The sequence below is a fragment of the Phaethon aethereus genome (assembly GCF_964289735.1).
Source record: "Phaethon aethereus genome assembly, chromosome: 8".
NCBI lineage: Eukaryota > Metazoa > Chordata > Aves > Phaethontiformes > Phaethontidae > Phaethon > Phaethon aethereus.
The window spans coordinates 28087759-28148706 of NC_138584.1; the positions used below are offsets into that span (position 1 = coordinate 28087759).

The 60948-nt window shown below is 42.2% G+C and overlaps 1 protein-coding gene across 1 annotated transcript; it reads left to right on the forward strand.

Annotated features, from left to right (window-relative positions):
• Positions 1-29217: 29217 nt before the first annotated feature.
• Positions 29218-60499, forward strand: RNF11 (ring finger protein 11; the record flags this gene model as incomplete). The annotated part of the gene is made up of 3 exons (XM_082002669.1): positions 29218-29340; positions 59540-59709; positions 60328-60499. The coding sequence occupies 3 exons, from the start codon at positions 29218-29220 to the stop codon at positions 60497-60499; spliced, it is 465 nt and encodes a 154-aa protein (XP_081858795.1).
• Between the last annotated feature and the right edge of the window lie 449 nt (positions 60500-60948).

A 60948-nucleotide genomic window follows, 5' to 3' on the forward strand; every position in this document is an offset into this window, starting at 1 on the left:
CAAGTTAGCCTCTTGTAGGGAACCTGTTTGTTTGATAAAATATTAAGAAACACCTTAACAGGTAGTCTGAAAAAAAATGAAATAGGGCATACTGAATCCATGTCAAAAATCTGTATTAGAAGAAGAAATAAGGAAGTGAGCATCAGAGTTGAGATAAAAGTTCTGCTCTGCAAAATGACAAACATAATTTTTTTAAGATCAAGGTGTCTTTAAGGCCATAAAATGGAAGAAAACCCGATTAAATTATCAAGAAATCAATTTGCTTCTAGACGCTGTTATACAAACATATTTCTGGGAATCCAGTGCCTAAAAAGTACCCTGTGAATAAGTCAATACTTGTTTTTCCTACAGTGATACATATGCAAAGCTCGAGCTGCTTATGAGGGGAGGAACACTGCTCCACGCAGAGTATTCAGTAGGGCTCTGAATTACAGGAAGACTCTCTCATCATTCAGCCGGCTTAGTTTACATGGACCGGAGCAAAAAACAGTCTGTATTTTCTTACGTGTTTTATGACTATTTTCATATAAGCAAAAATCCCTTAAATCAGACTTTGTCCGTTTTGAGAAAAGGACATTTTAGAGCAAATGGAGAATTACAGACTCTCGTTACATCTAACTTTTCTGTAAGCTATGCTCCACTCAGTCATTTGTGAATATTTCTGAGTTTTATTGGGCATATTCACTTTTCATACGAGATTTGCTGTCTCTGAATGTGACATTCAAGGTCAACATTGCAAATGTAGTTGTAAATGAAAGCTTCTATTTTGGCCGAATTTAAAACCTCAGGTCTTTTCTGTCCTGAAACAAAGATGGGAAAACTTATTTGCATATTCAGAGAAAAAAAAATTTACTCCTTTTTCCAAAATCTGTTGTTATTTTACTTGCAATTTTCCTTTTGTTCACATGCCTTTATCCTCTTCACTAAAGTTGCTGATGTGTTTAAATGAACAACTCCTATCATTATATTCATAAATGGGGCAAATTTGAGATCACTTGCGAAAACCAAAGCAAAGCTCTGCCACACCACATTTTCATCCACCTTCTAGAAAGGCAGAGGTTGTCCTGTAGCACTGAAGCCTATACTTTTGTGGTGGGAAGAAATTCTGAATTTTACACTGTTTGCTGGCTACATACAACAGAAAAATAGACAATACCATCTGAGCTTGGGACAATTAACCGGATGTCTTTAGAATATTTTTATTACGTTAATCTTTTCTTTTGCTTGAGCCAGAATTCCCTTTGAGAGGAAGAGGAATGATGCCGAGACAACTTACTATTGCAAATTAATTGTATGGTCTATTTCCCAAGCATTTAATTTGGCCACAGCAACCTGTTTAACTCAGATGAGTTGTCAGAAAGTGACATAAAAGAGAGACCAAGTTCTTTAGAGGTGACCAGTGATTTTAAAAGATGAAGGGAAAGGGCTGGCATTATTGCTTTTGTCCAAGTAAAGCCTCTTTTAAACGGGGTAAAGGAAAACCAAGTGCTTTAGCGTCACCAAAATTCATGCTACTTGAGATCTTTTGGAAATGTTGACTGAAGAGAAACTGTGGACTGGAACAGAAGACTGACAAAAGAGGTCAGGCGTCATACGGCAAAAGCATATGAAACATAAAGCGTAGCATTTTTTACTTCTCACAACAGATAGGTCTGAAATTTGGAATATACATTTGGGACAGGAATTGGGGTAGATGCACCTGCTCAAACCTGCGCCAGTGCTGGTAACTCTGCCGCAACAAGGCCAACGCATTAGGTCCCTGTCGCTTCCAAGTCAGTGGGTCTGAATTTAATCTTTTACAGCGTGGTTTCTTTTTTCTTTCTTAGCTCTGGCACTCTAGGAAGAATTTCCATGTGTGTACCCCTTGTCTGAGTCCACCAGAGTCTCGGTACGTGGGCCTCTGCGATTAAGCAATCCTGGATCCTTAACCCATTGCCTCCAACTTTCCCAGCCTGCTGCCTCTCACAGCTGTGTGGATTTCAGCTTCTCAACGTCCAGTTTGATTCAGTCTGTCAACACAGGAACTTGTACTGGGCATAAAATCTTTTTGGGACCACAAAGGTATAATTTTATAGTTAAATACATCACATTTTTCTGGGAAAACTTAAAGGCAGTGGATAATGGAGGCAGATTAGGATTTGGCACTTTATCAGGCTCTCAAGGAATCTCTCTCTGCCCGAGTAAACTCTGTTTCACTGGGAATATTTATTGTTCAGGAAGCAACACTTAAAATTTTCCTTGCCATGAAAGGATTCTGCAGAATCCTATAGCAGAAGGTGGCATATCACCCCAGAGAAGAGTCCCACTAGCCTGACTGCTGCCCGTAACGACGTCTCCTTCTCCCAGGAAGCAGGCAGGCGCCGGCAAATGCTTCCGACAGGGAGCTGCTCTTTGAGAATGGGACATAGACATTTTAGTTGTAGGGTGTAGAAGACTAACGGACACGAATACAAGCTTGGAATGGATAAAATACTTATCCTGGTGCATTTTGAAGACAATCGGTTCCCATTTTGTTAGCATGTCCTAGAGATTACTTATTTTCAGAGAATTACCTTTCACAATTTTAAATTCCAGAGAAATATGATTCCCAGAAGTTCAGGGATTCCTGTTACTAAGCTGACCTTGACGAAAAGATCTGTTTCATTCTGTGCCTAGTCTCTTCCTTTCCTGTCTCCCCTTTACTGCTTTTGGGAAGCCAGTACCATCAGTGATTTTCACTCCGCGGGCTCTCTGCTCCCGCAGACGGCGGGCAGGAGCCAAGCTCCTTGCGGGGACTGGGCACAAACTTGTCCTAAATGTTACTCAAAAATCCTAATCTGAATCTTGATAGCAGACATCCATTCATTTATTAAGAGCAAATACAGCAGACAACTAATGCTGCACTTTTTCTATTATTCAAACCTGCTGCTAACAATGCAGAAGATGATGTCATTCCCTGGATGTGACAAAGGACTAATATTATATGCAGTAAAAACAATGAGTCAACAGTTTCTATGCCCTCGAGGTCAAAACATTCAACAGTTTTGAAAGCAGACCGTTCTTTTTGTGCGCAGAGCTTGTAGTTGTATGTCAATACGAAATGTGTAAAATCAAGATAGAATTTTAAAAAACCTCAACATTTTTTTCAGTTTCAATCAGAGTGTTTTAAACTCAGGCTAAAAGTCCAATTGCAATATCTTATAACATAAGCTAACTGACACAAATGTTCCCCAGATGTGTTAAGTGTAACATTGCAAAACACTTTTTTTTTTGTCAAAAATACATTATCTGTGTTAAGTTATCATTTGTACAATCTTGAGAGGCACTTTGCAATCACAATTCCCAGTAACGTTCGTAACAACTGTGAGTATTAATGTGGCAACTAAATAATATGAAATGTTCTGGAGATATTTTGTAACGGTCTGAAAGATAAGAAAGACCTTTTGCATGGAAATATGTTTTGAGAGACAACAGAAGGCAAGGAGTCTAACAACCAAAGTTCCCCAGATTTTCTGGAATACACGAGGTATCGACCAAATCCATCTTTAAGCGCCGCTGCACCTAGCTCAGGCTGGGGCGAGAGATGCCTCACGTTGACACGGATCTTTTCTTCAGTAAATCTAAAATCACTGTGGAGGATTATTGTCCTCCTCATACAGGCAGTGAAACTGAAGCACAGAGAAGCGGCAGCTCAAGGTCATGTAAAAATCAGGAGGGTTTGGAAAAGAACCCAGATTTCTCAATCCCCGTCCAGCGCTCTGCCCACTGGGCTTCGTTGCCTCGCTGAGTATCCGCTCAGTACAGCTCCTTTTTGAAACGAGATATAATTTAACAACTTTGAGAAGTTTTCAATTTCAATCCTGTTGTTGTCTGTGATAATTTTGGTTTGTGGAAAACCAGACTTGCCTAATTAGATCAGGCTGCTGACACACGATCAAGTGCGAGGGGGTCCCAGGCCAGCTGCAGTCTCCGTTCCTGTTGTCCTTGCAGACCAAATTCAGAGACAGGAGAGCAAACTGGATTATATCTAGATGGGCTTCTATGTGGAAAGAAATATCGTTTTGCCTGCACTGATGCTAGCTGACGGGGTTTTGGATTAAAATGAGCCCTAGTGTGGAATAAATAATATTCAGCATCCTGAAAATTAACTGAGATCAAACTTTAGACTCTGAATCCCAAGAAATTTCTTCTGGCACGCTGAAAAAGTGCTAGACAAAGTTTTCTCGGTTTGTGCTGACCACTTTATTGTGTCCCCTAAAATAGGTTCAGCCATAACTTGTACAGTAGACCCCGGGCCCAGGTGATTACTTACCCGAAGCACGGAAGAGCGCACCTCGCAGGCTAGCTGGTCAGCATCCCCGCAGCTTTATCAGGGACGCAGACGCAAGAGGCACGGCTCAAATGTGATCTTTAAACTCTGCGCCTTCTCAAGTTTAAGAAACTCTCATCTTTTAGATATTTAAACCAAATATTTAAGCCCTGAAGATCTCTCAGGCGTTTTAGAGTTACACCACGCTGCTCAAGCGGGATGAGGAAGTCGCGAGGGCTCCGGGGCTCTGCACGGTGCCTCGCAGGTGTCAGAACTCACGGGATTTTAATGACGAGGCCTCGTTAGGGCACTTCAATTGAAACATACACATTTCCACTAAAAATTCAGTGACAGGCTGCTCTTATAAGCGCAAACAAAATCAGATTTGAGACAAGACAAAATGAAGGGACTAAAGTAACTTACAGAATTTCCGCTGGAGATCTTGAGCTAATTACAAATCGTACGGCATGCGGAGTCCGGTATTTTCATTTCCATTGTAACATTATGATCCTCCATAGTCATGATTAAGGAAGGACAGAAGGATTTTGATGTCATGTAAAAGAGTGATGGAATATATTGCCCACGTGAAACAGCCAGACATCAGAATCGCTTTGTGAAGTCGTGAGGCATTTGTGCAGGCACCATCTCTCACTGCCAACATCTGAAGGTACCGCAGGAAGATTCACACACGCTGCAGCCATGGTAGGTGTGCTGTTCAACAGAATGCATGTATTTGTTCCTTTCCCGCGACTCGCACATACACAAATATACTTAATTATATTAAAGGTAAAGTTATTATTGGTCTATTTAATAAGAGGAAAATGGAAAGGAGATTTTCTTCTTTACGAGGAAAAAATAAACACGGGGGCTCACATCCTAATGTGTTCCAAGAAGGGATCTTTGCCTGACCTTTGCTTTTAAAGCCCTGATCCCAGCAACAAACTTTGAAAACTTACATAACATTAAGTACTGTAAGTACTATTGAAGCTGCTCCTTTGTTAAACAGGATATTAAAAGTTTAAGCTAGGGGCAGAGATTCCTATTCAGGAAAATATTGAAGATCATATTTAAAATTAAACACGTCTTCATAGTATCTTGTAAATCAAAGCTTACCTAAGCAGGTGACACTTCCAAAAGAACTTTATAATGAGTCCCCCCCCAAGCAAAGGCATTAGAGGCATCGGCCACCTTATTTCAAAATTTTAATATGAGATCTGACAAAGCTCATGTTCTGTTAGGTGTTAGTTTGACTACCAGCACAAATACTTCAGACTAGTAGCGTTTGTAAATACATAGAAAAATGCATTCTTAATATTAAATAACATAGACAGAAAACAATAAAAAGCTTTTCATGGAATTGTGAAGCAAGCCATTAGGCTTTGGGCTATTTTGTCTATGTGCTTATCACATCACCATTAGATCCGTTAGTAGGTCAATCCTTTATTATATGTTGCAGTGCCTGTTTAGAACCTCACTATCAACAAATCAATTTACGCAGTATAGCATGGTATTATTGATCTGCGACGCTATTACAAGCTCCAGGATTACGAACAGGAAAAGTATCAAATAGCATCAACTCTAATTCTGATTTTACCCCACAATACAATTGACATCATGCTGCAGTATGGATATAGATTTAGCTATGGCACAGGGGTTTATATTTTTGGGGTGTATTAATTTGTTTTACAGTTCTACTGTTACTTTTCCCATGTATTAATAAAGGCAAGAATATTTCATAATATTAAAAATAGACCTCTTTAGCTGGAAGGCCTTTTGAGAGAACATCATATGCTTTCCTCTAATTATTCCATAAAGTCAAATCTTTGTCTTATTTTCTCTTCCTTGGTAATTTTCTATTGTTGGGAGGAACAAGTGAGAGACTTTATACCAATTTTAATCTATTTTGTCCACTGAAACGAAGTAAGAAATAGGCATAGCATGCATAATGTTTTCTCAGTTAGTGTTCTGTGTGGAGAAGGGGTTGGCATACAAAATCTGATGGCTGCTCCCTCCTTCTTCTGGACAGATCCATACCCCTTCCAGGAGGGAACCTGCGAGACCCCATACTTGACCAGCAGTTTTCCTAAGTGCGCAGGTGGGTCTGCAGCCTACACTGCCAAAGAGAAATGGTGAAAGAGGCTCTGAGAGGGGCCTCAACGTAGGCTACCTCCAGCTGCAGAGCTGAGGATGAACCCAAACCCCACGTCCCGGGAGCAGCAGCAGGAACAGACGCCAACCTGTTCCTGAATTGCAAGACAGGGCTGGGGATGTTGTGTGGAGAACAGGCCTGTTCCTGAGTCCTAATATTAGACAAGCAGGCAGAGAGGGACTTCAGGTAAATGGGTACGGTAGGCAGGCTTTCTTATTGAGCTGAAGAAATAGGGCAAGGATTTAGATAGGATTATTTTCCTGCAGAGTACATCATCTGCCCTCTCAGTTAGATGGAATTATTACCCACTCACCGCATCCTACATAGCTCGAATGGTATTACTCATTCTCCTCAAGAGAAATCTAGCACTGTGGAAAGATACATCCTTCTTGCCTTCTCAGGTGGAAATGTACTGTCTCCTTCCTGACCTTGGGTTAGAGTCCATATGAAAAAAAAAAAAAAAGCAATTAAGAATAAAAGTTTATGTGGATTTATTTGTAAATGCTGGTTATGGGCCTCCCATAATGAATCAGCTTCTTTTCTAAAAGTCTTGTTAAGTACCAGTTAGGAAATAGTCTCTTTTCTCTTGCAAATGCCGTTATTATGTATGAGTTTTTCAACAAGAATAAAATATTGCTTTTTAAACAGGAGTGGATGTTATCACTTCAGACGTGCTTATATGTATTTCCTGTGCTTAGATACAGCCTAGCAATAACAATACCACAATTACCAGAACGTATAATCTATAATGTAGTCTTGTGTAAATCAACACATAGCCGAACGAGTTGCACACATCCTGCAGGATACCACTGCCATTCTAAATTGCTTCCGGTTAACACTGTACATCTGCAGGATGATTTCTGAGCCGTGCTCAGGCTGACTCCTAACTTAGAATACTGGAAGTTACGTCCTTCTAATATTTAATGGGGTCTAAATACAGATTAAGGAATAGACATAGAGCAAAAGCATGTTTTGTTCATGATTGCCTAAATGGGAAACCAGAAAACCAGATGTAGAGGAAAAACAGGTTTGATTTTTTGAAAGTACTTACGGGATTTCCAAGAAGAACGCAAAATCATGGCAAACACTGCAAGGGCAAATTCAGGATTTCAATTTGGTTGTTAAGTTACTATAATAATGCATACCTGGGTTTTACATACAGTGGAGACTTAAATGTATGATCTCAGATGCTCTACCATTCCCTTTAGAATAGAGCATCATTTCTCCTCTAAGTAAATTATCTGAAAAATATACATTTTTGAAAGTAATTGTATGAAGCCAGAGAAAAAGCAAAAGTCCAAACTAAATCAGAAATATGTCATTTTAATTGCAACACACATTGCAGCCATACACTCAGGACAATCTTACAGGAATACTCCGATCGAATATCACTGTCGTGATTCAGGTAGTCCAGACTAACTAACTGGACAGACTGAATCAGAAATTTAATCTAGCTGACCTTTCAGTGACTTTGTACTTCAGTTAGTTCTCTGATTCTGACTTTTCCAAACAGAAGTTAAAACCAATACAAAGTTTTAAAATACTGTAAACCACTTTAAAATATAATTTAAAAATATGATCCTTTAAAAAAAAAAAAAAGAGGTGGCAGTTGACAAAGTTATTTGACAACTCTTAGAACTGGACTCAATAAGCCTCTAACTCTCATTCTGCTTTATAGCTGGGGGACAGACCATCTTTCATGGGCGTATCTAATTTCCACTGAGTCTCCTACAAGCCATCAGAATTTTAGTATGTTTTAAAATAATAACATAGCAATTTAGAGAAAGTATATTATGCAAAATGTGTTGTTTTTCTCTTTCTGATACAGGTCTACCATACCAAAAAGAGATTCTATCAGGAAGCAACAATCAACGCAGTGCTTCCTTGAAAGGTATTTTGAACGATCCCTTTTTCTTGCTGCTTTCGGTACAAGATGACGTGATGAATAAATGACTCAAACTTAATCTATCCCTTGCAGAAGCTCATAGATAATATTTATTGTGATAGCATGCGCACCTGCATTGCAGACGTCATTGAGGGGAGCAGGGCAGGGGTGCAAGAAGAAACCATGGCCACGTGGCCAAGGGCAGCTGAAGAACTGAACGCACACGTGCCGAGAGGGATGACCAAGCCCCTTTGCACTTCAGCTCTTCTGGGACGTGCAAGTCTGCTATAAAGCAGTGTAGCCATTCAGATCCATACAAAGAACTTTTTCCTGGAAGTTTTATTGTCTTTTCTGTACTGGGTGGTTAATTAATGTACTCATTTTGCATTCCCTGTTATTGCCCTTTACTTCCTCTAACCTGATCTTGTGTAGAAAGATGCCCAGAAACTTGATCACCTGTACTAAACACGGTTTGGGATGGCTGCCTTTTTAACCATGACTAAAGAAAAAAAGACTACTACTAAATTTTACCTGTATACACTAACCCAGCTGCTCTCATACCACGTCCCTCTGTAAGCACTTCCTAGCCCTTTGGAACTAACAGTCAACTGTACATTATCATATGTGAGCGTAACGGGGAGCCTGGCTATCCCTGGCTGTAGAAAAAACTCTGAAAATTAGGCTACGATGTGTCGTAGCCACACTAGGGTGACTGCATGGGCGCCGACTTAGCCGAAGCTACGGATGATTCAGGCTGACTCCTGCGGTACTGCTGAAATGATCTAGACATATCCCTCCTCGTGCTCTCCATGAGAAGACACATCCATGGGGCACAGTGTTCGCACTGGTAACCCAGCTAGGACGCACGCAGCTCTGCTGGTCGTAGTCTCTGCAGATCCAGTTCGTCATTCTGCACCAGCCTGTGTACTTTACTCTGAGCTGCCTCTCCATTTTTGAACGTGATTTTGGACTGTCAGAGGTGTGTGGGTGTTGCTCCCACTCAGACAGCAGACAGCCCCTGCTCTGCTTACACCTGAGTGATTTTAAAAAAGCTTGAAAACCTGTGATGTCATTAGAAATGCAGATGATACTATGCTTATAAAATAGTTATTAATTCTTTAATGATGCAGATACTTTAGTCAGTTACAAAAAGCAGGTAAAATTATCAAATTATATTTGTCGTCTTTATTGCTAACCTTTTAGCTGTGGCACCACCTTGTGGACGTTACCACAAGGAATGAAAAGTTGACTAGTGGCAACACAAACAACTAAAACAGAGCAGGCATTTTGGAAAAACAACAACTATATTCACATACGATTTGCTAAAGCAGAGTAAAATCACTAAGTTAAAAAAATGGTTCCTTAAAAATCACTTATGAAATAAAATGTATGACTATTTTCATCAATGTACTTGGTCGTCTTTGCAGTTTTTACGAACTCTTCTGAGCATCAGCCAAGAAGAGTGGTAGCCTTCAAAACTATTTTTGTCCCTTCTTGATTGATTGACTAGCAGCATCTGAACCCCAGTTCTGTTGTTGCTGTGCAAACAGACACAACTTATGCAAGTATCCCAAGCAACAAGACATGCAAAATCAGAACCATAATACTGAACACATGGAGAAAACCTTAGGTCCTGCTCCATAAATGTAAACTCAACAGTGAGATTCATGTCCAAGCTAAGCCACAAGAGAAATAATCTCTGACAGAGATGAACTGGTGAATCTTGCTGAAAAACAGAGAGAAACAAAAAATAAATTTAAATTCCACTCTGTTGGCCATTAGATTCCCAGAACAACCTTTCACAGTTGAGATAAGAGTTATGAGTTCTCTATCTGCTATATGGGCAAATCAGTAAAGCCAGAAGAGCCAGAATTTTAAACAGAAGGAGGTCTCCAAGTTGTGTGCAGCATATATCCACCCTGTGTCTGAGTGAGCTTGGGAAACATATTATTAAACATTGAATTGCATTTTCTATTTTTCTCTCTTCAAAAAGCAACTGCATACAGCTTGTTATTTACCCTAGCATAAAGTGAAGGTGGAGAAGACAAAGACTTGGACCAAGTTCCCACCCTCTTGGATTGTCAACAGACCATACTTTACTCTGCCTGGGGATCTCACATGTGTAAACCCTGCTGGGGACAAACAGTTTCTGTGTCTCTGGCACAGTACTGGGGCACAGACCCCTCATTTCATGTCTCCTCAAATACGGACCTCTGCAGCCCAAACACTGCAGGCCCTGTCACTAATACCGACCATACCACAGTCCCTCCCCAAACTCTCCTTAGCAGTATATGAAAGTTCACCCACCGGAGCATTTCCATTTCTACTTTCATTCTTTGACAAATATGTAACTATTAGACCAAGGCACAGAAACTGCAGCCTTCAGCTGAGAAAACTTCTTTTAAGTAGCTCAGTTGACTATTTTTTTTTCTTTGTTAGACAGTATCTCTTTTTAAATGAAGTTTGCATAAGTTTCTTTCTTCTCACCTCTTCTGGATTTTTACGCATTCACAAACTCTTCCCAATTAATCATTATAGCGATAGGAATAACCAGTAAATCAACTTTTTGGCTGGCAGCCACAATGGCCCACTGCCCTCATGCCGTTTCTAACTGAAATGGAATGTTAAGCAAACATCAGAGTTCACTATATTGAACAAAATTAATAAATACAGGTGGTTAACAAACTTTTACGGGGACACTTGCTTGACATCTAGGGTAAGTCTTACAAGCAGTGGTCTATCATGTGAGAAAACCAAGCCACTGTGGGAAGAAACCAAGCACAGAGAATGTCAGACTAGCTAAAGTGACACGCTGAGCACTGCCAGCCGGGGAAACTCATCTCCAGCGGCGTCTGCAGATCTTACCCAGGAGCTGTGGCTTCCTGGGCTTTGGTGACACGTTACTCACAAGATCCCACAACCTACATCCTTCTCCAGTAACAGCGGTAAATAATCACTGCTGCATAGTCTCGGAAGAAGAGGGATCAGTACAGCTAAGGCAGTGGCATGGCCTCTGAAGACTCTTAGCTGAAAATAATCCGATTTACAGCTATTGCACCAAGAAAGAAACCGAGACGACAATGAAATTCAGAGTCAAATTTACTCTTTGTTAAATAACCACTTTTTATAATAATGTTCACTGTCGGAAAAGTTACCAGCTGAAAAATGAAGAGTGGAGGGGATTACAGGAATGTAGTTAAAATAGCTAAAGCAACCTTGGAGTTAGTCCATTCCATAACAATGTCACCCTGAAACAGATTATCAGGAAAGATCAGAATAAACATCAATATAGTTTTTTAGAAAGTTAGTTTATTAAAATGTCATGTAATGCAATTAAATATATTGTTCAGTATAAAGTCTGTATTAGAAAACGCTGGAAAATCATCTTTAGCTAACATAGGTAAACATACACAGAGATGGCTGGGCCAAAAGAACTTTGGAATTTGGAAAGTTTGAGCAGAAAATAACAATGTACAATAATAACAAAATAACAATAACAATTAGAGGAAACACTCCCATTAATGATGCAAAATGATGGGATGTCATACCTGTTTGCACTCCTTGGCCATCTGAAACAGAATAGTCTGAACACAGTGGATGCTGTCACATACAATAATGTTATTTTCACATTAAGCTTAACTTTCTTGCATATGTAGATATTTTGAACCATTTATACTTCATTCTAGAACAGACACTGCTCTTCTTGGAGCTGGTGTCTGTCCTTCTGGAATAGCAGTACTGTACCTGTTTTATGAAAGAACAGAGTAAAATGTGATTTTTTCCCTTTAATATATCATAAAATTAAAATATTTTTTAAAACATGACATTGACAATACGATTTTTACAGTATAGATATTTTTAGAATTGTTTCTTAGAAACTCAATTTATTTTGTTCATTCTTCAGTAAGCAAAATTTTGTTTATTCTTCATCTCAAAAAGATGAAGCAGTTTATGCTGGTAAAATTGTTTTCCTTTAGTATCTTTGTACAGTGACTATTACAGTTATTTTACTTTTTGTGCTCAGTAATTCCCTAATATAAGTGCACTGTTTGTAAAAAATCTAGGGCTTCTAAATTCTTAGTGATTAGAGATTGACTATCAAAATTATTTTCAATTTAACTTAATTATTTGTTTCTGAAAAAAGGGAGCATTTGCTATCCCTTATTCATACTGAGCGCAGAGATTCTCCTTCTCCTTAGGCACCATCAATGTAATTCTGTTCCCCATTGCAATCAGTTGCATTAGTGCAGCCTTATTAATGGCCCTGAATGTATTTGGATGGAAGTTTTCATCCAGAAAATTGCAGCAGTGGTTACCGTAGACCTGGGGTGAGTGACACAGAAGAGACTGTGCCAAGTCTATTCTTATACTGAACTCAGTTCATAAAAATATCTTATTTCTCATCTTCTTGAGCAGCTGAAAATGTTATTTGGTGCCCATCACATTCAGTTGATTCGCTTTCAGAAAAGAAACTAATTGGCTGTGTGTAAAAATAACCTTATATTTCCATAACGGTATTTCCTCCAGTGACTTGGAACTCCCTTGAATGTTTTAATTATCTCTTTCCTGAAAGTCAACGAAGTAGCATGGCACGATATTAAAATAATTTTCTTTGGGCTTCTGCAAGAACTGATTTCTTGCTTAAATAGCATACCAACTGCAAAACCAATTTCCACAGCATAGGTGACCTTATGTCACTTTACATATTACAGAAGCTAGACAGGAACAGTTTCAGAGGGCTGTAACAGTTTAAAATTATTCAGTATAAATCCACATATTAAACTGATACACGCAGGAGACAAGCCCCTGAAATTATGGTGCTAATCTGCAGAGTTCAGAGTCAGATTTCTGCATTTTTCAGTGCCGTACCCACCGACACAGAACCGCAGTGGGTATTAACAGAAAGTGGGACAAAGAGGCAGAAACCTGGTCAGGCTGGAGAAAATCCTGGGAGGGACAGGATGAGTGAGAAAGCAGCCAGCACCCCCGGGGTAAGACTACGGGGTACACAGCCCTCGCGTCGGGCAACAAAAGGGGTTACTACCACAGGGAGAAGTGGAGAAGGGCACCAAACCCTGGATATGAAAGTTTCAGGGGGTCCTTCGACAAGAGAAGAATATTGAGGTGACATTCAGAAAGTTTGCAGAAAGGGATGGATAAACCCAGCCTCCTCTAGTCCAAATGCAGAACCTATTTTGTCTACGGAAAAGTAGCGGACAACTCTCTAGCTATCAAAGGACAAAGTATTATATAAATTATAAAATTATATTATCAAGTTAGTTAATACTTTTTTCAGCAAACAAAGGTTGCAGAAGCCTCTATGCTTATTAGACATTAGATTTATATTTCCCGCACTACTGAGAAATGGGTGCCTTGGAGCTATGCCAGGCTTGGATAGATATAATAAATAAGCTATAAATTTATAAAAGGAAACCAGCAGAAGTAGGAACTGCTGCTAGAGGTGTCAATTTAAAGTATACTCTCCCCACCAAAAAAACATCCAATGCAGAGACTATCGCAATCGGAGATCTGCTGTAAAAGCATAAAGTCAGGGAAAAGTGGTGGTAGAAGATGGCAACTTATGACTAAGTGTATTTGACCTTCATATGTTATTTATGTCTGAAGACTTAATTTTGTGGTTTCAGGAGGGGTTCGCCCATAGCAAAATTTGATGTCTTCTAATAATTATCACAGGTGTCATTTATACATTTATATCTTGATCTGCCAGACCCGATGTGACTCCGTATATTGATAATAAACAAATAGGTTATTTAGTTACTGTTTCATTTGTTGAAGTGCAACAAAATAAACCAAAATGCTTTATAATCTATTTGTTTCCTAATTCCTTGTGCAATGTTCCTCAATTTTTGTTTTCCAGAGTGCTTTCCCTTTTTCTGAGAGGCAATATGAAAGACAAAGCGTTTTCAAAAGAAGGAGAATCTGGTAATTCTCAACACTGCAAGTTAGTTCCTTGGCATTTTCATGATGAAAAGTCACGGGTAAATCTTCCTATCACTATTCAGCTGGTCTAAAAAAAAAAAAATTATCTTTGCCTTTCCATACAAATCTTGTGTCTATTAAAATATAAACGCCATTTTTAAATTTCATCTCTGTTCTTATTCTGAAGGTACTATGAGAATAGTTACAAACTAAGGGCCATAGAATATGCAATGGAATTATGTATTTTGATTTTACCTTGTTCAAATTATGATACTCTCAACTCCATGAGACATAGTATGTGCCTATTACTGAAGTAATATGTCAAAATACATTGCAACTTGTTAATATCAGTACTAGTAAGGAAAGGAAGCATGTAACAAACCAACAAATTCTGTATCATAAAGCACCAAATATTAATTTCTATAGTAAAATATATCCTAAGATTTTGCTGAGCAAGATTAAACTAAAATATGTGTTCAGACAGAGAGACGTTGTTACCATCTGCAGTCCAGCTGAAGTGAGAGATCATTGTGGGTATTCAGTGTCATTGATTGTAAGACCCAAGTCACTTCTGTATTTGTATTTTTAAGTCAAATATCACTCTGATGAGACATTCAAAATAGTTAGCAGCTCCCACTATGCCTTTTCTGGGCCTCAGCCATCTGGATGTATTTCTAGGGTCACAGCCTTTGCTTTCTTTAGGATTCCTACACGGTCAAGTTTGAGCTAAAACGCTGACAAAGCATAAGCAAGCTGCTTCAAATATTCACAGCATCACTGAGGTTGGAAGCACCTCTGGAGATCATCCAGTCCAACCCCCAGCTCAAAGCAGAATCACCCAGAGCAGGCTGCTCAGGAGCTTGCCCACTTGGATTTTGAGTATCTTCAACAATGCCAACTCCACAACCTCTTTGGGCAACCATATGGCAGATGCTCCAGCCTCAGTCATCTTCATGGCCCTTTCCTGCACTTGCTCCAGTATGTCCATGTCCTTCTTGTTGTGGGGAGCCCAGAACTGGGGACAATACTCGCACTGAAGTCTCACCAGTGCTGAGTAAAGGAGAATAATCACCTCCTTTGACCTCCTGGCAATGCTTTTCCTAATGCAGCCCAGGATGCCGCTGGCCCTCTTTTCCAATATATATGTTTACAGCTAGAACAGAATTTTAAGGACATGATTAGTTTTATATTTCCAGGGCCTGCTGTATACTAGGGAAATACAAACTATATTATTCTGCTAATACATGTTTTATGTCAGTATCAGGGATTGTATTTATGCTCTTGTTACATGCTTTTCTTAAATAACCGGCCCATTAAAAATAGTTGTTTGGGATGACTTGTACTGCCTTGTAAAAACATCTGTGCACAGACTTCTGAAGGCAACACTGAAAACCTCTAACAGTGCAAATCCAGGTATCTTCATAGGAATGAAGGCATCTTGGAAAACTGCAATTCTACAGAACAGGAATTCTCAATTTCATCATGTTGTTAGTGTTGAGATCTAAAGATAGCAGATTAATTACCATTATGTTTAATTCAGAGATAACCTTTTGTAACAGTAACATCCAGTTCACAAACTTCCAGTTTCCAAAAGCACTCCATACTGTTTCAGGAGCCAAAAATCCAGTTCTCCCTCATGTATTCCTGAGAACCTTCCACTTCCTCTGCAGCTGCCAGAGTGCAACTGTGGACAATGCACTTATGTATTGACAACACACAAATTTTCTGTGGAGAAAGGTCCATAGATTTTCCAGTGGGTCCTCAGGCAGCCTAAAGCAGTGAGATGTTCTACCAGATTTGTTTGTCTTGGCAAGGAAGAGAGCAAACTTGTTGTTGAAAAATCTACATTTAGTTTCTCATCTATAAACAATTTTCATCAGTTCTTCCATCTGCAGTATATGTCTTTGTCTGGCAAACAATTTGCAGTGTTTCTTGTTATACATGTCAAATTGTTTCTGTTCTGCATGAGCTATGATGACTTAAAGGACCGAAGTTTCCTGTGGTGGAAGGAGTTTGTTCCCTCTGAATGCAGTGGCATTATGCCACTTACCCCTTATTGCTGAGTTGGTCCATAATTTCTTTGCATTTCTCATGGTGTGACTGCAGAAAACATGAACAACTAGGCAAAGCAAAACTCCTTGCCATTAGTGACATGCCAGCACATGAGCCAATAGGCAGTCTAGCTAATGTCCTTTTACCTTCTGGAATAGTTTAAAGCAGGATGCAAAATATTATTCCAAAAATACACAAAGTCTTTTCCATCCTTTTTCCTATAAAGCTATGCCAAAAGCCCTGGGAAAGCCTTTCGACTTTTCCGCTAACATGCTCAAAAGAAAGCTGGGAGACTGGCAAAAAAACACAATATAATTAGGACAATGCTGGGATTCAGATTAACATTATGAAAAGCAAACACCTTTCATACCACTCCCAGCTCTCACATATCTGTGCTGAAGTGAGATTAAAATTCAGATTCTAGGAAGCAGACTAGCTCTTCCCAAAACAACACTAGATTGGCCCAGGTGGCCACAACCTGCGCAATTTTTCATAGACTGACTTTCAAAGTGCCTCAGAGCTGCCTCTTGGTCTCAGAGATGTTGAATATCTTTCTCAGCTTTTTCCAATGCAGACCAGATGTTGTACTGTGATAATTCTCTCATGGGCCTTTTCCATTTCGACTCTCCATCAGCTAGGGATCCAAAAAGACATTACTTGAAAAACAGGAACCATAAAAGAGCCAGGAACTTATAAATTAAAACATAAACATTAATTTGTTTTCCAAGATACAGATGTCTCTTGTCAGTTGAAGCCTTGATCTCTCCACCAGTTAAAGGCAACAGTTGTTCTGTAGAGGCATGCACTGGAAATCGGCCAACAGGGATTAATTTTTGGTTCTGATCGAACCGGGAAAAATTCAAAACAGAAACATGGAATTAAAAGTTGTGATAGTAATTAATGGCTGATGCCATTTTAAAATGTTCATGACATTAATACCAGAAAAAGTATCTTACCATAAAGAACTGTAGAATTATTGAACATTTTGGACAAGGCTTGGAAGAGTTTCAAGTTGTCTTTGGTGATGGCAGGGGCCCTTCCTTCTCGTTGCCTCGATGATCTGTTTATGCACAGGGACCAGGATCCCTCTCTGGGAAAGTGGATCCTATGGTGGTGACTAATGCAAGCAGCAATGGGCTTATAGCAATGTGGCACCACCACAGCTCTGGAGAAAGGGACAGGGCTGGAAGAGGAAGGGACACAAGGCAGAGACAGTACAGGCGCAGAGTAGTGGAACCGGCTGATGCCACAGACATGAAAATATAAGTAATGAACTGCATGCTTTAAATAACTATTCTGGTAAAATACTTCAGTAACATCAATATTGTTCTTTAATAGTTTCTACAGCACTGTATCCTTGCAGAAGTTAATTGCCAAGACAAAACACTGCCTGGTCAATAAAACACGAACTTTGGTACGAAGGATTGGCTCTGGTGAGTTTATAAAGAGGTACAGCAAAAGCTCCTTTTGATTAAAAAGAAGAATCCACCTGAAGCATAAGCTACCTAGCTGCAAAAATCTACACTGCTGAAAATCAAACATAAAGTACCATGCTAAAATTACACACCAAAGTTGGAATTCAAATGTCATTATGAAGATGCAGATTTAAGAGAACACTTTCATATATTACAAATGCAAGTACTCAGAGTTCAACCGCATATATTAAATTTTGTAGTAACATAACACATCAAGCTTTGTTTTCAAATGGCCATTGAAAATCTTTCTATCTTTTTTAATGCTAAGTGACTTGATATATCAGTACTATTACGTCTTAACTTTTTATATCAATAAAATTTGAATATGCAAAAATTTAAAATAGTAGAAAGGCTAGAGGCAACCAAATAAAAAATTTACAAAAATGTGCATAAGGTAAGGATGAAGACTTATTTTCTTTTTCTAACATGACCTACCTGTGCACTAATTTTTTATCTTTAAAAAGTATCAATTCACAAGTCACACCTCTTCATTCCCTTTCAAATCAATTTTATACACCTACACAACTCTTCTGCCAGTGGATTACTGCAAGTTCATAAACTCCGAGTTTCCAGTCCTGCTGTATTTTCTTGATAAAATCTATTAGTACAAGAGATACATATTGTACTCTGCAACTTTTAGCCATTAACCTTCTGTTTCTGATACACTGCAACTGAACATTTTATCATACATACTAGCAGAGGAATGTACAACAGATCACTCCTCAGCACCTTGACGTCATTGTTTGCCTTCCATCTCATATGGGCATATACAAGCAACTATAATTTCTCATACAATCTAATATAAAAAGTATCCCTGAATGCTTGCCCTTGTCTTATACTCCTCCAGAGACTTCTACTTTTACCAACATCGACTTTTTCTAGAGCCTTCTGCTCAGAGTAAGGAGATAGTCTGTCCTTTCTACCAGGGGTTGTCCTTTCTCTGTACTACAATGAATTCACTTGATGGAGCAGGGATTCTGAGCAATCATCACTCCCTCTCAGACATCTCTGGAATAAATTCTTGCTTTCCAACACCCTTTTGGTATAAGCTTTACGTATTAATTTTCTTTTCCTAGGCTACAGCTTCTTCTCTAGATTTCACACCATACTAGTATCTGTCTGCACTCTTGTTGGATTGTTCATGCTTCATTATTTAAGTGCAGGGAATTATAAGTAGCTGTTCCCACTTCATATGCTCTCCCCTTCAGGAGTGAACTAGCATCTGCTGTTCCCTGTCTCTCGAGGAAGAAACACCTTCCACAGAAAGGAACCATGAAGCTCCTTTCATGACTTGATGTCACACTAAGAAAGATTTTTACTTTTATTGTCCATGCTTGTTCCAGCAGAATTTGCTTTCAGGTAAAAATTTTAGTCCTGTATATTGCTAAAGTCTTAATATCTCTCCCTTATGGAACAGACAGGTCAAAATTGAGAATATGCAAAAAACCTTTTCTCAAAGGTTTTGCCCTGGCTCAGACAATTCCTCAAAAGATGCCTACACCAAAAACATAGAATGCTATTTCAAAGGAGGCTTTGGATTGCTATGAGAAACAAAAGGAGTCAGTCAGGAACTCCTAAGCATCCACAGGCATTTCTGTGTATTTTTTAATAATATGCCAGTAACGTGCATTTATAGTTTTATCTGTTAATTCAATAAGAACGGTGACTTTTTTAGATCTATTTATGTCACAAATGAGTTGTGTTTATGAAATTTCCAGACTAATGAACAATGAAAATCTAAGTCTTTAGATTCAATATGAAGTAAATAGTTAGTTTCAACTAAAATGTAAAACGGCAGATGAACACTCACTTCTACAGACAATTTTAAGTATTAAAATATATTGTACCTCGTATATCTTTAAAGTGAAGACTTCATCCAGACTCCTCTTGATATGAACTAGGAAATTCTTTCCTGGCTTTTTGATGTCCAGATCACGAACTTTTGTCTCTTTTTTATTCACCATGCTTAGTCAGACATCCACCTATAGGAACAGCAACCTCTGTTCTCCACCCCACAAAGGGGCTGGTATGGCAGCCTATTCATGTGCCATATTCCTCTTTTCTCATCCCTTCCAAGCAAGCCACTCTGACCAAACTTTCCCTGGGTACACTACCTGAACAGAAAAAAAAGTGGTTACATTTTCAGTTAGAGATGTAGGATGTCTTTTCAAGAATAGATTGTATTTAAGCACACACCCATCTCCTGCTTAAAATTCACACAGATCTAACTTGCAAATTCAGTGAAGAGCAGCTCTTTTCTACTATTGCCACTCAAAACTCCTACTGGGATCATTCTAAAACCTTAAAATAAAGATCATATTCTCATCTTCATTATGTTTGTTTCTCAAGAGGTTATGTTGCTCAAGGCCTTTTGCTTGTTGTATAATGTTGTATTGTATAATGTTGCTCAATATACTTTTTGAGTGGAGTCTAACTGTCAAATGCCAACCTGAGAAGTAAAAAAATGGAGCTACAGATGTTTTAGCATGGAGGCACTTCTGCCAAACTTTCCCTAGATGTCGCTCCACTTTCTGGCTACTTTATTATTAAAATGGAAAACTATCATGTAGTTTCCCAATTTCTTCATATGGAAGAAATAGAAGACTCTCATATAGTAACCCAATTTCTTCAGACTGACAAAAAGATACTTTCTATCATTCTACATAATAGAGTATATATAATATATTCTACTAATGTCAGACTGAAATTTGAAAATAGCTTTTATCACAGGCTTCTTTTCACGCTCTTTTTGCCTTCCTAACACTCTTCTTACCAAGCTTGTTGGATCACTGAGTGTGGAGCTGCTTGCCCTCTTCCATTACTTTGTGCTGAAGCCAAGTATCTCCTTAAGGATATTCACAAAGTTTCCAGATTCAGTTTTCATACACGCTTTGCTATTCTTTTTGTCTTCTGCACTTATATGATTTTGCCATCCAAAGACTAATTTATACTATACAAATGCTACAGAAAACTATTCTGTGAATTCAAGGCAGGATTCAGGCTTGTTAGTGTTTTAGTTCATTCAGACTTAACAGACTTCTAGGGACAACATCCTTGTTTCCATCTCTGTTTATCACCTCTCCGTAATTCACTATTTCTGGAAATAGTCTTCAAAAAGCAAATGCTGGTTTCTACACATGAATGAAGGTTCCATATTGTCCAGCAATATGAAGACTCTCCAGTTTATTGCAAAGACTACCAGAGTATCTTCAGATTTTCTAAGCACTTCAAACCTCAGTTGTGCTGAAGCAGTCATTGATTGGTTGTCCACAAGATGGGGCTTCTACAATGGAGATATTTGTATCCAAAGTTAAGATTCTGATGCAAAAGTTATGAATGCATCACAGTTGACAGGAGCACTTCTGGCTCATGCTTTCAATTTCTGGCACAGGAACAGTCCTCACCAAAGGAATCCCATTCCCCATTTCTCACGTAAAAACAATAATCCCTCAGGAAATTAAAACAGCAGAAAGTGATTTTACCTTGTCCCTTGCATTGTGCTGGTGTACAGCTTACGACTCAGAGGCAACACGTACCATTACAATCATCCTGCATCTTGCAGAGATTCTGTAAGGTCATCTAGTTCTACAGGAGCTTTTGTGGAAAAGTATGCAGTCCAAAACACCAAGTGAAGCATATGTTGTTTTGAGGCATTTCCTAAGTCAATATGTAGCCCAATATATGAATTTCTAAAGCAGTCTGCAAGTCCACTGTTAGGATGTTCTGTTAAGATGATAACACCTCCAAAAAAAAGTTAGAGAAAGTAGCTGCACAGAGTCTGTAATTTCTATAAACTTAAATGAAAAAGGGAAAAGTTTGCTGTTACAAAAACTAACTGTAGCATGCACTTAAAAATAAATTAAAATAAAAATAATTTATTATTAGACATAAAAATTTTGAAACTTTTTTCAAAAAAATAGGAATAGACTTACAGCACATTTAGCTGTCTTGTTTCAGCATGTGGGAAGTGTTTGTTTAAACAGCAAGTGATTTATTCTGCTAAAAAAAAAAGCCTCTGTCTTCTTTTGTCAGATAAGTAAGCATAAACAATCGAGATTTTCATGTCTTATAGGAATCTCCACACATCCAAAACCAGGACAGACTAACTGGGACTGTACAACTACCTTCTTGTAGCACTAGAGAAATCAGGGAGACTTAATTTATGATAATTCCTGTTTTCTGCATGATGTTGATGTTTTCTCAAAATTTTTGCAGGAAGCACAGTGTTCTGTCAGACAACAGAAGTGTTCGTACATGCAAAAGCAAACACTGGCACAAATTTCCAGCCTGCTCACCCTCCAAGAAAAGGGTGCACACACACGCACTATTCAAAAAGTAAAATGGAATCTTTAGAAGAGGAAACACTTCTGGCCAGATGGTAAAGTTAATTTCCCAAAGACTAACTCCTCCCCAGTGCCAGAGGCAGTCATTCACAATCACTTTATACTTTTTGTACAAAATCCTCAGTGGTTTCTCCTCATATTCCTTCTGTTCCGTCTCCAGTAACTTGTCTTCTGCAATTTAGCTAGCTAAGCTGTCATAAACCAGATTTTCAACAGGAAATACAAAATAGTACCCTTCTGAATAATCATCTGGAGAAGCATAAAATAAGAAAATCTGAGTAGGCAGGAATTACCTGGAGAAGGATAGGGAGTGACAGTGCGCTACAAACTAAAGTCAGTGATGTTGTATTATGAAAAAGGAAGCCCACTAAGTTTGATAAATGGCATTTTTGCACATACTAAATAATACTCTCTTTACTCAACACTTAGGTTTTAACTGGACTACTCTGTCCAGCTTTGGATGCCATACTTACTGAAAAAGTGGACCAAAGAAAGAGTCTACAGGGCAGTAAATGAATGACAGATTTACAAATCATGATCCGTAAGGAAAGACTGAAACGAAGCTGCATAGTAACAGTCTTGAAATATCTAAAATCACTGCAACAATGCAGACATGACACATAATAAAGAGTTTGACTCATACCAATCTTAGATACAAGGAAAAAAATTGCAATTACGAAGGATTAGAACACAGTACCTACAGACATCATTCAGTATCCTGGACCAGTTCCAACAGTTTTCTGTCAAGGAACGAGAAGGACATAGGTGATCTTGGACTGGGACAGAGTTGTATGTCAGAGGGCCACGCCCCATAGGCTCTCATAAGTCTTTCCGTGCGTTATTTTATCACTCTCTTACTGCAGAGCGATTATAGCTACATACAGGAAGAAAACAGAGCTTTTAGCCTACAGGAAAAATTGTGAAAATCAGAGAAACTGGAAGACTTATGAGAAGGTGAGCAAGAGACGTTTTAAGTTGTGCAGCAGAAAGTGCATTCAACTTGGACAAAGGATAAATGCCCCAATTCTATTTCAAACAGGAACAAGCATTCTGGATACTACCTTACTGTTGCGGTGAACTGACGGCTTTGCGAGGAACCACAAGTCTCCAACATGAAAGTCAAATTCAGATGAAACAGCATCGTGTTCAACTTCATACTCCTTATTAGTTGAGGTCATTTTGGCTTCTGGACCTGCTACTCCAAATATCTATGTTTTCCCCACATCTCAGGCAGAATATCCCTGAACCTGCAGTGACGGTACCTGATGACTAACACACCGGCCACAGGCAAACTCTGGATAGAGCTCACTCCTTGCAAATTCAGGAAGTATTTACACACAGCAAAAAGTGAAGAAAACACAACACTTCAAGTAAAATTTAAGATTAAATTAAAATGTATTAAAACTAAAGTTTAAAAGAGTAGTTAAAACATAGATTACCGTGTAGCGAATACCCACTACTTGTTGAACGCCAGCCCAGTACTCGTGTCCCAAAGCCTGTCCGGGGGACATGTCAGCAAGTCACACTCCTGCTCAAACACAACAGTTATCCTGCAGGAACTGCAATTCCTTAATATTCTGCTATTGGGAACTTCACCACCCATTCTACTTACCCAATTTTTTACCTACTGCCATGTTTTCTTACTGGCATCTTCTAAGGATACAAGGAAGAGTGAAAATTAAAATAACACAGCAGTAATGCATCTGTTTTAAATCACCCGAGAGAAATGAAACAATACAAACCAGTCTGGAGCCTTTTGGGGTTATCTGTATATAATCTACTACAACTAAAACCATTCCTGAGACGTTTGGCCTAATGCGCCTTTCAAAGCCTTCAGTAAGCGAGATTCCCAGGTAATCATTTCTGGTGCTAAACAACTTTTGCAGTTTGAAGTAATTTCCTAATGTCTACCTTAAATCTCCTACTCCAAGTCCACCACCTCTTGCCCTAGATCCACTGAACATGAAGAACGTATTCCTTCTCTCTGCAGAGAAACTTTTCACATTTTGGAAGATCATTACCACTTTTCCCAACACTTTCCTTTTCTTTAGACTGAACAACCCCAATTCTTTCAGTCTCTCCTCTTAGACCATGTTTTCTAGGGCTCTGATCATTCTTGAAGTTGAGACTGTGGTAATACGTGGTACACTGAGGAAAAGGAAAATTGACTCATACACAAAATTCACCATGAAGCTGGGTGACAGGGTTTATTTGAAGAGGTTACTTTTGTATGATCACTGTCTGCTTTGCTGTTTGTTTTTTTTTTTAATGTCAAAATACATGTCCTTTTACTTCTTTGTGACGTACAGTGTAGGTGCCCCTGTGCATGGAGTAGGTAGGCATTACACTCCTTGGTGATAAAACGTTTTGGATCTGGGGAAAACAGTTATCATGGAATGCAACTTATTTATGCCTATAATGGAAAACATACCCTTAGCAAGATGGTATCTTTGGGAAAAATTAATGTAAGTGGTACTTGTGACACCAGGATAATTTAAGCAGAAGTTTAAGTAATTTTTAGAAACATGAACAAAATCCTGCATCACAAAGTGCATTTCAGGGAAATATATTAGTTCCATAATTGCTTTCTAGTGTTGCATTCACTCTTTCTCGGAAAACAATATACAATTGTAACATACACTGAGAAATATCTACAGTTCAGCTAAAATCAACAAAACTAAAAATAATCACGTGCATTTTAGAAGATGCTACGTTCTTTATAACCAGATAAATTAACTCAGTCATTCCCATAATCAAATTCACATATATAATAGAAGAATGTAATTTACTTCCATTCTCCAGAGGTATACAAGGCCTTTTTTTCCAGAAAAAGGTTTTAAAATTGTAATGCATCTCATTCACCAACATTACCTGAGCAAACAGCACTATCTCTGAACCTATGGGTACCACGGCATGGAACGATTGCACTCAGAAGTTAACTGGGCTTCTGTATATGAATTGAGAAAACAATCTTATCCAGAAGAAAGATAAGACATAATAAGAGATGATAAGTGCTGGGAAAATAAGCCTGATGGAAGAACAGGAGGTGAAAAAACTTTTCCATGCTGAGGACAGAAAAGGTCTTTCAAAACATTTGTTGAGCATGACACATTAAACATACTCAACAATAACATGACCATGGATCATGTAAAATGAAGTCACTGAAGGATCTTTTAAATTAGTCAATTACGTCAATTTTGCAGAGAAACTGTTAACAAGAAAGACTTTTCACATCCTCAGTGCTTTTTAGATTTTTAACTCAAAAAGAAGGGATTTTTCAGTGATGAGCTACCTCATCTCTGGCTAGCTCATGAGAGCCTTAAGAATAACAGCACTAGGTAACTTGTCTCCCCTCATATCAAAACTCTCCAAAATAAAACATAAAGATTCAATTGTTTGCATCCTTTAAAATAATTTTTCATTAATTTCCATTTTGTTTTTAAAAATACATTTCACTTAGAAGACGCTAGCTGCCAAAAACCAGTCAGAACAGACCTGTGCATGACATTGCGGTATCGAGACTTACCAGAACATTAATCCTATGCAGTGACAAATTTCAGATCACCCTGTTTCCATTCTGACAACAGATTATAGCCAACTGTTTAAATGTTTACAGGTGAGAAAGTTTCATGGACTTAGGTTTCCAGTTCTGTATTGATATTAGTCCGATACAAATTTTTGTAATTTGCATTTATCTTTACTACCAGTAGTATCTGTGCAGCCCTAAACCACTACATGGCTCTTTCTTCCATCTACAGGATCATTTTAAGGCTCTAGAAAATCCAGTCTGATAATTACTTGCCCCCCAAACTAAGCGGGAAAAGTAAAAAACAGACAGAACTGAAGCCATTGGCTAAATTGTCCTATGGTTCTGCTAGAAGAGGGAAAAATCACATTATCTCAGGAAAAAAGGGACATATGAAACCTATTTGTGAGCCTCCAAATCTGTATGGAACAAAGATCTCCTACAGCATGAACAGCCCATTAACGGGGACCTGTTTTGTTTTGGTCTATACTCTATTTGGTCCATAGCCACTTCTACCATTCTGCATGTGCAAGGATCACCTCTGTTGTCCATCTCCACAAAAGCAGATCCTTCTAAGCAGCCTCTGTACTTACAAATATTATCTACAGAAAGCAGGTACAGTGAAGCCTGCCAGGTCTGTTTAATTTTCTGTAACAATATGAAGAAATGGTGAAAACAGTTCATGTGTTCTCTAGAAGAAAGAATCACATCAAATGGTTATTGAGCAATAAGGACAACCAACCTCCACCTTGAAAAGCTCTTCAGCTGCTTTCTTATGCCCAGGCTGCAAAAAATGTGGTAGCAGAAGCAGTAGCCTCACAGGGACACCACAGCATACACAGGGATATTAAAAGACAACATTTGTGCATTCACGAACACAAAAATTTTTCCATTCTGCATCTCCTGGACCGCTGTACAACTTCTGAGTTGGTGATGCAAAGCCATTGTTAACCACCTGCCTGACATAATAGGAGTGAATGGCCTAGAAAAAAAGTGGCTTAAACCATCCCTGGTAATGGCTCTTCCTCCTTCAGAGCTCTCACAGGTGCAGAGTCCCTCATGTTGCAAAGACAAATGTGAACTGCTGCTTCCCCTTTGGTCTCTGTGAGTCCATCACGAAATCTCTTCTGGCATTTGGTAAGTCTTTTAAATGGAGCCCAGATTTCGAGCATCCTGTACCTACTAATGGCAGAGTTTCAAGCGGGCTTAGCAGTTACTCCTCTTGGAGATCTGACTCAAGGTAAATAAAGGCAGCATCTATACTGTGGGGCCCCAGAGTATGTCCCAGCTATGTCCTGACTGCATATCAGGATGAGACCAGAGACCCACATTCACGTGCTGGTTTCCAAAGAAAGGAAAGCTTGGCATGCCAGCCAGCGGGGAGACACCACATGCTCCCACAGGCCCTACACACTGTGCAGGATCAGGACTGCAAGGCACGCTGCGGCACACGCCTGTGGTCTACAATGAGCTACGCCAACGACACAGGCTGAAGCTCCACAGAGAGAACAAGCCATGAAATGACAGCTGAATAAGGAAGTCTTTCTAGTCACCAGTAATCTTGTTCCTGATGCCACTGCACAACTGAAAATACCGGTAACAGAGCTGGAGTCTCACTACCAGACAGCTCAGACATTGCCTTAACCTTGAAATCATGACTGGGTAAAGGCAGTGGTTTACTGGATCCTCTCCAACGATTGCTTGCCTAACTCTATTAAACTAAGTCAACATACTCATAGGATAAACACCCAAATGACCATGTCCTGTACAGCAGTCCTTATTATTACAGCAGCCCATTGCTCTCTGTCATGAGCAACGCTCACAATTCGTGAACTATTTTTATTCTGGGGTTCTTAGAAAAGCTTAAAACCGTGTTCAAATCCCATAAATGCCAGTGATAACTTTTCTATTGCTACAGATTTTACATTGGTGCTGTTTAGGTTATCCATTGATAAGCAGCAAAACAAAATTCCTAAATAGCAATAAAATGAAATCTTCAAGAAAGAACTTGCATGCATAATCAGCAAAAACTCTGTTCCCGGACTGGGAGGTCCACCACGGGACCTCTCAAATGCTTAAGGAAAGGTTGTAGAGCCAAATACATCGCTGTGGACAACTGGTAGATACTTTGACCCAAGATGGAAGCTCTAGTGCAAACCAGGACTGCCATGGATCAGCAGAGATCTTGGTGATAAAAAGTAGCCATGCTGTACTGCTTTACAGACCGTACTTCCTAGCAGTTCTCATCTGCACCAAATTTGCTTCACTTTAAAAAACACTGTAAAAAAAAAAAGGATTTTTAAATATATTCCATGGTCTGAACCTGAAAGCCTGGCAGGGATTTTGAGGAACTGTCCCAGATGACAAAGCTGGAAAGAACACTTAAAGGATCCTGGAAAAGAAGCGAGGGTCATTCCCCTGTGTGTGGGTCTGTGCTAGCACGCTAACGCAGTCAAAGAGGGGCATTCACTCTCTTGAGATTTGCATTTATCTGTATTTGTATCCAAGCGTGATTAAATTTTTATGAAGAAAAAAAAGGAGCTAAACACATGGTTTACCTTAGTATCTGCTTATCATGCAAAAAGCCAGAAGGCTACCTTCAGAAACACAGAAGTGACACAAAAAGTGCCAGTTGCTTTTTTTCCCCCTCCACACTCGGGGTTCACTGCCCTGCCCCTACAACGCCAAACCGTGCCCGCCCGAGCACCGCCAGCGCCAAGCACGCGAGGAACCCGCATTCCTCCCCGAGAAACAACGCGGGGGTGAACCACACGCCGGGGAAGGATCCTCGGCCTCACACGAGCCCGGGCCGGGGGCGGCGGGGGCTCCTGCAGCCGCCGCGGAGCGGCCGTAGCCCCGGTGCCGCCGGCCGGGCCCCGCCGCCCGCCCCTCCGCCGCTTCGGGGCGGCCTTTCCGCCGCGGCCGCGCCGCCATGCCCGGACAGCAAACAAAAACAAAGCGCTCCCGGGGGTGGAGCAAAGCGGCACCCACCATTTTGGGGCCCGGTGGGGGGAGCCCACCGCCCCGCAAGCGGCGCAGCCGGCCGGGTCCGCCCCTGCCCCGCTTCGTCTCGTCCCGCCGGGGGCGGGAACGGCTCCCCCGCCGCGGAGCCGGGGCCGGGCGCGGGGCCTTGCGGCGGCTAACCTGGCCCGGCGGGGAGGAGTGAGAGGAGGAGCCAGGGCGGCCTGTGCGACAAAGCCCAGTGCGCAGGGAGCGGGTGACCAGGAAGCAGAACAGCGCCGGGCTGCCGCGGGGCGGGCGGACCCCACCGGAGCCCGCTGCCCCTCGACGTCCCCCGGGGGGTGGGAGGCCAGTCCTGCCGCCCCCCCGGCTCGGGGGTCGGGGCGGCTGCGGAGCGAAGCGGGAGGCGGCCGGGCTGCTGTTAAGCCGCTTAGGGCCGGGGCTGGCATGAGCCTCCCCGGCGGGGCGGCTGCGGGCTGCGCGCTGCGGCGGGGAGGCTGAGGGCGCGGGGCCGCCGCCGCCGCCGGGGGCTGGCGGACCGTCCCTGAGGAGGAGGCGGCGGAGGGGGGGGAAGGAGGCCCCGCTCCCCGGCGGGAAGATGGGGAACTGCCTCAAGTCCCCCACCTCGGATGACATCTCGCTGCTGCACGAGTCCCAGTCGGACAGAGCCAGCTACGGGGACGGGGCTGAGCCGGATCAGGAGCCGCCGCCGCCATATCAGGTAGGGGAGGGGGCGGGGAGCGCCGCGGCGGAGAGCGGAGGCTGGAGGGGAACGGGCGGGGGGCGGCGGGGCCCCGGGGCAAGGGGAGAGGAGAGGGGCGCGGGGGCCGCGGCGCGGGGCAGCCGCCAGGCCGCTCGCCCTGAGGGCTGGGCCGGGGGCCGCCTCTCCTGCGCTGGGCGGCCGCCCGAACCTCTCCCTTTCCGCTCAGGCGTACCGGGGGGGAAGCCGCTTTGTCTCTTCCAGTCTCACAGCTGGGGCCTCTCGGCTGACGGGAGGCGAGGTTCCGGTGGCGGCAGCCGGCGCGGAGCGTCGGGCGGGCCGGGCCCGCTGCCGGGCGGGGGGCGGCCGCGGGGTCCCGGAGGAGGAGGAGGAGGAAGGCAGGCGCTGGCCGTGCGGCCGGTGCCGCGTCCTTTGTTGCCTGCCTGCGGTGACATCACCGTCTGGCGTTGCGCTGTTCGGGTGACGCTCCGGGACGGGGGCCGCGGGCGCGCGCACTGCCCGGGCTTTGTCCCGGCGCATGGGCCATCGCCCGGGTTTCGCTCCCGTATTTTTAGCAGCGTCTGATCCCCAGTAAGTAGCTCTGGATCCCGTTTCCCTCGGTCGTGTGGGGCGCCCGCGGGGAAGTGTTTCCCATTGTTCGTTTTTGGTTTTTTTTTGTCTCTGAGAGAATCTGTGAACTTGCATCTTGATGACGAATCGGGGGGAGCGGGGGGGAAGGCCGGGTATTTTCTTTCTCGCATCCCTCGCAGGGGACGATAATGTCGGTGTAGAGCGGTGATGGCGTTAACATGAAAGCCCTGCTCGTGGCCATGGAAAGGGGAAGCTGAACTTGGGTTGCACTTGTCTGCTCCTGGTGTGATCTCCATCCCCTTATATAGAAATGTATATTGCCCTGAACGAGCCACCTGCGGTAAACGGTTGTACGGCACTAAAAAAATGAAAAAAACCACCCCCAAACCCCACCATTTCCCAGTGGTATAGCTGCACATTTTATTCAAGTTCTAAAAGTATTTTCCCATCTGAGATAATGGGATACGTTCCAGAGGAATCTGTAGAGATGGCAGTTGAGACACAAATTCTGGAGGGGGACCCGAGAGCTCTCTTTTCTAGGATGGGAGTCATTTAGTAGTTGCAGACCTTGACATATAATTAACAAAATTGCGGGAAGTGTTTAAGCGGGCAGACGTGTCATCTACAAATGCTTTATGAGTTCAAGAATTACGGCCCACGTAGTGTTGAAGCCCTGTAAGAGAAGCTCCCTTCATAGCAGCTCTTGCTGGTGCGGTGAAGCAGCACTGATGTTGCCTGGCAGTGTGTGCCAGTTTGTTTTCTTTGGGTGCAGAAGCTTAGTATTAGAATAAATTTTTTGATGTGGGGAATTTTTTTCTGACTTTTAAACTATGTCTGCTGAAGTCCAATAAATAGAAAGTGCTTGGTGGCAGGTTAAGTTTTTTAAAGGTCGTGTTTGAATTAAACCTGATTTGTCCATGCAGTTTAGGAATGCATCGTGTTTTTGTCAGATACAGAGTTTGGCTGTTCCTGCTCTTTGTTACATTTACATCTGTGATTCTAGGAAGACTTGTGGAGTTGTTTTGTGGGGTTTCTTTTTTGTTTTATTCCCCCCCCCCCTTGAAAACAACCTGTTAGCTTTTGTAAGAGTCACAAATCGAGTATATGCCTTATGTAGGCCTTCTCCTGTGGATGTCAGTGGTAGATAAATACTCTTCCTCCAAGGCTGGGGTATTTAAAATTTTTTTCTCTTGATGAACTTCTTGCGCCGAAGTGGGGATGGTTGACTGAGACCACAACAGACAGTAAAAATAAATGAAACTACAGGTGTCTATTGTTGAGTAAGTGTATTCATAGCAAAACTTCCCTCGCTTGAATAGAGCTGTGTAGCATCGGGTGGTGTGCCCATAGGTCTTGGCTGTCTCGAACATCGCTGGCTGTCCTGAAAGCCCCGAAAGCTTCACCCTAAGGGAGCATTTTGTGTCTTGTATAGTCAAAATTCAAAGCTAGTCTTTCCACAGATTTTGAACCACAATGGTTTGTGATTAAAAAAAAAAAAAAAAAAGCCTTACCTACTATATTGTGCAGCATTCATGCACTTTGAGGTTGAAGGGATTTATAATGTTGAATTATTTTGGGTTTAGAAGATGCGCAAGACAGACTTTAAAGGTGTCGAATTCTTTACGCTCTGTTATTGTGGTTGTGCTAGCAATAGGACACTCTCTCACTTGAACTTTCAGGTGGCACCCTGGATTCAGTGTTACAAATGGGAATTTAGGATTTTTGTTCTTGTGTGTGATAATTACTTCTCTCACAGTGTCTTAACCAGAATTAGAATGTATATGAGAATATATAGACTGAGGAAGGAAAGCAAAGAAAAGGATAAAATGAGTTTGAAAACTATCTCGTGGCAAGTAGTGTGTGCAAGAAACTAGGAGATGAACAACTTAAAATCTAACTACTGGAATTTCAGCCCTAAAATGGATGTATTTTAGAAGAGAATAAAATCTGGTATGTTTGCTTCTCTTGGGTTTGCAGCCGTGATGTGTCAGCTTCCTGAACAGATCTTGCAGGGTACGCAAACTAGGAGAAGGAAGCTTGTTGAGTGAAGATACACATTGTAGAAATGACTTCTAAGTCTCTTGTAACTAACTTGTGCGTTATTTTGACATTTAAAATACTTTTTCGTGTTCTCACAGGATCGTGCCATGGGCATCCATATGGGTATCTTGTTAAGCCATGATTTTAATTTAGCTATTTATTTCTAACTGCAAAATGCACCCCCAATAACAGTTTCAGTATTGCATGTCAAATTTCTGTTATCGGTGAATGCTATTGAACTGACTGTGCAAAAATCCAGCTTCCAAAAGTGAGATTGAAAATTGAATTGGCAGTGTGGACACGTGGAGCAACGGGGAATGTAACTTCTGCTAGAGGCTTTGCATATACTTGTCTCTGCTCTTGGTTTCTGTGGCAGTATGTGTTACAAGCTACAGCAGAAAGGCTTCAGAAAGGAAACATCTTTGTAAACAGGTATCTGAGTTAATGAGAATGTGGTCCATTAAAACATGAGCCATTTTCCAGTGCATCAAGCTTAACGGCTAACATGGGAAACAAAACAGAACAAAAAAAGTGTGTATGTGTGTAGGGGGGAAAGGAAGTGATTTCAAGAGTGGACCAACATTTTTGTAGACGGACGCTAATTGTGGATGCCTCCATTTTAGAACCCAGAAATTACAACTGTTTTTCTAGGCACATGCAACTCCATTTTTAACCAGGGAATCTGTGATTAGGAAAGAGCTTTGGTTTTGTTTTTTCTCAAGTCCTCAAAATTGAGTATGCTTTCAAGTTTGTTTTCCTTTTCTGTGTATGATTTCTTCACCATCTGTTGGCAATATGCCTTCTGCTGTTTTTCCAGACAAGTTCACTGTTTTTTCCAGTTTCTCTTACTTCTAGTAGTTCTCAAAGACTTTATTTTGCAGAACAGATGTGCCAGTTTTCTTAGTCCTTGTCTCCTATTTTTATTCTTAAGTAGTTCCTTAATAGTTGCAGGAAATAATTTGCCAGTTTAATAAACTTTGGAATTTTATACAGTAAAGTACAGAATACATCACATCTTTTCTCTCAAGTTTCAAAAAAGTACTGCTGTGGACAAAATATGCTGCACTCAAAAAAAAAAAAAAAAAAAAAGACACATACTACTTGCTAAATTAGTAAGCTGAAAGCATGAGAAATAAGTGCATGTTCTTGGTATTGGTACTGAGCTCATAATAGCACATGTGAAATGTTGATGTGACAGATGGCCTAACAAAATATTTTACCCCTTTACCTGGAGAGATCTAAAGCACGCTGTGGTACTCAGTAGCACTCTGTGTTGTCTTGGAGGCCCAAATAAAGTAATTCGGTGGATCTAGTGGATGGTTTTGGTTTTTTGATTATTTTATTCAGAGGATTAATTTAAAACATTTTGACCTGGATACTCCTTTGATGAGGCTGTAGGCACAAAATGAAATGAAAGATCACAAACATGAGCTTAACCTAATGTCATGGTCCCATAATCTTCCGAAAGCTGTTGGGGACGGCAGGTTTTGAAAGCGCAATTTAGGATGTCTCATGGCTTCTCTTAATTTGGGGATGCTGCAATGGCCTCTTTGGGCCTGCTGTGTTAACTGAGCATCACCTGTACGCATTGGACCCTGGTCCCCATCCATCTGTCTTGTCATGCTTCGTTCCAGCTGGCTCAAGTTCAGGGAGGTGGCACAGCAGCCTGTGACGACGGTGCCCGAGGTCCCCGAGTAAGACACCCTCCAGGAGCCCCGTAGCTTGGCAGTAGGTGCAGCCTTGGAGTATTGCTTATCCAAGAAGCTGAAGAAGTCTCCAGTTTGAACAGTCAGAAAACTTTATTGAAATACTCTCTACTGCATTTCTGTGTGAAACTTGCCTCTGTGGATGCATGTGTTCAATGTATTCTGTTCAACAGAGCAGCAAGGCTTTTTTTATACTCTCATATTACTGATACTACATTGATGTTCTGATGCCGTTGTCTTAATGGTATGGTAATTAATATAATTTAAAAGTTGCAAACCAGATTAATTCTGATATAGGAGTTGCACCCGTTTATATAAACATCCATACAAAATTCTCTTGGGCTGCGAATGAGATGATTTATCATCTGTGATTGTGTGTGTTATACAAGAAGGGAGGCTATGGTAGTATAACATGTTATAATTTGACACTGAGTGGTTGTGCAAAGCTAGAACTGTTGGTATAGGTTGGAATAGCATAGGAGGAGGAAAGACGTGATGTGAAAACGTTACATATGGAAAGCTAGCCATGAAAAAAAGCAAACCAACTAGTAAGTTTACTTGCATTTAAGAGGAAGGAGTATATTTAAAAACTGCATGTGCAGGTCTTGCCCTGTCCTCTGCTTGTCCTCCACATCTCGCTGACGACGTGTGAGAATTACAGTTGCATTTGTGGATGTGAGCTGAAATACTGCTCCAGTCCACAACTCCTTGGTCTAGTGGAAACTTCAAAGGGATTCAAATGAGTGTGCGTCTGGTGGTGTGTTGCTGGCTGGTGCCCTGTGGCAGCAGTGCCCTAGGTGGAGATTAGCTTCAGTGAGGAGAGAAAGAGATGGAGGAGCTGAAGTTGAGATGAGAAATGGTAGAGTAAGCCAGCGATGTTTTGTGTTTACTTTTCAAGAATGTTATTGGTTAAGCTACCTTATATAACTGGTTCTCAGCAATGAACAAATGATATAATAATATTTTGGAATAATGTCTCTAACTATGAAAGACCAAGCACTAAGTGCTAAAGTCACTCCTGATAAATTGTTGCGAAACAATTTAGATGGCTGCATTCAGAAAATCTGTAAGCCCTCCATGTCTTATGGTGCAGTTCTAGGAAATTATTTGTATGTGCAAAGCAATAATTTTTTAAAATATCTGTATAGGGATATACAGTTCAATTATCCAGCTAGTAGTGAATTATATGTATTATGAACTTCATTGTAATAGCACCCAAGGTTATTTGGTTAGTGTACAATATACCTTGACACTTCTTAGCCCTTCCACATCTGAAGAACTTAGCTGGTTGTCTAGAGAATTTTGTTGCTGGTCATCAGTGCTAGGTGGAAAGTTTCCTGAGGGTGCTAAGTCTGACTTCTTTTCTAGATAGGTTAGAAAAAAACTGTGCACCTGTATTTCCTGTCTTAATGCATACTGGTTTCAGTGTAGCCTGCCAGGCTGGCTAATGGGTGCCATCTTCCATTTAGCTAGCAAAAAAAGCTGCTGGGGGCAGAGGGAGAAGAGAGGAAGGCAGGCAAACCTGAAAATAAAGGATACCAGATGGTATCAAAGAGGTAGGTAACTTTAATCTTGAAGATAGCCATTCATAAACTGTTTTTAACTAATATTTTAATGAATATTGGCTGAATATTGTAATTCTTTGCCTGCTTAAAATCGATTTTTAACTCCACTTGTTTATAAATATGTGGTGGGCATGGCTAGAGGAAATGGGAGCTGTATGCTGATGTTTGAGTTCTCTGTGTTATCATCTTTCTACTATGAAAATTAGAGACAGTTTCTAGACTCAGAGTTGTTGAGCTGGCAATTGGTAAAGATCTGTTCTTAGCCATTTTGGCCAGATGGTTTTCCAAGAGGAATTTTGAAAAGAATAGCATATGTTTATAATCATATTTGACAGAGTATTGCTTGCTGCTTTACATAGATTTCTGCAAGAAATGTCTTAAGTTGAATCAAGATGCTATACAAGGTCCCTCCCTGTCTGCCTGTGTCTCTGTTCATCACTTAAAGGAAAGAAGCTTGGTTTAATGGAGCGCTTCTGCAGACACTGGTAATGGTTCTAGTCAAACTGCTTGCAGAATGTAAGGTCAAGGAACTAAAAGCAACACCACTTGCTTATGACAGACTTGTGTCTTCCAGTCTTTGTGCTTGTCCTTCTTACTACCTCCCCATAGACACACACAGAGAAATGTATTTGTATTTTGAAGAGGTAATGGTCTGTGGAATAGACTAAAGCAAATCATCCGTGACTTTTCTATGAGCTAGTGAAACATCTCTGAAGAGACGAAAGAATTACAAAATGAGCAGGTTTTTAGGGATGTCATGGCTGAGTTAGAATAAAACCTCTCCAGGGGAAAAAGCTGAGGAGTCGCCATTCTTTGACTCTAAAAGACAAAGCAAGCTTCAGTCTTGATTTAGACCACAAGAAGAATTTTCCCTGACATTGTGAGGGTCTCAGAAGTGAAGATGTGTCTTGCTTCCTTAAGGTAGGATCTGTTTTTGTAGAAGACGCTATCTTTCTTGTTGTTCTGCCAGCCTCTTGGAGGGGCAGCTGCAAGCAGAGGTACAGTCCATGTGTAGCTTCTTCCTGGGCAAAACTATACTGTGGGCTTCAACAACAACAACAAAAAAAACAAGCCACCAACACCCCACCCCTAAAACTAAACAGAAAAACCCCAAATCTACCAGAAAATTACTCAAGCAGCCCTAGCATAAACATTCGTAGTTTTTCGTTCAGTTTTCTGTTTAGTTTATAACTTTTAGCAAATGACTTAACTGGTCTGCTTTAGTTTCCTCACTGTAAAATGAGGAGTAAAGGTGTACTAAACTTTATCTTTAGTGCAGGCACGCTTACAAATTTAATTCCTGTTTGTAAAGTGTTCCATGATAATTTGATTTTGATAAAATAATATTCCTCCATCATAAAATGAACCTCTGCAGGAATTTATGACAAACCTGCCGCCGTAGAGAGCGAGCTTTATCAGCAGATCTGTTAAAGACAGGAGATAAGTCTCCTAAAATCTGTTTTGGAATCCAATAGTTCAGTGTTTATTTTGCAGCCCGTGTTCCAGATGCTCAATTAGTAGGAATGAAGAGGCTGTGGAGATGGTAATAAGAAATCTTGCCTAATCAGGATGATGAATCGTTGTTATGCTGGGAGATGGTGCATTCTTTCAGACAGGACAACCCAAACAAGCAATACTACCCACCCCAAAATCTAGGACCACCGTGTGTTTAGGAAGCTCTTATGTTTCCCGTATGTACCGCTGGTTCATTTGTGTGATCAGCAGCTGTTGCTGGTCGTACATCTGGACTTCGTTTCCGAACCATGGAAAATAAACTAGTTTTATGTTTTGAAGAGATAATGATCTGTGGAATGGACTGAAGCAAATCAACTCTGACTTTCCTATGAACTAATGAAACAATTTCCAAGAGACCAAACAGTTATAGAGAGTGGTTGTTTTTACCAGTCCTTCATAAGAATCTGCTGGCAGCTCTGTTTCTCATCAGAGAAGAAGAAAGTCAGAATGCTGGTGGCATAAAAGCTGCTGGGCCATGATCCATGCGCAGTGACACGGACAAACAGCAGATGCGTGCAGCAACTGGAGGAGGAGATAAAATAGTCGTCCTTTCAACCGCAGTTGCGTCAGCCAAATCACAACCAGCTAGTTTATTGCATTGGGCATTTCTGCTGATCCACCAGAATGCTTACGCGTGCTCTCTGCGTTGCACACGTGCATGCACGCATACCGTCGTATCAAAGGCTGGGCTGACTTTTAAGCATTCTCATCCTGCCTCTGTTTTTAGCCACTGGTTTAGTTTAGGGATGATGTAGACTTGAGGTGCCTGGGGGAGGACTGAAACTGTGGAAAGAATGAGAGAAACTGTGACTCAGGAAATACAGTTTCTCCCTTAGCCCCAGCATGCAGCGATGAATGTGCAGACTATTATCCCTGCAATACTGAAACCTGTTTCCCTTGATCGTATTTTTTTGGACACTGGAGGCCTCTGTGTTCTCTCGTCTGCTTTTTCCCCACTCGGAGCAATTTGTATTTCTAGAGGCACAGTTCGGAAGCAGTCCTTGTATGTAGCTCACTGAACTCCAAGGCCAAATGCCCATGCAGAGAGAACCTCATCCTCAGTCAAAGACAAACCTCAGCTGGCTGACAATGCTGAGTTTTCCAGGGCTTGGGACTGTAGTTAGCCCACATGCCATTAGAGTTCGGAGTGCTAAGAGAGGTCCTAGAAGCATCAAGGAAACGCCCGGTTTATGACTAATAAAATTTAATGAAGCCGCATGAATATCCAGTGGTAAGCAAAAAGTCATTCAGTGCTGGTTTGGACAGAAGCAAGGAATCTGCTATCCTGCACCCATGATTAAAACCATTAAATTTACCAGGTACTGATACTTTCTAATCTTTGTCATGGCAAAACTGCTTTTAAAAAAAAGTTGGACTAGAATATAACCCAGAAACATAGGTATAACATAGCTATACATACTTGGACGGTAGTTCTGTAGAGGCTGTAAGGTTTCCCTATAGTCCTCGCCACTATCGCTCTGTATGGCTCTCCTGATGATTTGTATACAAGCTCTAGCCAGAAGCAGATGGAGCAATATTTATCTGACTATTTATTCCCATAAGATGCATCTTGGTAGTGAGGGATACAAATCTGTTATGACTCAGTGTGCAAACGTTGCAGAATTGGATGAGGCTGGGTTCTCTTGCTCTTTCTTTTTCGGAGCTGCAGGAGACTTATCTCAGGGATCAAAGTGCACCAGATTCCATTATTTCAGTATCTATGGGGCAGCATGACTGCTCTGGGACGATGCCTGTGTCTGACTTTTATTCATCATTGTAATCAAACCCAGATACAGAGTTTGTTCTGTGCACTGAACATTAATCACAGCATTTTATTAACATGGTTGTCGAAATCTGTAATTCAGATGTAGTATAATTTTGCGGTATAGATTAAGACTGGTGTTTATTTTGCCTGAATAAATGAATTTTATTTAAAGTTCAGAAAGAGAAGTGGTTGCTCGCAGGTTTTGAGCAAACAGGTGCAAGCATTGCTCGACTACAGATGTACCAAACTGCTAAACTGGTCTGGTCTGTACTGTTGCTTAACAGAAAGCAGTTAAATGCTGTCTTAAGTGGAGAGTATATAAAAAGCTCAGATCAGCAAAGTAATAATCTAAATTCAGATTTAGTTGTGACACTGAAATCAATATTTTAATACCGGTAGACTTTATTTTTTACTCTATAATAGTACTTGCTTAATTGCCATTGCCAGTTTCTGATGTTTTGTGATTTCTCTCGGTTGTTTTCTGTTTAGGTATTATGATTTATGTTGCAGTTGCATCCATATATCTTCAATTTAGCTTATGAAATATGACTAAGTCATTGCTTTAGTGTCTGCTTTACAGACTTCTGTAATGTTATATCTATATATTTGGAGACCTTGAGGCAGTTGCGGATTGTCCCACGGACAGTGGCATCCTTGAAAGTATATTGCCCTTCTTGGAAGGAAACAATATAACTTTTAAAATTCAAGCAGAAATAGTTACTTTAAATTAACTGTTAATTCTTTTCTAGGTTAGTGCTTTTTCACCTCGTAGTTCCTGGGTCTCTGAGGCTCTATGGGCTGTTTTTGTAGTGCTTCGAAGAGCTAACAAAAATCTCATCTTTAGTCTCTAAACTGAGAATACAGGTCCATACCTCTTCTAGACAATTTTTAGGGATCTTCAAATCAGAAACTAGTAAAAGTACTGCATAGGTAGCATTACTCTAAGGTGTGTCCTGAGCCAAAAAAACCCTTCTGTCCTGCCCAGATAGAGGCACCTCTTTAGCGAATGGCACCTTCGCGATGCTGCAGTGGTTGTGACGGCTGGGTACCCTCCCGCGGCTGGACTGCGTTAGGTGATGGCCTTTGGCCCAAACCTGCGTGAGATGCTCAGTTGCTCTCCCACCCGGCCCTCGATCAGAAGTGGTAGTGTGGTACTTAATCCATTGGAGTGGATTCATACGATAACGCGCCTGGAGCTCTGCTGGGTTGTATACAGTCCTTCCAGCCAGCTATCTGTAAGAACCAAAAATGAGGTGCAAGGAGGGATTTTACATTAGGTCTGAATTTAGACAAACTCTCTGGAATTTCTAAGAATTGAAGTTGCATTTGTTTTACTGTGTGGCTAAACTACTGAAAGGAATTTTACTGAAGAATGCCCATTCCTTTTGTAAATACAATGGATTTCTTGATTTACAGTAGATAGAGTCAGGTATTCAGAGACAAAATGTTTCAGGACTAATTAATTTTATTTTTAAAAATCCCTCAGGAAAGAAAAAATACTATCCACACAAAATTTTATGTTCCAAGTAATCTTTGTTTTCCTCCATAAACTGTATCTGTGTCCAATGAGTAACCTGGTTTTTCCTACCTCCCAGCAGAAGCAAGATGACCTAGATCTAGAGCTTCCTGGGGGAAAGTTCACTCCACCCTATATATAACTTTTCCTGAAGTGTCTTTATGTAGCTGTCACCTACTCTGAGCTGATTAAGAAAAAAAAAAAAGCTATAGTTTTCGATTGAGGTAGGAAAAGAGGATATTTTATCTGTCCTCTTTTTTTGGGGTCTAATAAATACATCTCACACACATGCCACTATCTGGATTCCAGCATGGTGAAGGTCAGACTTCCAGATTCCCAGTTGCAACACACAGAGCTTTGTGTCTCTGTGTCTCCTCAATGTGCTGCAGATGAGTAATGACCAATTGCCTCTTGGTTAATGGGTGAATTGTATCTCGCCTTTGTGCTGGCAGGAGTCTCTGCAGTGGACTCTGAACGTGGTATCCTGGCGTCAGTGTGTTCTTTGCTCTGGTCAGATCATGCAGGTGGAGATTCCTCCAAGCAGCGCTGCTGGCGCGGTGGTATTTTTATTGGAAGGCAAAAAATAGGAAAATGGTAGTAACAACTAAGTAACAGATGCTACCAAAAGTGCTGTAGGTGTTGAGGGATCAGACAAATGGTTTCCACCTCAGGGTAACAAGTCAAACAGTGAAGAGTACTGTAGGCTGAGGGAAATTTGTCCATCACTTTGTCAGTGTAAGGCATTTTTTAAATATAGGGGAGTTTATCTGAGTCAGTGTATCAGCAACTTGAGCTATTTGGGCTTCTGCAGCCTTTCTGGGGAGAGAAGGGTGCTTTCCATGTCCCTAAAGAAAGTGCTGCTGCTTAATGACACCACATACCCGTCTCTTGGGGCCTTCACCGCAGCAGGGATGGGTGCCGGTGGAACCCATTGATGCTCCTGTTCTGGGGTGTGTACATTTGGCACGTGGGGAAACTAGCATCTGCCTTTGTTAGCTTGGTTTGAGGTAGGATTCTGCTCCAGTGCTTATAAATTATGGCTTTGACAGACACTGCTAGGGAGTGAACATGGCCGAGGCCAAAGGAGAGGCTTGGGGGCTTCCTCTGTGTTCAGCAGACCGCGAGCTGAAACAAGACGAAAATGTGGCGTGCCTCATGATCGGCGTTGTGTGCACCCATGTTTCTGGCACAAGGAGGCCTGATCTAACCATCCGCTGCTGCTGAAAGGCATTACTTGCTTTTCCCACCTGTTTTCCACTTGCAGCCATGTGCTCTGCAGTTGCTTCGTGGTGGCTTTGGTGCTTATCTGATCCCTCAGTGAGTCAGCTCGTACCCTTCAAGTGTCTGAAATGGGTTCTCTTGCTCTTATTTTCCGCCTGTCAGATTAGTGAACCGAACTGACTTACTGGTGGAGATTGCATCTATCTGCACTCCTTGCCATCTGTATATTGCATTTTACTTTGTGATGTCTCTGGAAAGGTCTAGAGGTGTCAGGTATTAGATGTGTGCTGTCACCACCAAGTATTATGGGAGTTTGGGCTTCTCTACGTTGCAATTAAGGATATACTTGGACTTTAACTGCATACCAGAGCACGCACAGAATGAATATCAGATACTTGGGCAGTGAGTGCATTTGGGAATGGTTTGTACATGAAATACAGTCTAAAGGTGTCATTTCTAACTTCATTGGGGTGGTGATTTCAGTTGGAGGGGTCTTGCCGTTTCAGGACAAATCTCTGACGTAGACAAAGCCTTAATTCTGTTTTTCTTAGATGTGATCTTTCGGGTTCAAAAAAACCCAAACAACCCCCAAAACAAAAAACCACACACAAAACCCCAAAACATAATAATAAAAAAAACCAACTATCTACCACAACCACCATTAAATACGCTTGGATGCTTTTCCTCGCTATTTTCTTTTTCTAAAGAAGCTTCATTAGTGTTACCTAAGAGTTCATGGGTATATTTGGTAAGTACAGGAATGGGTGAAGACTTTAACAGCCTGTTCATGTTGCGCAGCAGACTGTGGTATTCCTTGGGACATAACTGACTACAGTAACATCATTCATCTGCATTGTGGGGTGCTGCTCTGCTGCTTTCCTCACACAAGCCTTCCAGTTACGACTCCGTGGATGGTTTCCAAAGCCTGAGCGTAACTTGGCAAGCGTTGTCGCTGCTGTTAGGAGTTTGATTACCTTTGTGCATATGTATGTGAGGACTGTCAGTGTATGTGGCTTTTATTAAAACAACCTCCCTGTTGTCTAAAATGTTTAGAATTAAGAAATTATGTAAGTATGCAAGAGCAGAAGCTAAGCTGGCCACCTCAATTTGGCTGTCCTGTTTTATATGTTGTGACTCCCTGTTGTAGTTTGGTGTCCCTCAGGAGAGGCCGCTAGTTTCCTGTTGAAGCCAGTCTTATTGAAAGCAAATTGAGGGACAAAACCCCGTTTCAAGAAATAGACTTGAGAAGCAAATCTTGCTACTTCTTCACACGTCCGCTTATGCAGTGTTGCCAACTCTTGTAATTTCTGTGGTAATGCCAAAGCTCTTAGATAGCTCGAACCCTCTCGCTCAGTACCTTTCTGTTTAGCTTTCTGAATTCGGAACCGGTAATGCCAAACACAAGCAGTAAATATCATCTCTAGAGCTTTTTTTGATCTCCTGAACTAAGTCAGGTCAGGCTTAATTTTTGGCTTGGAGATGTAAAAAAAAAAAAAAGCCCAAAAGCCACAGGAGATGGGGCTGCTGGGGCAGTGGGGGACACCCTGCCTTGTCAGTCACTGGTAGGCAAATGGCCCAGCACCTTGTTGGGGCTGTGGGGCAGTGCAAATCTGTAGAAATAGTTTTCTGAATGAGACTGCTTGCTGTTTCCTTGGTTTATTTCACTAAATATGCTGGCCAGGTTTCAGTTTGAACACAGTAACACGTTTCAGCTGGATATAATATAATAATTTAAATGAGACCAATAGCTATTGCCCTTTCTCACTTAAAAAGACTTAACACATCAAAATGAAGATACTTTTTTTTTTTTTTAAATCCTAGATGCAGAATGGTTACTGTGTTCCAGCAGTAAAGTGCCTGTATATCAACATGGAGTGCAAAAATCCCACATATACTTGTTCTTCAATGACCTTATGTTTTGCTTGCCACAGGCCAAATCCTCACCAGCGATGCAACTGCCCGGTGCTGCTCAAGCAACACAAGTCAGTTTGTAAAGCTAAAATTTCAAAATGTGGTAAAACTTCCAGCTAGCATACAATCAGCAGAATAAGCTTTACAAAGGGGTGTGGTGTGTTTTTTTTTTGTTGTTGTTGGTTTTTTTTGTTTTTTTTAAGCCCTGCCTTCACTCCTGCTTCTACCTGTACATTGTGCTGCAGAAAACAGAATTTGGTCAAGAACCTTTGTGCTTCTGCTGTAGATGTTGTCTACCAGTGGGCTATTGAAAACCCAGCAGAGATCAAACCAGAATTGCTAATGGAAAGTTATTTTGTCCAAAACTGTCTTTCTCTTTTTCTTTTAAAGCTTTTGTTTTGTTAGTGTCTTAAACTTCTAGGTGGACATGACAGCATCTGCAGATGCTAATAATAGCCTGAACAAAATGAGGCTCAGGTTTAATGAGCATTATCTTCTGTATTTTTTTAAAATTAGCTTTGAGTTAAGTATGACAAGCATTATTGCTAGTTGTTACACTGCATCATCAATTATATTAATTTGGATAACAGCCCTGTACAGTGTTGGAAATTGCATATTAACAAGTGTGTGAATTGGACTGTTTTCTGGTGTCTGTGAACAAGGGGATCTATGGGTAGTTATGCATATGTTTAATGAAGTTATTTTCTGCAGATAATATATGATTTTTGCAAGATGCTGCTCAAGCTTTGCCCTTACTACTCCTACAGGGAGCCTCTTTTGATCAACTGAGAACTAAGGCTCAAGAAGCATTTCACATTTCTAGCTTATTTATGGCAAACTTGTCCACCTGTTATTCTTGTACCAAACAGATCTTTAGTTTTTTTTCTGATGGTGCCTCTCCTGATGTATTTAGAGATCAGTCCTATATCTCTTTCAGCCTTTGTTTTTCTAGGCTAACGCTTCTATTTTTACTTTGTTTGTTAGTGGATATGATATTCAAGCAACTTGGTTTTCCTGAAAAACAAAATCTGTCTCATTCATAGCCAGTGAAATTAAAACAAAAAAACCAAAAAGAAAATATTAAAGCAGGGCATATTTTAAGTAATTGATGGATCAGTGACTAACTGCTCAGCATCTTGCTTTGTCATGGTGACTGATAATGAAAGTCATAGACAATATTTACTTCAGATCTGCAGAAGATGCAGCTCAGAAGTCCAGGGGCAAGCACCTGTTCATGCGCTGCTAGCCATTATCCTCTCTCATTGGGGTAAACCATTTCATAATGTGCTGAAGACCTCACCTGGAATGCAGCATTACATGAAGTGATTAAAAAAAAAAAATCAGGACCAGGCCTGTAAGTTATTTCAAGGCTAATTTCTGTACAAAGCTTCAGCAGAACCAAGAAATTGTCTTTAACCTGATCTGCCCATCTGAAATTGCTCTGTAGGGCACTTGCTGTATGGCTTTCAGCAGACTTCATTTGATAAACATTAGACTCATTTTTGCCAAAGTTCATGGAGAAAGCTGTGCCCAGCCCTTTCCTACCCCCAGGGAGGCATCTAGAACTGCCCATCTCCCAAAACCATTGGTTTATTTCTGCTTCTACTGCCTGATTCAAAACAACAAATGAAAGAACGGAAAATTGTTTGCTGCAGTAATTTCTATTTGTGTCTTTACTGCAGTGGAGAACTGCCTATAGGAAAGGAGGTATCCCAACTAAAGACAGGAGTTCAGACTCATCGTGTTACCTTGCCTGTTTGGTTCAGAGATTACTCAGCAACTCTTCTAGTGTCCCCAGGGAAGCACCTTCCCTGACTTCACTTAACTGCAGCGTTGTGTAAGGAGACATAGTGAGTTTAGTCCTGCAGGTCCTCGGACTTGGAGGAGTGGCACTAAATGCTGTCTGCTTCCCAGGCTGTTCTTCTGCACCCACTGCCTCTCAGAGATGCATTTGAGAGGTGCCCTTTTGGGGACCGTACGGTGAGCTAAAAAGTCTAGAAAGATAACTAAAATATTTCTGTAGTAATTGAGTGATTCTATTTCTGCTTATGGAGTTAAAACCCAAGCAAGAAGCTGCGTTTTCTCTTCGAGCCTACTAGCTATTACAGTTACCTCTGTAGTTACACCCTAATGACTCCTAAGGTTACAAGGCGTATTCTAGACTAAGTGTCATAAATGAACGCTGAAAAGCTCCCAGGGCTTTCTTGATAGCTGTTTTGCTGTGGTTGCATGTATTTTTTTGACACGGTAACATGCCAAGTGCTCCAGATTTACTGCCTCAAAGCTCAGTGTTACTCCATTCTGGTGTTTTATCGTGACTGGAATTTGTTTGTGTGTGTACAAACTGGCAAAACTTGTGGTTGTGTGGGTTGTAGCAGGACATGGTTATTCCACCCTAAACGTTAATGCAGGAGAATACAATAAATAGAAGTATTTCTTTATATCTTCAAAAAGCCTGAAAGAGTGTCAGTAGCCTAATGTTAACGACATTAGGCTTTCATTGCTGACTCTGAGGGGCATCAAAAGTAGTGCACCCCTCACGTACGGTAGAGTTATGCTTTGGTGCAGGGCCTGAGCAGTGTCCTTGTACCCATGTGTCTAAATTGGAGTATCTGAAAGTCACAGGTAATGTTCTTGGGGAAATTGGCCCTTTTAAATTTGCGCAGATAAGTTCGTATTTCCATGTGATCTTCTCAGCTCCAGCCCTAAAGCTGCATCCTGTCTATCACTGTATTACGTCTCTGGGGTTTCTGGTGTACTTCACACAACATGGAAGATCCCTCGTTGCGTAGGGATGAGCTAAGGCTGGAGATCTCTAGGCTTTGCAGCTGCTGTCGTACGGGTGTGTCGGGCTGAAATGGTGCTTTGTCTTCCAACCAGTCAGTCCACGTTCGGAAAAATGACCTCTCTGTTTTCATGTGCCGCCTCTCAAAGAGTTTTCTGTTCTTCTGAGATTTTGTAGCAGCCTGAGCCTTAATTCGGGCAAGTACTTAAGTAGGTGCTCAAGTGCTGCGTCCCTGGTAGTGTTTGAAATACTTACTAAGTGTGTTACTAGGGTAGTAGTGGGAACGTTTGTAGATCTTGTTGTCCGATACTTGCAGTCAGCAGGATGAATCCATTCTGGAAACCTTGAGTTTTCCTTCAGAAAGCTGATTTCAATGTATGTAAAATCTTGCCGCCTTCCACGAGAGCAGGGGTGAGCAGGGGAATGGCCTGACAAGATGGAGGTTTTTTCTTCATCCCATCGGGGCTGAACAAGCTGAGATGGGAGCCGCGGCTGCTGCAGAGGCTGGGCCGGGCTCCCCGCTCCCCGTCTACCCCCCTCGCCCTTGCAGAGCCGTAGACCTGCTGCAGTTCCCCCTTCAAACCACCTTCTCTGAAAGCACCTCTGCTGAAACGAACACAAGTACTTTTGGTGTAAAACCAGCACGGGCCAGATCCGAAGAAGAGTATTAAAAAACCTGACAACAAACAGAGACTAAAAATACTTATTCGGCAGGTGGTTGCTTATACAGTTAGGGACTGACATCGTACCTTACTCATCCGTGAAGCCAAACACATGTGGCTTGTCCTGGTTGCACCAGCAACTGGCAGCGTGTTTCATACGTAGTGGTAAAATGAACATGTGTTTTCTGGTGACAAAGAAGAGACCAGATGCTCATTGAGCTGTCTCCGTGCATTGAAAACTTTTAAAAATAAGTAGGGAAAACACATTCTGGAAATATTTTGCTTGTATAACCAACTCCTGAGAGAGCTATTTATGATTTTTCTACCTGTTCTTGGCACAGGCTTTTTTTCTGTTAGAAGAGGTTTGACAGTTGCATGAGATCACACTTGGATTTGTGCCCTGAAAGCTAAAAACGCAGAGTCACTGCTTGCGAGGACAAGACTTCACTGGAAAAAATAGCAACACTGCCCTTGTGTTCACTGCTAATACTGCATCGGAAAGTGGAGCTTCATCAAGCTTTACTGTGCCTTAATATTCAGTCATTCCTTGCTTTTAGATAGAGCGCTGCTTTAAAAAAACCCAACAAACCAACAGATTTAGTAATAATCATTTAATGCCAGAGACATTCCTTTAAGATTAATAAATGACTGGCTGAGATGAGCTGATAGTCCGAATTGGTGCCTCTGGCTGTTTGCTGCTGCTGCTGCTCATTAGCTTGGAGTTGAAATAATTAATGTTATTATCAAATGACGCTAAACAAATAATCGAATTGCATTTTTTGTGTGCGTTTATCCTCGCTGAAGTGGGAGCTGGCAGCAGGCGTACGCCTGGGAGAGGTGACCGTGTCCGCACGATGCGGCACCCCAGGCTGTGCCGAAATCTCTTGTGTACAGCCCAGAGTTCAGGGTGCTGAAGGGACCCCCCAATTCAAACCCCCTTTCCAGCTTCAGCTTCAAACTGCGGAAGAAATCACAGGAACTCCCCCATCGGTCGCCCAGGATCTGGCAGGAGGGAGGAGCCGGTGGCTGGGTGGACGGTGGGGACGTGCCGGCCAAGCCGGCACAGCCGCACGCAGAGACGCGTACGGCGTTTGAGGCGCCCTAATGTACGGCGGGTGTATTGCGTACCCCTCACGTACGTGAGGCTTCATCTGTCCGTGGCTTTCTAGCAGGCTAATGCAGAAACATGCTTAAAAAAAGCTGTGGTTAAGCTGTTGCAAAACACAGCATTGATTATATCCTTTAATTGGCCTCAGGAAGCCTCCTGGCTGCCTCCATGCAGCCCAGTCCCCCGCTGCGCTGCCTCGGCTGAGGCGTCAAGCCACAGACCTGGATCTTGGGGGCATCCGCTCTGTGACAGAATTTCAGACGCCGTTACGAACGTAAGAGGCCTGTGGATCCCAGCGTGCCATCAAACTGCCAAGGTGTGGCAGCGTCCTGCTTGAGCAAGCATTTGTAATTGAGGATGGGTTTGTTAGAAAGGCAATTAAAGTACTTCAAATTGAGTACAAAGTTATGATCAGATGAAACATTACACAAATTCCTGAGTTTTGAAACAAACCCTGCTGCCGTGGGCTGCTTTGCTGACATGGTCTCAAAGCAGGTGCCCCACACCAGTGGTCTCTGCTTCAGGTTTTCTTGCTCAGTGGTTACGCAGACCCAGCCCATCGCCAGCCCCATCTGCTTTTTTGAAGCTCTTCTGCAATAGGATGTGGACCGTTACCACTTTTCTCCCCCAAGTCATTTATCCTTAGTAGAGCAAGCTGTTTTCTCTGCTTTCTCTGTGGTTTGGCAGAGGTTTGCGCTGTGTGAGAGTCCCGCTCTGCCGAGTCGCTGTTTGCTGTGAGGCCTGATGGAAAATTCTCCGTCAGGTTTCTGCTTGGCTTGCCTTGCTGGGGCAGCCCGCTGCGAGCCCACCTTCCTGGGTGCTCTGCCTCATCAGCCCTTCTTCACCTGCTCCCTGGTCAAAGGGAAGGTCCTTGTCAAGGTTTGCAGAAGCCCTCTCCTGTGTTGCCTCTTCTGTGTACTTTGGTTGGGTAACAGACTGTATCTCTGGAAAAAGAACTAGTGTCCTCTTTCAAACCTCTTTTTTTGGTGCTTGATTACAACTGGGTGGCTACAGAAAAGTATTTTGTGTCATCGTGTAGGATAGTACATCCGGGGGGAGATGATCTGAGATAGCTGTTGCTGACCTGCCTGCTTGTTTTCGTGATCTGCGTTACCTCTTATCTGAGGCTAAATTGACACCTCCCAGAAGACCATACGGGGGCGGGGGGGGCTCTGTGTGTGTGTGATGTTCTCCTTCCAGCTGGGGCCGTTGTGTCTATTTAAGACCTGGTGTAGGAGCATGGTGTGTGAGGACTTGCATTCCATATGATGGTTTTGGATGTCTGTTGAAACGTGCTTTAGGCAAGGCTGTTAAATTGTGTTCTGGATAGCCCTCTTTGCCCGAGGAGGGTGCCTGCCACGTTGAATGGTAACGCTCAGATAACACCATACCTGAGCCTAGAGATGAGATCATTCATCACCTGATTTCACTGATCCTTTGGTATCTTATTCCCTATATACTTTTTCAAAATACACTCGTAGTTATGCATAATACTTCTCTGCTCTATGTTATTGTGTTCTTATTAGTTCAAACTAGCACATTTAAATACACCTCTACACATCTTCTGCTTATTCTGTATTTATACTTCAGCAGTCCTCCCCTGATGGATTGCGTGTGTCTTTTAGTTTATGTGCATTTTCATGTTTACTCTCTGTTCTAGCTTTTTGTCCCCAGCTTTCCTCATAGCTAATTAGGGCCAATTTCTGTAATTTTGCTACCTTGTTCTTCAAGTACTCAGGAGGGCTATTTGGTTTTTAGAATTGCCTTCAAGCTGACCTAATTCTTGCCAAAAAATACATTTTATCACTCTTTCTGTTTTGTGTTTGGAGTCAGTATTTCACAATGGGTGTAAGTCCCTGACAGGGGCACTCCTCCATTTTCCTCTTGGCTGCCTGCTCCCAACTTTTTCAGTGGCTGTAGCGATCGCACAGTCGATGGTAACGGCTTGTTTGCTCTTCGTGAGGCGAAGAGTCATTTGGATCCGTGTCCTCGCAGCCAGCGGCCAGAGCCAGCGCAAGGGCCGCGGCAGGAGCCATGGCTCAGAGGCAGCGCTTGTTGTAGGCCAGCCGGAGGCGGCTGCACCCTGATCCCCGAATTCCCTGAAGTGGCACCAGGAGGTAAGCAGGGGTGCGGAGGGTGCCTGCCTGTCCGTGTCAAGCCCTTCATGTAAGGGCCTTGCATGAACTTGTCTGAGCGATGCAACGCGTTGGGGGTTATAGGATGGTAGATTTGGGCCAAGCTCATGTCTTAGGAGGCAGAAGCGTGCGTGAGCTTAAGCTTTTTTTTGTCCACTGTACCCTGAGGTGGGTCAAAGCCGCCGAGTGGTTTGGGTGGGTGCGCGTGGGGGACGGTGTCTGGGACAAATCACGCGTGTCAGATCACGGGATGAGCGGGGCAGGTTGTGAGCAAGCCTGTTTGCACTGCATCAGGGACCTGGCATAGTGAGAGTCCAGGCTGCCTGCAGACTTCTGTCCTACCCAGGATGGTCGGTGCAGCATTTTTAGCTGTTATCCCTTTGATTTATACTACAAACAAGTTGCAGTGGTTGGTGTTTACCCTGTCGGGGAAAGTAAGTGTGTGTCTGAAGGAAGTGTGAACGATCCTTCTATTTCTGTGTGGACTGTTAGTGTTCTGTCAGCTTTTCCACTGTAGCTCCAGAGTGCTTCCCCCGTCTCTCCTGCTTGAATGCTGCTTATGAAAAACAAAACATGCTAACTGGATTTGTTTGTTTGGGGTGGTCTTTTTTATTTTTGCTTCCTGCTGGTCAGCAGTTCCACAGCAGTAAGTGAATGGGACACAGTAGGTTCCCTCTCTACCTTCCAGCAGAGGAGACAGTCTGAGAGATTTGTTTTCAGCCTCTTTTCTGCTACAGGACCATTTTCTTTTTCCCAAAACTTAAGGTTTTTATTTGTTGTTAAATCTCCTCATTTCTTCAGCAGCTGTCTTCCTTGAACCATAAGTGCTGTGTTTAACATGGCCATAACACTGTAATAACTGTCGGCGCTTGCCAGGCATAAAAAGGGGTTTCTGCGAAGATAACCACTTGGTGCAAGTAGGAGAGAGCGTACAATAATGCAGATGTGGTTTGCGTGTGGGGTAGGATGATCCGCATACATGTGCTGTTCTTCTACCACTGGCTGCAGAAGTGACTGCTGGCCCCTTCTGCTAGATTTTCTCCTGACCCAGCCACTTTACTTTGTGGTCCTTGGGGTGTACAAGTCTCAGGAGGCTGCATTTAGTGCCTGAGAGGCTTAATTTAATGTTTAGGGGCAACTGTTCTCTCCTGCTCACTGCAGCAGCTTGACAGAAAAGCATGAATTCTTGTAAATTGTTTATGGATCTTTTCCATTCCTAAAAAAAACCCTCAAAACCAAACTATTAAAATAAACATGCTAGGAGCTGTAATAAGAGGAGTTTGTTATCTCTCTGAAGTTGTGGCCTGATGCTGTAAGTGGAGCTGTCAGTGGGGCTGTCTGGAGAGATGGAGTCAGCTCTCTGCTGAGCAATTCGATGGGCTGGGATATGTTGGTGTATATGTTACCCACTTTCGTGAAGAAATTCACACCCTGATGTTTGATGGGATCACTGGGGAGAAGAACAAGGACAGCTAAAACCGTCCCCAAGCTGGGGAACAGGAATTCAGCTGGTGGAACCGTACCCAAGGATATGGCTCTTGAGTCAGAGAAACCTGCTGTGCAGCCTGGAAATGTAAAAACTATCTGGTTGTGTCAGGAGATCGTGCTTCCAGGGATCAATTACTGCTTTTTAATTACTGCTTTTCCCCCTACAACTCCTTCGTGCTAATCTTTTGTATTTAGGTTTGCATTGATGGTTAATCAGATTTCAGAGCAGCAGGTGGTTTCCATCTGCCAGGTGAGGCTGGGTTTGCATGGGCCGAGCTGAAAAGGGCACCGTCAGCTGTTTGTCTTGGCAGTAGGTGGCCGCCTTGGTTTTGTGTGACGGCACAGGTAAGACGCTTGAAAACAAAGTCCCTTTCCCCAATAGCCCTTGTCAGTGTCTAGGAAAGCAGCAGGCAGGATGCATCCGGCTTGCACCTCCTCTCTCGCTGCCCCGGCCCTATTTTCGGTGGCACAGCTGAGCTCAGGGGACAGGTGATGTTCTAAGAGTCGACAGTCAGGATTCTCTTTCTTTCATCGTTGCTTATCTTTTCCAACTCTTCAGATACATTTATTTCTCAGTAATTTCAATGGAATAATTGTGAGAAATGCAAAGGACAATTTTACAGTCTTAGTAATAGCCTAAATGAGGCTACGCCATCGCTGCAGAACCGCCGTGGCTTTCACCATAAAACACCTCCCTCTGAAGTGATACGTGACTCAAACTGGGTGTTGCTGCTTAATTGGTGTCAGCAGCTGGAGAAGCGCCCTGCAGATTCTGCAGGTTCCTCTCCTCTGTGGCAGACTGTTTCCTTAGTCTGTTGTTATATTAATTACTGACCACATCTACAATGCCCAATTCCTACCACGCCAGAATTCTTCTTAATCTACCCTTAAGAGCATCCTGGTGGGAAGCGTGTACAAACCTGAACACATCCCAGGCGCAGGGGGGCCCTTCCTGGGATTTGGAGCGTAGCTCTCCTGCTGGCTGTGGACCAGTGAGATGCTAGTGCGCACGTTTATTTCTGCATGAAAATTCCCTAATATTTAAATGATAATTGTGATACTAATAAAACTTTAAAGGAAAACCTGAGATGTGAAATTTTGTATGTTGTGGGTTTGGTTTTTATCCTTCAGTGCTTTTGAACTTATCAAGGAATATATAAAACAAAGTAAAGTAAAAATAAAGTGTTTTTACATAGAATGGTCACAAACAGTTTAAGTAAGCTGTCTCCAGCAAGCAGTGGTAGCAGAACAATCCCTTAATAAATCTTAGAAATGAAGTATATATTTATTGGCCTTAAATTTCCAGATGAATCAAATAGGCATTCAAAATTTAAGTTGTGTGATTAGTCTCCTTAGGGGAGAGTGTGGGAATCCTAAGAAATGCAAGGACTCAGTCAGAACCATACTTTAAAGGTGAGCCTGTATTTAGTAGAGCGGTGCAATGAATCCGTTTTGAAACATACTGTTCTTTGTTGGGAGTGAACTACTTGGATCTTCACGCTTCTCACATAAAGAAAGGGAATCAGTCTTTGCAGGCTTGAAAATTCGGTAAAGGATCAGTTGCAGTTTTGCTTAATACGGTGTTAATTTGATGTTTAATCTCTTTTCTGACTACATTACTGTTAAGTGAATGGGGTCTGCTAGACAAACCCAGGCTTTAGATTCCAGCTTGTGCCAGAACGGCTCCTCTTGTGCGCACGCGTGTGTCCGATCTGGTTGTCTATCCCGGGTGCCCCCTCTAAATGGTTGAGGTGAGAGGAGGGGATTTTTCTTTCAAAAGAACTTTTAAGCCTAAGTGTTCAACTATCGCAGTTATTTACGCTGACTGGCTACGTGGAAGCTGGAATATAAAAGGTTGGGTAACAATTTCATTACATGAAAAGCTGGGCCTGCAAGAAAGCTGGCGAGGCACTTTTTGCAAGGGCGTGTAGCGATAGGCCAAGGTCTTTAAATTGAAAGAGGGTGAATTTAGGTTACGTGTCAGGAAGAAACTCTGCACTGTGAGGGCAGTGAGGCACTGGCACAGGTTGCCCGGAGAAGCTGTGGATGCCCCATCCCTGGAAGTGTTGAAGGCCAGGCTGGACGGGGCTTTGAGCTACCTGGTCAGTGGGAGGTGTCCCTGCCCATGGCAGGGGGGGTGGAACTGGGTGATCTTTAAGGTCCCCCCCAACCCAAACCATTCTCTGATTCTATGATGCTTTATAACAACTGGTATTCAGCTTTATAAATGAGCTGTTCTCTTCTGTATGGCAGAAAAAGGCTTATATAGTTGGCAGCTGCTCGTAACATCCTAAGCGTTATTAAAGTAAGCTGTAGTTGTCATACAATGCTCATTATAATGGCGAGTCGTTTTACATTAATAAGTCTTGGAGGAGGATATTATCACAGATGGAATTTGAGTCTTTTCACCCAGATCAGAATGGCGTTCACCGAAAAGGCCGCTGGACCACCATCCTAGTGAGTTCTTTATGAGTAATAAAGTAGCGAGAAGAGAAAATTTCATACAATTCAGCAGTGATTTTGCAAAATAAACCCCAAAAGCATGATTTTTTTTTTTTTCCTCTCACCTCCTGACTTTTACATCTATAAACTGAAGTTGTTCTTGTCTAGATTAGTTAGTTGGCTTCCTGCTAAGCTTCTCGCCTTACAAGTGAGAAAACTGGGAAGCAGCAGGGCTGAAAGATCCATATAGTGACGACGAGTGTTGTCATCGGCAGCGACGTCGCAAGGCTGTCAGAGCTGCAGGAAGGCCAGGCCGCTGTTCAGATCAGTGCTTGAGGACCGGTGAGCAGGAACGCGTACGTGGCCCCGATGCAGCTGTATGTGAACCAGTGCAGCTGCTTTCAGACAACACGTTTCAAGAAAGACGTTTGCATATCGAAGGGATTTCAAAAAAGAGCTCTGGGGATGGCTGGGGAAATTCAAATTGAACTGTTATACTTGCATTAATTAATTAGGCAGCAACTGCAAGGAGCGTAAGCGCTATACCTACTGGTATTTAAAAAAATGTAAAAAAGACTTGGGATAAACATAGCTAGGAAGACGTTTGTCTCCTTTGTTGGACTGAATGAACAGATACGCTGTTGATCTGGTATTAAAATGCAAACAGATATCCCCAGGTGAGAGAGACTGAGAGCATTGGATTAGGTGAGGAAGGAATTTAGAGATGGAAACTGAGCAAAGCGGTCAATACGGGAAAGCAGGTGGCTGTAGACAGGATCTCAGGACAGCAATGACGCTTCAACCTCTGGAACTATTAAATGTTATGAATTATTCTGCTCACCTTTGACCTTCCTGAAAGGATAATTTATGCAGGTTAGTGCAGTTATTAAAAACAACAAACAAACAAGCCCTGATAACATACTGCTGATATGTGGTGTAGAGGGATCTTAAAATAATCTTTATCCAGGGATTAAGAGTTTCTGATCTACCACTGACCTGTTTTCAGAGTATTACAAATTCATTGCACTTGCAAAAACAAGATGAAAATGCCATAAAACAAGAGAAAAGCAGATTTATAGCAGCATAAGTAACCGAGATAAGTTGCATAGATGAGAAGACTTCAAACTAAAAATCATGCTTGATGAAAACCTTTTTCTAGGCAAGAACCCAAAGCATGCTTGGGAATCTGCGTGCAGAAACAGAGTGTCTGGGCCTTTTAAGCCATGTGCGGAAAATGTTTATTTTCATTAGAAGTGAATGGGGAGCAGCCAGGGCGAGATGCAGACACAAACCTTGCTGTAGTCCTGGACTCTAAATTAATGCTGTTCCTTAAGGGCTGAAGAAACATTAGGAACGAATCATTTCTGTGCACAGAAAGCCAGGGAAACCTGTGCTGACACCACCTACTTTGTGAACAAGAAAAAAGTTGTGTATCTCCAGGACTGTGGCCATCTGAGATGCTTCATGATTATTAAATTCATATGGGAAAAAAATAATTGATTAAAGCAAATCAAATGCCAGAAAGTGGGTTTTGTTTTTTTTTTTTTAATTTCATTGCTTGACACCAATATGTGGTTTTGATTATTTGGTTTGGCCTTTTTTAGTTTTTTTGCATGGGAATAGAGTTAACATGAAACTTCATCTTAGTTTGAAATGCCTGACATCTTTATCAAATGATGAATAACACGGACTTTGGCTAGAAGTACAGTATTTCGTAATTTTGCCTGGAAAAAAACATTCTTCCATGGTAGATAAGGGAAAAGTGAGACACCAGAGCAATAAATTCATGCTGGTCTTTGGAGTAAAATAATAATTACTTGGGTAATAAAATCTTTTTTCTACAAATGTAAGTTGACTGAAGTCTCGAATCCTCATGTCGTTACCTGTGAGTATCCATGCTGGAGCGAGCGGGACCTTTCCTTAACGTGGGCTGATAAAAGTAGCCATTGTAACCCGCAGAAGACTTGCGAAGGGGCGATAAACCCGCAGCAGCAGGGCTGCGCTCTGTCCTTACAGGCGGCTTGAAATTATTGTCGGATGAGCTTAACTTCCGAAAACGCTTCAGAGATTTGGCAGTGGAGAAACCAGAGGATGCAGCTGCGGGGGCGGCGGCGGCTGCGTGCGGGGCCAGCCTGGGTGCATGCCAGCAGGGCTAGCGGGGCTGGTGTCTGGTGGTCAGGGTCTAGTTGAGGGAGCACGTCGTGCAGTCTGCTCTGTCTCTTACTTTGACCCCCCCTGGGGACACCAAATGTCACTTGAGCAAATTAAGCCAGAGAAATCTGGGCTCATATTCTCATGAATAAATACTTCAAAATATTTTTAGAATCATGCAGGTGGAAACATACCTTTTCTTTTTATCTGTTGGAGGGGAGAGGACTCATTTGAAAAAGCCATTGTCGGTGTAACCTATAATTTGACTGTCTGCAACGTGTACGGCTGTGTTCTTCCATTTTACTGGCACGTTTGTACCCGGTGGACTGCTAGCTCTGTTTGGGCTTTATTAATAGTAATCGGGAGGCGAGATTAAAGTGCCACCAGACAGCGTGTTAAGGAAGTGCACCGGATCATGAGTATTTAGCGGTCACTCCCTTTTATTTACAGTAGTACAATTTATGCATTTTTCACAACAGCTTGGCAGCCACACCAACCCCAATTTTTTTTATATTCACAAGTATGAAGATGTCATGGTGGAGGCACCGTTTTCACCCAGATTTACTCATCTGACGGGAGATTCTTGTCTAGTATGTGAAACTGTAGAAGCCCACAGCTGGCAACTATAAATTCCTGCCATAATTGGTTATGTCAGACATGCGGTGCAGGGTGGCGGCTCTGCTGGGAGGGAACCCGAGACGCGACGCCAAAAGGAGGGGTGTTTCCAGACAGCATTGGCGGTCGGGAAGGCATTTGTGTATCTAGATTGGGAAGGGAGCCTGGGGGTCCATCAGGCCCCCTCTTCTTCAGGTCTCCGTGGGGAAGACGACACCCACGGGAGAGGGGCAGTAATGGGTTCCCCAAGTCCACAGTCCCTCGATGGTCGCTTGCAGCAAGCGCCTGGAAAGGGCTAGAACCAGGGAATGAATCGCCGTTCTGGTTTGGCCTATTGCAGGCTTAAAAGTTGTGTTAATTTACTGTCCAAAACTTAACTGAAGCAGTCATCGGTTGGGTAGCGTGACTGATTCCACATTTCAGAGTTGTCCCAATGTGATGGTTTTAACTCGCGAGAGATTCTTACTTAACTGTAGTTTCCTTTTGCTGTATAATTTCTGCTGAGGTGAGCCGTTTGCTGTTCTTCTGCTATAGGCGTTCGCTATCAGTTGTCACTGCTCCTTTCAGGCGTTTTGAGAATTTCTTGGATCTTTTTTCCTCTTCCTGTTTTGGCCTTGCCTTTTATTTCTGCGTTATCACTTGCAGCCACGGTTTTGCCAAGGGGAGCTGGGCTAAACGCGGTGGTAGCCGCCCCTCCTGCCCTGCTCAGCACCAGCCTGCGGCAGGCGTGCCCTTAGACTGCTCCTCTCTTTCTGAGACGGGAAGGAGGGTGCATCTCCCTCCAAACGCTAAGTGTTCTGTACGTCTTTGGAACAAATAAAGGAGCTAGCAGTAATGTCTTCTGCTATTGATTAATAATCTGTCCAAAGAACTATAGCAAAGCCTTGGAGGGTGGGAGAAAACATTACTGATAGTTTGTGGTGTTAAGTGCTCGAAACAAAACCAGGAGCGGGCGCTGCCTCGAGCGGATGTGTTCAGTGTAGAAGGTCTGCAGCATTTGGGAGGGGAAAAAAATGCTTTATTTTGCTGGTACCAAAGGTTGCAGAGGCCACCTCCTGAATACTGTTATATCCGACAGGTCATGCCTAGCTTCAGCTGGTGCTTTTCCCTATCAAAACAATTACTAGAGAATACTTTAGAAAATTTAAACCATTAAATGATCTAGAAGAGAGCTGTGATTCTGTGAAATACAGTTTAGAGTAGTTAGGAAATTAATCAAACTTAGAGAACCACTGGCATTTTGTCTTTTCAACTTTTCATAATTCCTCTAAGCTCTGCTAGGAAATCAGGGGGGGAAATTCTAGTGTAGCTAAATTAAGAGAAGACTGTGAATTTTACCCCGCAGCCGAGTTGCAAGTGCTAGGCCCTGTGTTTAAAAGAAGAACTGCCAGGCAGACTTGTATTTTTGATGAGCGACCCCAGCACCGGCCGCGGGGAGGCTGTGTGCTCCTCAGGCTGCTTGCCCCCAGCTTTCCAGGAGTCCCGTCTGGCTGTCCACTTGCCATGCTTCCTAGCAGTGAAAGAAGAACCGCTTTATCAGGCTTTACAAGCGCAGCATTTCACGCGTTAAACCCCGTATCTGGACTCTGCCAGGTGCTGGTGTCAGCTGAACACTGCACGAGCCCATTGCCGGAGCAGGCCGAAAAGCAGAGAGGGGAGAGGAGAGGGGGACGCAGCTGTGTTCCTGCTGCTAGACATACCTGGAGGTGCCCACGGTGCTCCGTGCCCTGCCAGGACGCGCAGGCTTCAGAAGGTGGCCGCTCCGTCGCAGACGGGGAAAGCCCACTCTTCCCCGCAGCAGAGAGGAGCGAGCAGGAGTCTGGCAAGGGGAACTTTGTCGGAGGTGATGTGTGATCAGCGCTTCCTGCGGCGCAGCTGCACGCGCTCCTGCCGCCCGCTTGTTTTGCGGCAGTGTCCTCTGAAACAGTAACTTGCGTGTTTTTCAGACAGGTGAATTGATGCTACTGTGTCTCTGATGCACCACGTTTATTTTCAGAGCACATCTGTAAGTTGAATTTTTTCTGCTTTTTAAGAAGTGCCATTAAAATTGGCCGATTGCAAGAAATCGTCTCCCTATTAACAGTGGATTTGGGGCGACGGGCCAGTACTGTCCCAATAGTATCTCCTGTTCAAAATCGGTACGTCCAAAAAAGTGCTTTAAAAGCAAGTAAAATAAGTACCACATTAATATAAATGTTAGTGAAAGTATCTGATCTAAACTTTGTTAATATTCAAAAGAAGCTTCTGAGAACCTGGCAGAGGAAGGACTGCATAATACCTCCATGTTGCCTATTTTTTTGTTTGGGAAATATGTACTTTAAACATACAGCAGTTGAAGTCCAGCTTGGGAGAACTTGTAAAATTGTATTAATGTACGAGGACAAATGTAAAACCTGGACTACGTACCTAAGCTGTTCTTTTTATTGTCCGGGTGACGTTTTTTTAAACAAGAATGAAACCTACAGTTCTGGACTGGAGCTTCTGTGGCCCAGAACAGCTCACATAAATCTTAGGTATTACAGAACCAATAAAACCTTCCTCTCTCTGAAACTCTTCAGAATAGGTACTGTCCTCATCTTCCTAACCATTAAAAAAAAAAACAAAAACAAAAAAACCCTACTTATTGTTGGAAATACCAGGGGCTTTTCCTCAGCCATTACGTTGTTCAGTTTGGTATCTTAGCAGTTCACCTGGTGCCCGTAAGGTTCATTTGCCTGCTGTCGTGTGGAGTGTGTTGTACGCGTATTTCATGTATGAACGATTCCTGGAGATAAAAAGCTTTTGCAGAGAATGACCACGAGCAGCTCCTTGCTCAAGATACTGGCCCCAATTCTTTACCCCATCTGCAATATAATTGTAGCCCCAAAATTGCAAAGTAGGAGTAGGAGATAATACAAGCATTTGCAGGACTAAGAGAGGAGAGGTTAAATACATTACCTGTACTGTGCTCCAAAATGGTAGGAAAGCCTCTGTGGTTTTTTTAACTGAAATATTTTAATTTTAGGAGCAGGTCCCTGTTCCTGTTTATCACCCGACTCCTAGCCAGACTCGGCTAGCAACACAGCTGACAGAAGAGGAACAGATCAGAATAGCGCAGAGGATAGGCCTTATTCAGCACCTACCTAAAGGAGTCTATGATCCTGGAAGAGACGGCTCCGAGAAGAAGATCAGAGAGTAAGTTACAGAAACTGAACTGAACTGATGTGGCTGTTGCACTGGTTTATGCTCTTGCCCTGGCAAACCTGATCTCATCCTCCTGTTTTTGCTGTATTTTCAGGGACTGTAATTTAATGTAGCTTTCTGAAAAAAAAAACAAAACACCACCCACAAAAAAAACCATGCAAAAGGCTCCTTCCTTTATCCTTGCTTGTTTTCCTGTTACAGGTGAAAGTTGCTTTCTGATCCATGTAATTCATGCTCTGATAAATTGGTTTCCCTCCCCCCCCTTTTTATCTTCTCTTCACAGGGAAATAATTTCATGTTACTCCTTCACCTTTATGGCTCCCTTTCACCGTTTCTAATTTTATGCACTCTGCTGAGCTGCCCCCACCATGCCTGCTGAAGGCGTCCTGCCCTCGCTAACTGTGGGCACATACTACAAAGGAAATACCAAAACCCTCGAGTGCTTGGCGGAGCCAGCACCGACAGAGCTAAGAACTCCTCACAGCATCTACTAGTACTAAAAGTTGGTTTGACTCAAACGTATCCAGGAGTAGATATTACACTGCTTTTCACTTCCAGTGTGGTAACAGCAGCTTAAATATTTTTATGACTTTTTTTTCCCCCCCGCAGATGTGTCATTTGTATGATGGACTTTGTTTATGGGGACCCTATCCGATTTCTGCCGTGCATGCACATTTACCACCTGGACTGTATAGATGACTGGTTGATGAGATCCTTCACCTGTCCCTCCTGCATGGAGCCAGTGGATGCAGCACTGCTTTCATCATACGAGACTAACTGAGCCAAGGTTTCTCCACTGAACCTTCAAGGAGACCATCCACTTTAATGGGTTTGATCCTTTTGTCATTCAGCCCAAAGAGCCAGGAATTAGGAATTAAGATCATGCACAAAGTATACATTTCCTAATTAAAAAAAAAATATTCCTGAATGGCTGCAAATATTGGAAAAAATAGTATTTTAGAGACTATAGAAAAAGTAGGTTGTTATTTTTAATGTAAAGCCTTGACCCACCATTGTCTTTTAATGTTTGTTCTTACACCCATATATAGGAATTGTGTAAAGTGTTACAGCAACTGTAAATGTTTAAACTGCGTGTATTCAATTTTATTAGCAGCAAGGTAAGGTATTTTTTTTCCTGAATAAAGTAACCAGTTTTGTTCTGATTCTTTTCACAAGTCCTGGCATTTGGGTCAAGGCTTTATTGAAATCTACATTTTATAACACTGGCAC